This window comes from Schistocerca piceifrons, chromosome 5 (assembly GCF_021461385.2).
Source record: "Schistocerca piceifrons isolate TAMUIC-IGC-003096 chromosome 5, iqSchPice1.1, whole genome shotgun sequence".
Lineage (NCBI taxonomy): Eukaryota > Metazoa > Arthropoda > Insecta > Orthoptera > Acrididae > Schistocerca > Schistocerca piceifrons.
This window is the reverse complement of record NC_060142.1, coordinates 524470292-524542380: the sequence shown is the minus strand read 5'-3', so window position 1 is coordinate 524542380 and position 72089 is coordinate 524470292.

Here is a 72089-nt window from a genome sequence, read left to right as displayed (position 1 = left end):
GAAGTTCGCCGCCTCAGCGACACGGTGCGCTACAATGATCAGTCCCCACAGAGCAGGGATACGCACACCTTCCCCCTCACCCCCATCCCCCACTTCCTCTACAGTTGTGACGTCACAATTGACGAAGATCTCAAGAAGGTATACATAATTCTGCCGTTTCGGAAGCAGGTATTTGTGAAAGGAGTAGAATATTGCGACAGTGATCACAAGGCTATCATTTTTTTCCCTTTATTTTATTTGGCGTGGCAGTTGGGATTTAATATCGCTGAGACGGGTCGGAATTTATGGCGGTTGGCGACGTTTCATCTATCTTTGGGGTGAAGTATTTGCGGCGGAATTCGTAATCCGTCACCGCAGAACGCGCCACTCGTATCTCATGGTGGATTTAGCCCGGTTCGGATGTGGGCGGCACTTTCTGTGCATTGAGCATTACCAGCCGAGACTATTTATTTGAAAGTCTGGGGGAACTAACGATGCAGAGGAAGATTTGGTGACATCCAGAGATTACGGACGGCCCGCATAGAAATGAGTTACATACAGCATACCAGCAGCAAAATTACTCTCGCCGATGCTGATGTGAACTTTACTCAATACTGTTACCTCTGTAATACCGATAATAATATTCGACTGAGCTATAAATTTCGTCTGTAAGTCAAATGAGGTAGTTCTGGTTTTTCGGTTGATGCAATGCTTAATACATTAATACAATATTACTACTGGCAAATGCTCTTACAGAAAATACTCCTTAAATGTTTGTTTTCATTTGCGAATGAAAACTGTAGGAATACCTGACTGAGATCATAATGAACTACCAGTTACTCTTATATAACTGCATTCACCATTTTTTTTACTGAAAAATATTTAGCATACTGTTTAAGAGGAAAAGAAAGAAAGAAAGGAAAATACTCAGGAAAAATTTAGGACCACAAAAGAACAAAGATGACAACTAGACGAAGAGTAGAAATGAAGATCCACACAGAAACTTAGAAACAATCACAGACACAATAAGAAAGAAGAGGTCAAAGATTTACGGTCATATTTACGAAATGAATGACAATAGGCTAACGAAGAAACATTTTAATTTCATTTCCAAATTAAAAAGACAGCACGGGATGGCCAGAAGTGACAAGGAAGGACTTGAGAAAACTTAACGTCGCACTCCTGCATAACAGGGAAAGTTCCAGGCTACTGGTCAATACTAAAAAATTTCCTGTCCAACAACGAAATTCCCAAGCTAGGAGGATGGCGTCAAATGAACAGAGGCAGACCATCAGCCAACGCATGAAGTACTTCTGGGATGATAAAAAGGAAAACATTGTGCCATTCTCTTTGGTTCCAAGCGATCTATATGTGACGAAATACCGTAATAAAAAAAATTCTTACCGCATTTGAATCTCTGCGTGAATCAATCACGTTGAATTAACATTTATTAGAATTCAGATTATAAATTAAATGAAAAATCAGCTTTCATGGCGATAAATTGGCTTATGAACGTTGTTATGCAAATCCACTACTTCATCTCCTGTGCCAGTCTGTTCATCTGAAAGTAGAATAACAATAATACGTGATCTGGGGTCATATATACACTGATAACCCTTCATTCACTCTACTTCACACAGTTGTTGTTATTCTTCAACTGGCTCACTTCGAGTGCTTGCTTAGTACCCAACTGTACTGAAACAATCATAACAGAGAAGCGCATGGCAAAAACACAACACACATTTCTTATAAAAATAAGTAATAATTTAATCTGTTTATTGCCAAATGTTTCTGAAACTATCGGGTATTGGTGCCGTTTCGAAGCCTTTCGTAAGTAAATCCTGATATACTGGGTGAGTCACTAACTATTGCCACCTAGAATAACTCCGAAAGTATGATAGTAGCTGAAAAATTTGTAGGACAAAAGTTGCATGGGACAACGGGGGCCATAATATTACGTTGGTTTTTTGTTGTTAGGTGGGGTCGCATCAGAGATATGAAGGTCAACTTTTTTTTTCAAGTTGGATGCTATAGTTTGGTACTTATTTTCTGATAGCCGCTATCGAGACGAATTCAGTGATGTGTCACAGTAAGGTCTTGAAGATCAACGAAGGTCAAAAAGGTGTCATCAACGTCCATTTACAGAAGGTGCTCGAAGTGATGACCATTGGTATCAATGCAGTGCTGCTATCTTCTTATCATGGATTGGGTTGTATTCCTTATCACTTCGGCACTTATCGAAGCACATATCGACATAACAGCCTGTGCGCATTCACATAGTAAGTGCGTAACACTGTTTGAATGTTAGAGCATTGTCTAAGCGTTTGTAAGGGTTAATAACATATGTTGATTGCTATCTTCAAAGGTCCTACATTCTGAATGGTTATCTGACAACAATCTTAAAAATGTCGTGTACGATGTTTGTTAGATGTGAATTCTAACATGATATTCAGTCTGTCATCTGTTCGTGTAACCACAAACTTCATTAATCTCATTTACCTTGATTTAGTTGTCGTTAAAATATTCTTCTGCTTCACCTATTCTCACAGAGATCTTTCGTTGTGAAAAGGATAAAAGAAGAAATAACTGAAGGCCTAAGACAGAGCCTTGAGGTATTCCATAACTAACTTTTCATACACTGAAAGGTATTTTATATGAATTTTATCCATAGTGGATGCTGTCGAACTCCGTGACTGTTCCTTTATGGGGTGTAGAAAAATATCCGCTACCAATCACAGTAAAAGGTTATTCATTTGTCACACGACCATTTTCGGGCTTGTGCCCATCTTCAGGTGTTTATACATTCATGTACATGTTTGTACTTTTGGAGATGACTGTATAAATACAAAAAAAATATTTGCTGGTGACTACACAGATACAAGTGGGACAATTGTAAGTGTTAAGGCAGCATTTGACGAAAATATATCTGTACTTACATAAAGATGAAGCATCATTATTACAGTTATGCTGTGGTGATAGTTTTGCCACTTAGTTACACACTTATGGTCATTTTCACGTCAATTTTCAGTTTTATCAAGTATAGCTTCATATTACACTATTATGATGTGCACTCGTAATAATGGTGCTCCATCTTTATGTAAGTACACATATATTTTCGTCAAATGCTGCTACACCACTTACAATTGTCCCACTTGTATCTGTGTAGTCACCAGCAAATAATTTTTGTTTGTATTTATACAGTCATCTTCAAAAGTACAAACATGTACATGAATGTATAAACACCTGAATATGGGCGCAAGCCCGAAACCGGACGTGTGACAAATAAATAACCTTTTATTGTGACTGGTAGCGGATATTTTTCTACACACCAGGTATTTTATATTTTTATGATGTTTTATACCAACTGTTGCGTGTCAGAAAGTCACTACTTAAACCGCTAAAGTGGGAAGATGCCCCAAACAGAACTTCGTGTTGAAGAACACCTTTTGCTTTAATCAGAAAACTTAAGTTGCCCCAGACTTTCACTACCAGCGACAGCAGCAAAGGTGTTTCTTTTCTCTGACCTCGCAAACTTCGATGGATGGAGGTCAGCATTGTAAGCGCTGGTTCCGGAGGCACGGCATTTTCAGGGGAACTAAACAGCGGAGCAGGTCGCCGTGCCACGGAAGGCGCGCCAGACCGGAGCGCGCCGTCCTTCACTCGCAGCAGAAGCTACCTGCCGCCGCGGCTGCGCTGGAAATCCGCGCCAGATTTGCGCGGCCGCGCCCACCCACGCGCCCACCCACACACACAGCCATGCGGAACGTGCCCAGTCCCTCCCGCGCGGGATCAGCTTTGAGACCGGCGTGTGGTCTCTCACCTGCTGCTGGGAGCCCGCTTTGTCGTTGGCGGCCACATGTTACGCTAGTTCATACCTACAGGAACTAAGCGTACTGCCTCAGGGAAACACAGTGACTGTCGTGTAAGAAAATTACGATACCAGCGTTGGAACTTTAAGAGTGGCATCGCTACCGTAGGGAAGGAAAGCAACGCAGCGCAAACAAGCAGTGTCGTTTACAGCACAATGTAGTCGCATACCGCCTTCCTTGTTGCAGGGCGAATGACCTCTCTCCTTCTCACATCAAGCGAGTGCGCAGTTGCGAGAACAGAGCATCGTGAAGCGAGCAGTCTGAGTAGTGGTATCACGATGTTTTCCAAGAAAGGACAACGGTGTTGGAAAAAAACTGAATGCGCAAGAGCACATACAGCACGACTTTGTCGTCTAGTTCTTCTCGAGGCTCGCGCGGTATCTTCATTTTCTTGCAGAATACTAGCAAGGGATCAGTGTATTTGTATGGAGTGTAGCCATGTATGGAAGTGAAACATGGACGGTAAATAGTTTGGACAAGAAGAGTATAGAAGCTTTCGAAATGTGGTGCTACAGAAGAATGCTGAAGACTGGATGGGTAGATCACATAACTAATGAGGAAGTATTGAATAGGATTGGAGAGAAGAGGAGTTTGTGGCACAACTTGACCAGAAGAAGGGATCGGTTGGTAGGACATGTTCTGAAGCATCAAGGGATCACCAATTTAGTATTGGAGGGCAGCGTGGAGGGTAAAAATCGTAGGGGGAGACCAAGAGATGAATACACTAAGCAGATTCAGAAGGATGTAGGTTGCAGTAGGTACTGGGAGATGAAGAAGCTTGCACAGGATAGAGTAACATGGAGAGCTGCATCAAACCAGTCTCAGGACTGGAGACCACAACAACAACAACTAGCAAGGTAGGTACAAAATCTTCAACCAGGGACACCAGAATGTGGCCGGGTGGACCTCGTGTAGTGGAAGTAGTAGCATTTATTCTTACTGCGTTACTGGGCAGTGCTCGATACCAAACGAATCGTGTTGTGCCCCTGGGAACAGGATTAGCGCATAGTACGTGTCTTAAACTGTGAAGGAACGCTCGGGCATGGCAAAAATTGCATCGCTGTTCAAAATATAACGAACTCAATTCGGTTTACAAGTCCTAGAAGTTTCTAACGGGAATTTACGAACACCCTGTATCTTCAGGTGAGATAATCTCACGTAGTATGTGTTGGATGTCATCTTTTGCGGGGTTTCTTGTTGAAGAAATTCATCACATTGTTGAAGCTGCGCAGATTTACCCCGTTTCGCAATTTTCTGACAAATGCGGCATTGTTAATTTTGGGGGCCAACCGAGACAATTATTTAAGTGGAACTTAAATGCAGTAGTGTTAAGGAGTAATCTTTTGATTCTTCTTTTCAAATCCTATATTATACCATGTTCAAGAAAACACCAGGAAAGTTACATGTAAACAATTAAGAACAGTCCGCAGCTCGTGGTCGTGCGGTAGCGTTCTCGGTTCCCACGCCCGTGTTCCCGGGTTTGATTCCCGGCGGGGTCAGGGATTTTCTCTGCCTCGTGATGACTGGGTGTTGTGTGATGTCCTTAGGTTGGTTAGGTTTAAGTAGTTCTAAGTTCTAGGGAACTGATGACCATAGGTGTTAAGTCCCATAGTGCTCAGAGCCATTTGAACCATTTGTTTTAAGAACAGCCTTCCAGAATGAAATTTTCACTCTGCAGCGGAGTGTGCACTGATATGAAACTTCCTGGCAGATTAAAACTGTGTGCAGGACCGAGACTCGAACTCGGGACCTTTGCCTTTCACGGGCAAGTGCTCTACCATGTGAGCTACCCGAACACGACTCGCGCCCCGTCCTCACAGCTTTACTTCAGCCAGTACCTCGTCTCCTACCTTCCAAAGTTTACAGAAGCTCTCCTGCGAACCTTGCAGAACTAGCACTCCTGAAAGAAAGGATATTGCGGATACATGGCTTAGCCACAGCCTGGGAGATGTTTCCAGAATGAGATTTTAATCTGCCAGTAACTTTCATAATTAAGAACAGAATTGTTTCATTTTATGACCTTTGTAGTGACCTACCTGTACGAACTTTCATAGAACAAACGTTTCGATAAGATAAACATGCCACCGTGTGGTCAACTTCTCAATCCACAGCAGTCAATTAAAAAACACGGTGCAGGTTTTTCCCCAGATAAAGCTCTCTACCTATGTCTTCATATAGCCGCTCACCGATATAGTACTCGTGTTTGATACATTCTCTTATTTTTATAAGACGAGTCGTCATAGGCGAACCGTTACAGTGTGTATACGTGCGCGTGCGATCCTAGTTCTCTTTTCCTCTCTTCAAATCCTCCCCCCCCCCCTCTCTCTCTCTCTCCCCCCCTCTCTCTCTCTCTCTCCCCCTCTCTCTCTCTCTCTCTCTCTCTCTCTCTCTCTCTCTCTCTCTCTCTGCGCATGCGTGAGCTTGCGTCCGGGTGTGTGTGTGTGTGTGTGTGTGTGTGTGTGTGTGTGTGTGTGTGTGTGGAGAGAGAGATTATTGCGCGAAAGTACAAAATGTCGATTTCATGAATATTCAGCGACGTGCGCTTTTTACTTCCTCGCTAACTATATAAATTTTTATGGCCGTATCGCTAATGAAATCTTTCGACGTTTGAAATTCTCAGGAGTACTGAAGGTATTTTACTGTTCACGCAGGGGAAAGATAAACGGGTTAGTAACGTACAGCCGAATTATAATCCGTGTCATAATTCAGCGAATAGCCGTTCCGACTGTCGTTCTTCTTCTTTTGTACACGTTAGGGCGGATGTTGCGCGGAATGGTTAACTTTGCGATTATCAGTTACGCCTTAGTCGCTATACCCTTAGTAAAACGGCGTAGCCGCGTAAATAATGATTATTAAGTTCTGTTAGATGATGAGTGTTTCACAGTTTCTTCAACGTGTGGACGAGAATGAATGTGTAGTGGATGCGACCTACGAATCATACTTCGTATGAGATTCGAATATTGAGTTACAGCAGTTATAAAACAACACAGTATTCCACGCAGGGTGTTTTATCACTTTCTTTTGTAGGGGAGGTAGCCTTAGAAGATGCAGTACTCCGGGGAATGGGTTAGCTAAAAGGAAAATAAATGTATTTTGCATTTATACACACTGGACTCGCATTCGGGAGGACGACGGTTCAATCCCGTCTCCGGCCATCCTGATTTAGGTTTTCCGTGATTTCCCTAAATCGCTTCAGGCAAATGCCGGGATGGTTCCTTTGAAAGGGCACGGCCGATTTCCTTCCCCATCCTTCCCTCACCCGAGCTTGCGCTCCGTCTCTAATGACCTCGTTGTCGATGGGACGTTAAACACTCATCTCCTCCTCCTCCATTTATACATTTACTCTACACTCATGTAACATTACCTCTATAAGGGCAATATGTTTATTGCAATCGTTTCACAGTCATGAGAGAACTTTACTTATTTAATCGTCGGTGTACATCAGCTGTAATGAAATGAGAGAAGGTAGTTTCGATGAAATTTGCTCTGATTGCGTCATAAAGGTAATAGCATCAACGCATTATACTACTAAATTAATTGAAGTTGAAGAAACCCAAGGCACAGCCCTGTTTTCTTCATGTGTTTGTGAACTTTCGTCAGTGTCTAACTACTCGTCAGACCTGTAACTAGTAAGACGCTAGTTTCAGTGGTACTCAGAAGTGTCAAAACTTGTCACTGTCACAAGTAAATGATACGAAAGAAGTGTGCACTGTTACCAGTTCGCCTGTTCATGATGACTACAAGTTACTCACGAACTAAAGTGAAATAGGTTTTTAATTTACCTGTGCCACATATGCACGCTGATTAAGGAAATAAATCCGGTGCTGAAGCAACAATGTTTATTTTTGGGCTCGTTCGTTCTAATTGTTTGTATACTAATATCAGCGATTTTCTGCTCCAGTATTTATGTGAATTAATTACTCATTTCGATTATCACATCGTCATCATCACGTAGATTTAATTTCATTTACATCTTAGATTCCACTTGTGCCAGCGGATAATATATCAGCGTTAATTAAACCGCTGAATTGTGTTTTTCACACTTCTACACGTGTTTAGAAACTCTACTTGTTGCGTAACAGAGTAGGAACACTTGCTAACCGCTGCCACAGTGTACCGCGTGTGTTCCACTACCCTTCTGAAAGCTATATTTTGCAACTGCTGCAAGGCAAAAGTTTTAGTTATTGCGACGAAAATTTTGGAAGCTAATGAGATCTCAATATGTAACAGCTCTTGACAATCGGATAATAATGATGCAGTATTTCGTAAATGGTAATCTACTGTTTGCGCTCAGAAGAATAACGATAGCGAAGACACGTTCAGAGAACATTTTCTTGCCGGCCACTTCAGTTATCGACCAGGCAGGGGGGCTTCGAGGCTAATCTTTTAGCCGCATGTGCTATCGACATTCGAAATCGATGGTGGGGCGGCTCCTGCAGACTGCGCGTTCTATCATACGGACTATCTCCGTAATAGCTTCCTCTCCACGAGTCAGCCGTTCCGATTCACCAAAACAAATTCCACGACGTATTAGCGCCATACACGAGACCTCTGTCGCCACTGGGAAGTCGGCAGGCTCCACGTAGTCGTAGACATTAGCACAAAAAAATGTCCTATAAATAATGTGCTAGCAGGAACTTTGGTGAACCGCACGGCAGCTTTCGCCAAGTGGGTAGGAGAAATGATACATACGATTTCTGAGCAAAAGTGTCTAGACACATCTTAGTGAAGTTAATATGGAGTGTTACGACCCTTAGCCTTTGTGACGTCTTGAACTGTGCTGGGCTCACTTTCGAAGGCGTCTCTCAATGTCCGTGGAGCCTATTCTTCTTCAACAGCCGAAACAAGAGAAAGTAATAATGTTGGACGATGGGATCTGGAGCGAAGTCGACGTTCTGACTCAACGTGTCCCGTTGGGTTCAGTTCACTGTGGGCCGCCCAATCAATTTCAGGGATGTTATTGTTCGCAAACCATTACCTCGCAGACGTTGCCTTACGTCAAACTTTTTAAATAGTCATCGCCCCCGAACTCTTCCTCTACTGTAATCAGTACACAATACTTTAAAATGTGTTCCTGTCTATCCGTATTTAACGTTTGCTTAAGCGAAATCAATAGCCCGCACCCTAACCACGAAAAATACCCCCATGCCGTATAGCAACCTCCTGCTTGCTTCACTGTTCGTGCTACCCATGTTGGCAGGTAACCTTCTCCAGACGTTCGCTAAACGAAAGCCGTTCCACCGGATTGTCACGGGTCATAGCGTGATTCATTACACCACATCACTGGTCCCATACACATACTGTCCAGTTGCGACGCTTAGCGTTCATTAAAGATATTTGTGGCTTATGAGGTAGTTCCAGGTTTCAAGAAGGGTCGTCGAGCAGATGCGCAAAACTACAGGCCTACATGTCTGACATCGATCTGTTGCAGAATTTTAGAACATGCTTTTTGCTCGCGTATCATGGCATTTCTGGAAACCCAGAATCCACTTTGTAGGAATCAACAACGATTCCGGAAACAGCGATCGTGTGAGACCCAACTCGCTTTATTTGTTCTAGAGACCCAGAAATTTCAGATACAGGTTCCCAAGTAGATGCCATTTTCCTCGACTTACGGAAGGTGTTCGATACAGTTCCGCACTGTCGCCTGATCAACAAAGTAAGAGCCTACGGAATATCAGACCGGCTGTGTGGCTGGATTGAAGAGTTTTTAGCAAACAGAACACAACATGTTGTTCTCAATGGAGAGACGACTACAGACGTTAAAGTAACCTCTGGCGTGCCACAGGGGAGTGTTATGCGACCATTGCTTTTCACAATATATATAAATGACCTAGAGGATAGTGTCGGCAGTTCCATGTGGCTTTTCGCGGATGATGCTGTAGTATACAGAGAAGTTGCAGCATTAGAAAATTTGCAGCGAAATGCAGGAAGATCTGCAGCGGATAGGCACTTGGTGCAGGGAGTGGAAACTGACCCTTAACATAGACAAATGTAATGTATTGCGAATACATAGAAAGAAGGATCCTTTATTGTATGATTATATGATAGCGAAACAAACACTGGCAGCAGTTACTTCTGTAAAATATTTGGGAGTATGCGTGCGGAACGATTTGAAGTGGAATGATCATATAAAATTAATTGTTGGTAAGGTGGGTGCCAGGATGAGATTCATTGGGAGAGTCCTTAGAAAATGTAGTCCATCAACAAAGGAGGAGGCTTACGAAACACTCGTTCGACCTATACTTGAGTATTGCACATCAGTGTGGGATCCGTACCAGATCGGGTTGACAAGATCGAAAGAAGAGCGGCGCGTTTCGTCACAGGGTTGTTTGGTAAGCGTGATAGCGTTACGGAGATGTTTAGCAAACTCATGTGGCAGACTCTGCAAGAGAGGCGCTCTGCATCGCGGTGTAGCTTCCTGTCCAGGTTTCGATAGGGTGCGTTTCTGGATGAGGTATCGAATATATTGCTTCCCCCTACTTATACCTCCCGAGGAGATCACGAATGTAAAATTAGAGAGATTCGAGCGTGCACGGAGGCTTTCCGGCAGTCGTTCTTCCCGCGAACCATACGTGACTGGAACAGGAAAGGGAGGTAATGACAGTGGCACGTAAAGTGCCCTCCGCCACACACCGTTGGGTGGCTTGCGGAGTATAAATGTAGATGTAGATGTAGAAGCCGATCGATCATCTTACCTTATTTCTTTTAATTCCCTACGTACAGTCATTGAGCTAGCTGGAAATCTGGTAGCTTTTTGGAACTCACAAGTTATTGCTTCCGATGATTTCACGCTGTCCGTCAATACATGAGGTGCGTCTGATCTTGGTTTAACCGTCGTTGCTCTACTTGCACTTACTTTTGATCAGATAGTGTACATGCTTGTGAAAAAATGAACCAATACGTTAGGCTGACATATTCTTTAATGTTTTAAATCCATTTTGACCTGCCGGTTAGACTCCATTACGCAACAGGACAGGCGTTTCGCATCAATCCAGATAACTAAGTTTCAAGTAAGGTAATAGAATGCTCATTCAGGCGGTGTCTGGGAGCTGTTACGTAACACTAATTGGAAACGAAAGCTTTAAAGGGTCCAAGCGACCTAATTTTTTCCTCCGTCGCGAACACGGGCCGTTCTTATTGTGGCTCCGCCCAAAGCCGCGGGGGTAGGCTGCGCCTTCTAAATGCATTAAGAGTGCCCTGGAACGAAATGCCGAACAAGCCGCAGGAGGGAATCTCTCAATCCAATCGGCAAGTCAGTTTGCGTGTTGGCCCGCGGGCTTTTCCTTTTATACAGAACGCGCGTTCAGAGCGACCCCGTAATCGATTTGCTTTCGCTCCCTACCTCCCCCCCCCCCCTTCCACCAAACCATCTCTCCCCTTTCTTTCCTTTCTCGGTCCTACCACGACGGCCACACTTGCAGCTAGCATCGCCTCCCATCCCATTCCCTCTTAACCGGTAGCATCCCGCTCGGCGACCACCTTTGCCTACTCAGTACAACATCGGTCGATTCGGGATCGGGGAGCCTGTTTTCGCGGCGCAGCGTTTCTCGTACACAGCCACCTGCAGTCTTCCTCCACCCCCCCCCCCCTTCTCCACCACTCCCTTCTCGTCCCAACGCCCCCCATCGCAACCCATCTTTTGGGGAACGCTATTCCATGCATAATAAATCCTTCTCCCCTCTCGCCTCAGTCTTCAGTTTCCACCCAGACTCCCTCTTCCCACCGCGCCGAGAAGTCTGCCTTGACCTAGTTCACTAAATACGGAGCCTTCATCGAATAAATACTTCGGGGGGTGAAAAGAACGGAGAAAGAGAAAGACAGAGAGATTCCGACGGGAGCATTTCACGACAATAGAAGCTGTTATGCTTCCCCGCCTGAAAAGACCGTCCGATTCTTCAATTCATTCCCTCCGAAGTTCTTTCTTTCTTGCCATCCATTTCGCGGAGAATCGTTCGTGATTAAAACGATGCGGCATTCAGAGCGAATACGACCTGAGCTCTTGTTCACAAGATTGTACCGAATGGTGGTCTGACTTTTGACCAAAGAACTTTGTGGCTGATTGCGTCATTCACCAACTATCATTAAAGGCCGTGAAGTTCACAAGATTCAACATGGATAAAATGACGAAGAATTTTCTGGTCTTTACACGTGTGTTAAAGTACATATTATCAGTTTCGTATCAGATAATCCTGAACGATTGCAGCTATTCACATGTCATTCACATCCTCAGTAATTTCAACTATAAACCAACGTCTAGCCGGACCTGCATGCCTGAAATTATAATCGCCGATGATTATTACTACTTTCCTGTGCATCATCTCCTCGTAATTATCATACTGTAATTAATGGTCTTTCCATACCACTATTATTAATTTTTGCACCCAGCCAGCATCGCTAGCCGAACTTAGCCAGTTTTAAAAGCCGCCTATTGAGACGTGAACAGCATGTTTAAATTGTCGGCTTCACAGATTTTGCACTTGTCTCATTCTACTGGTGATTATGGTAGTTAGTAAAGTGATGCCACAATGTGGAAGTTGATGCCAGTAGGAAACACAATTACTAGTGTTGTGTATGTCGACAACGCACAATTTTTAAACTACGGGAACTTGGCGCCACGCGCTCCAGATTGGCCGTGGGATTGCCCGGTTGCCGGATGCTCTGGACAACGCATGACCGCTTTGCCTGCCGGAGATCGCGATGTATCCAGGGCGGCCCACACGCCTATGATAGCGCGCCAGCCTTCGAACAAACCCGTCAACAGCTGTTAGTTCGCGCACAGAAAGTCTTTTACAAATTGTTTCGGCTCTGAATAGGGCCTTTTTTGTAGCTATTACATTGTTTACTTAAAGCAGCCGGCCGCGGTGGTCTAGCGGTTCTGGCGCTGCAGTCCGGAACCGCGGGACTGCTGCGGTCGCAGGTTAGAATCCTGCCTCGGGCATGGGTGTGTGTGATGTCCTTAGGTTAGTTAGGTTTAAGTAGTTCTAAGTTCTAGGGGACTTATGACCTAAGATGTTGAGTCCCATAGTGCTCAGAGCCATTTGAACCATTTTGAACTTAAAGCAGGTGCTCGAACTGTCGACCCTCTGACGCGACACAAGCTTGGTAACGTCGAAAGGTGAAATTCCCTGGCAGATTGTGTGCCGGACCGTGACTCGAACTCGGGACCTTTGCCTTTCGCAGGCAAGTGCTCTACCAACTGAGCTACCCAAGAACGACTCACGCCCCGTTCTGAATCGTGCTTGAGTAGCTCATTTGGTAGAACACTTGCCCGCGGAAGGCAAAGGTCCCGAGTTCGAGTCTCGGTCCGGCACACAGTTTTAATCCGCCAGGAAGTTTCATACCAGCACACGCTCCACTGCAAAGTGAAAATTTCATTCTGGGAACTCAAAAAGTGTTTTGCCGAACTCTTTCAAAGATTCCTGGCATTGCTCTGATGTGACTGGCGGCAACAGTGCAACGCCACGGCCAATCGGAGCGCGTGGCGTAGTTTAAAAATGGTGCGTTTCGACCTACACAACATTACTAATTTTGGTTCCTAGTGGTATCAGCTATACAGGGTTAAAATTCTGTGGCACAGTTTTTCTCCCCCCTGTATATGTAAGAGGAAGCGATATATTGGTTGCCTCTTCCAGAAAAGTACGCTCTCAGAACCTTACCCGCAAATCACACCATGCTGCAGAAGGCCTCTCTTGCAGCGTCTGCCACAGGAGGCGACTGAGCTTTTCTGTGAGAACATGTAACGAAACTCTGGTAACGCTTGGACCCTTTCTGTTTCCTCTATCAATCCTATCTCGTACAGATCCCAGGCAGACGAACGAGTTAGTCAGAGAAGTGGCCAGCAGGATAGTCTGTCGCGGAGAGATGCAGCAAATCAGTCTTCAGACTGAAGACCACAACGCCGCCGTCGCGACCACCACCACCACCACCACCACCAACAACAACAACAACAACAACAACACTTTTCAGCTTTTCACTTGCGGACTATTACTCAGTGGTGCCTTACTTCAGTCCTGCCAGACAGTTGGGTTGCGGTGGTAGTGGTGAGACGTGAGCAGTCCGGGCAGGGACACAGTGCCGCGAGGAGCGCAGCTTGGTGCGCCGCCAGCCGCATAATTAGCGAAGCCTTGGCACGAACCCGGGCAGCGCGCGGTCACGGCGGCCCGCTGGTGCTGCTGGCTATGCCGCAGACGCCTCGCATCGCAGCACTGCGACGGACGCGCTGACCCCAGCACGCAGCACTGCGCACAACAACAGCGCGGCGCTTAAACCAGACTGGATCTTTCAGAATTCTCTGGACGCATCTGTGAGACCATTCTAAAAAATCACAAGCCATATTTGTCTCATTTATAATATCATTGCCACTCCGAACGGAGTGGCGCAGTAGTTGGCACAGTGGACTCGCATTCGGGAGGACGACGGTTCAGACCCGTCTCCGGCCATCCTGATTTAGTTTTTCCGTGATTTCCCTAAATCGGTTCATGCAAATACCAGGATGGTTCCTTATGCCACTTCGGCGACTTGCTCGTCGATGGGGATGAAATGATGATGATTAAGACAACACAACACCCAGTCCCTGAGCGGAGAAAATCTCCGAACCAGACGGGAATCGAACCCTGGCCATTAGGATTGACATTCTGTCCCGCTGACCACCCAGCTACCAGGGGCGGACTGCTCCGTCTCTAATGACCTCGTTGTCGATGGGACGTTAAACACTAATATCCTCCTCCTCCTACTTAGAACGTGGTATGTGTTCTGGTCTGCTTTCTAACGACAGACAACCATTCACATCTTGCACCAACCTCACTAGCGTTCTCCACCACATTATGTCTTGTGTTGCTTCTCTCCACGTCGCTTTGGCCATTCTCATTTCTCTCTCATCTTTCATTGCTTCACAAACTTCCTTCGTCCGAAGATTTGAATATTTTCAGTCTCTCTCTCTCTTTCTTTCTTGGTTGTACTCCAGATCTTTGACCTATACTTACACCGGATGATTCAAAAGTTCCAACGAAAAGGGAGTAGCTGATAGAGGAATCGAAATATATCAGCTTTGGAATAGAAACTTAGCTTTGGAAGTAATCAGCCAGATAAAGCCTTGGAAATTCGGGAACAACAGTGGCAATTCACGGACACACCCTGTAATTCAGCAAGTGTTAGTGGAGGTACAGATTCATACGCGCCGTCAGATGTGGATCCAACTAGATGGAGCAGCTGAAAATTTTTCTGTGCAACTACGTGACACACTCAATGTCAGATATCCCGGGTCCAACAGCCAAGTACGCATTCTCATTGTTCCCATGATCTGAGGCATCATTTTTTTTTTTTTTGGGAGGGTACATCAAAAGCCTCGTAAAAGCGATTAAAGTTCGATATCGTTCTTTTTTTTTTCTTTTTTCGTTTTTCCATCGTTCCTCAGTAGCTTCAAAATTCGTGGAGGTATGTTTCGCATTTGCAGCTAAATGAAAGGCACTTTGTTTTTTGTTCACCACACGCTTTCTGCTTCTTTTATTTACGAAGCATCCTCAGTGTCCTGTAATATATGATTTTATATCCGTATTACAAATTAATTGTGTAGTAGTTACAACATGTTACACCGTTACATTTTCTCGTTTTATTCTCTCGTGTTTCAGATTAGAAACAACTACTGTAGCATAGATTTCTTTAAGTTAGATTATTGTTTCGTATTACTTACGATTTATAATGCTGTTTGTCCGTATGTCTGGTCCTCGAGATGTGTTCATTCGTCCCCCATACTTCTCGCCAGCAGACGTGCAGCCTCCGCTGAGCTCCGTGCGATGTCTGGCGTACTTCGTAGAGTGCACCAGAATTTTCAACGAAAACGTTACGCCTATAATGAATCTCGTGGTCGACATTTAGAGCACCTACTTCAATGCACAGTTTTGCTAAATAAACAGTACTTTGCTAAACTTTGCTAAACTTAAGGTGCGTGTGCATTGATTGTAATTGTTCTTCCTTACATTCAAAAGTTTTCACTGACTCGACGTTAATTCCACGATCATTAATTGCTCTTCCAAAGCTGTCGTACTTCGATTTATCTATCAGCTCTTTCAGTTTCTGCAGAGACTTTTGAATCAGCGTATTTAATGTTAAAGTATACCAATAAATTTTTAGTTTTGTTGAGAGGTCCCTCGAAACTATAACGGCATTAAGTTGCAACTACCAATCGTCTCTTATATCTTCTTTAACGTTTTTTCCCTCATTAAACTACGCCTGTTGGTAATACAGTTCAATGTATCCGTTCTGTGCAGTTTCATCGATACAATTACAATGTCTTTAGTATTATTTTCTCTCCTTGGCAATTTTATGAAGTTTGATAAAAAAATTTGAAGTTTCTAAACATTTCAGCTCCTCATTAGTGTCTTATGACGGTAAGCCGGTACTGTGTCACAGCATGGAGTAGATAGCCCATGAATAGTGCCGGCCGAAGTGGCCGTGCGGTTCTAGGCGCTGCAGTCTGGAACCGCGAGACCGCTACGGTCGCAGGTTCGAATCCTGTCTCTGGCATGGATGTGTGTGATGTCCTTAGGTTAGTTAGGTTTAACTAGTTCTAAGTTCTAGGGGACTAATGACCTCAGCAGTTGAGTCCTATAGTGCTCAGAGCCATTTGAACCATGAATAGTATATGATATTGCATGATATTACTCACATAGAGATGTTTCATTAAATCTGATAATCATTAGTGGTAACTGAAAGAATGGTCTCAGAGGAATGAAGTTTCATTCACATATTTTGCAAGTTCCACGATGTACATGACAACGCTCACGACTTGGCACAGCTACTGACAGACTGTTTGAGATAACAAATTAAGCATTTCGTATAGATGATTCAAATGGCTCTGAGCACTATGGGACTTAACATCTGAGGTCATCAGTCCCCTAGAACTTAGAACTACTTAAACCTAACTAACCTAAGGAGATCACACACATCCATGCCCGAGGATGGATTCGAACCTGCGACCGTAGCGGTCGCACGGTTCCAGACTGTAGCCCTAGAACCGCTCGGTCACTCCGGCCGGCATTTCGTATAGACTCGCACAAGGAGGTGTGGCAGTCGTATGTGAAGACGATCAAAAACGTGTCAGTCGTTATTTTGAGAGGTAATTTTGTTGTTCGAGACCTGTTGACAGTAGCGCAGACGACACAGAACGGCTTGTCGTAATGTACGGATTGTACTACAGTGCTATGCGGTAGTGGTACAGCACTTAAGCAAACCTGCAGAAACTCCCTCGCTCGCAGTCTAGCTCGTACCTGACACTGCGGATCGCTGTGTTAGTGGTAATCTCTGCTGATGTAGTCGCGCGATCAGATGTGACTGCGGTTGAAGTTTGAATTTTTAGTTATGTACCGTATGTAATCAGATGAGCAGTTATCCAAGGAAGGAAAGATGGGGAGGGAGTGAGGGGGAGGGGAGGGTGATGTTGCTTGCACCACTAATACCAACAAAGGTAGATAACAGCAGTGCACAGTGTTTTTGCAAACAATATTCAGTAGACCCATAGTACGACAGCTCTAAAATGGACTGGACGTGCACGAATTTTGCTCGCTAGTGCCGTCGTGGTTTGTCTAGAATAGTTAGTAACAGTGTGTGGGGTTCGAAACAACAGACCGAACTTTTAGAAAACCACATTTTCTGGGGGATCAGAGTTTTCGTACTCAGTAAATCACTTCTAATTATTGTCTTCACTGCACTCCAGCAGCACCTCACGCAGATGGCGTTCCTAATTAATGTATTTGGGAATATTCATTTTTATTAATTTCTAGTAGTGTAGCTGCATAAATGTCTAAATCTTCCGAATCCTCCCAGAATCATACATTCCTAGATTGCACTGACAAGGGAGAAAAATTGCACTCCCTGAAACGTATGAATCTTTATAGAAGTATCATGAGATTACATAGCTAAATCACATTTTTTTTCTTACTAGAGTGCGTTAAGCCAGAGCCGCACGCACGTCTTCGCTTTGGAAAGGGTCGGAGACGAATTTGGGAGAACAGTTCCTCCGGGACGTGCCCCGCAAAACACGCGCCAGCTGTGTACAATCAAAGTTCCGAAGCAGCGTGCGGTGCTTCATGCATTTCAAACAGGCGGGCTGTCTCCGCGATTGTGTGCACGCAGTTCGCCTTCCGCGACTAATAACGCAGCGGCGGGTTCACTCCGCCCTGCACTTCCTTCTCGACTGTGCGAGAACCGCGAGCGGCTTTGCGGAACCTTCTGCAACCGCGGCCTTCGTTTATCTGAGCCCAGAACGGATTTCCATTCTCTCCTGCCACTGTAGTCAGATTCGCAGCCATTTCCCTGTTGAGCCATAGCCGCATTCAAAATTTTTTCCTCTTTTTTTCCAGATATATACACTACTGGCCACTAAAATTGCTACACCAAGAAGAAATGCAGATGATAAACGGCTATTCATTGGACAAATATATTATACTACAACTGATACGTGATTACATAGATCCTGAGAAATCAGTACCGAGAACAACCACCTATGGCCTTGATACGCCTGGGCATTGAGTCAAACAGAGCTTGGATGGCGTGTACAGGTACAGCTGCCCATGCAGCTTCAACACGATACCACAGTTCATCAAGAGTAGTGACTGGCGTAGTGTGACGTGTCAGTTGCTCGGCCACCATTGACCAGACGTATTCAATTGGTGAGAGATCTGGAGAATGTGCTGGCCAGGGCAGCAGTCGAACATTTTCTGTATCCAGAAAGGCGCGTACTGGACCTGCAACATGCGGTCGTGCATTATCCTGTTGAAATATAGCGTTTCGCAGGTATCGAATGAAGGGTAGAGTCATTGGTCGCAAGACATCTGAAATGTAACGTCCACTGTTCAAAGTGCCGTCAATGCGAACAAGTGGTGACCGAGACGGGTAACCAATGGCACCCCGTACCATCACGCTGGGTGATACGCCAGTATGGCGACGGCGAATACACGCTTCCAATGTGCGTTCACCGCGATCTCGCCAAACGCGGATGCGACCATCATGATGCTGTAAACTGCACCTGGATTCATCCAAAGAAAGGACGTTTTGCCATTCGTGCACCCAGGTTCGTCGTTGAGTACACCATTGCAGGCGCTCCTGTCTGTGATGCAGCGTCAAGGGTAACCGCAGCCATGGTCTCCGAGCTGATAGTCCATGCGCTGCAAACGTCGTCGAACTGTTCGTGCAGATCGTTTTTGTCTTGCAAACGTCCCCATCTGTTGACTCAGAGATCGACACGTGGCTGCACGATCCGTTACAGCCATGCGGATAAGATGCCTGTCATCTCGAGTGCTAGTGATACGAGGCCGTTGGGCTCTAGGACGGCGTTCCGTATTAGCCTCCTGAACCCACCTATTCCATATTCCGCTAACAGTCATTGGATCTCGACCAACGCGTGCAGCAATGTCGCGATACGATAAACCGCAATCGCGATAGGCTACAATCCAACCTTTATCAAAGTCGGAAACGCGATGTTACGCATTTCTCCTCCTTACACGAGGCATCACAACATCGTTTCACCAGGCAACGCCGGTCAACTGCTGTTTGTGTATGAGGAATCAGATGGAAACTTTCCTCATGTGAGCACATTGTAGTTGTCGCCACCGGTGCCAACCTTGTGTGAAGGCTCTGAAAAGCTGATCATTTGCATATCACAACATCTTCTTCCTGTCGGTTAAATTTCGCGTCTGTAGCACGTTATCTTCGTGGTGTAGCAATTTTAATGGCCAGTAGTGTACTTTCGTCTTTTAAGTTTTGTACACCAGTGTACAAATGATACCCGGGTGTATGCTGCGTACACTAGCGTACTCTCCGTTAACAAACAATCAGTCAGCGCGCTATAGTGTAGTGCCCGCCAGATCCAGAGGGCAGGTTTCAGGCGATCGACAGCTGGCTCGTCAGTTTTTAGAGAGAAATTGTCGTAGAGCTCTGACAGCGTCAGATAGACAGACAGACAGACGGACAGGTAGGTGGGTGTGGCGGATTCTTCCAGCGAGGCGGAAGCAATCGCGAACACACGTCACGTAGCGCGGCGGCAGCGACACCGAGACACTTTGTCGAAGCTTGTTAATACCTGGCTGCGTGGTCCAGCCGCGCGGGCAGCGCGCCTGAATACCAGAGCAGCAACACAGTAGTAGCAGCAGCAGCCGCCGGCCATGCAGCGCGCTGCGAGCACGTCGGTGCCTCTCATGTCTGAAGCGCTACGTCGCTGGGGCGATCTACGGCGCACACGTTGCGACACCTCACCTTTAATTATTTTTATACAAGATACGGCGGAATTACGCTTTTAAGTAAAACGAGATGTACTGGAACCAGTTAAAAGTTCACGCACCTATTCCGATTTTCAAATAACTTCCGGGAATTCAGTCAGGTAACACTTTCAGCGACCGCCGATATTTCGGCGGGAGAACACCCCGCCATTTGCAAGGCAAACTGCAACGGACAGGCGGCGTACATGCAAATTTAAAACCTCGGATGTAGGTCTGAAGCAGGAAAGATAACGCACACACTGAACATTAGTGCCACCAAAGATGACCAATGTCAGAGCTATCGATGGTGAGACTATGAATTCGCAGGTGAGGTAGCATTGACTCTGTCCCTCTGTTTTTTTGACAAGGGAGAGAGCCGGATTCCAGACAGAGTTTAAACAGAAGCCTCCATCCCTGTTAACGAGGTTGCTCGCTAATTTAATCTCAACTGCCTCCCTAATAACACTGTTCCAATGGCTGGACGTGCATGCCAATATCTCGGTGTTATTATATAACATGGGGTGACCAGTATCCAAGCAATGTTCGGCAATAGCAGATCTACTTGGCTGCTGTAATCGTGTGTGCCGTTTATGCTCAATACATCGGTCCTCCACGGTCCTGATAGTTTGACCAATATTTGCCATGCCGCAGCTACAAGGAATACGATATACACCCGCCTTACGCAGTCCAAGATCATCCTTAACGGAACTGAAAAGTGCACTAATTTTAGATGGAATTCGGAAAACACATCTCACATCGTATTTCCGTAAAATACGACCGAACTTGTTGGACGTGTATCCTACGTAAGGCACTAGTGTTCAGTATGTGTGTTATGTTTCCTGCATCACTCCCAGAACTGAAGTTTTAAATTTTCTTGTACGCCGCCTGTCCGTTGCAGTTTGCCTTGCAGATGGCGGGGTGTTCTCCCGCCGAAATATCGGCGGTCGCTGAAAGTGTTACCTGGATGAATTCCCGGAAGTTATTTGGAAGTTGTATACGCCAGGAGAAACTCAGGTCTCACACCTATTCCGATGTCCATTGACACCTTAGGGGACTGACCTTTACCTCTCAGGATACCGTGCGCGGAAACTTGTTTCGTGTTCCACGCGGCGTTGTTCAATTGTACGAGACGTCAGCGATAGCGGAACGTGCTATAACGGTCACCGTATTGCATTTGCCGGACTTCTAGTTTTTGGGATCAAGTTAAGAATTTCTGACTACACCCTCAATACGGCGGCTTAGCACAGCTTACAACGCCCCAATCGGAAAGTTGAAGCGGACGCGGCAAGCGCGCCAATAAAACATTACTCTATATGGCGCTGGAGCGAGCACCAGTGACGTCACTGAAGACAGCGCGGCTATATAAGGGCGGCAGCAGCAAACGTTCGACAGTCACCACTTGACAATGGCCGAGGAGAACTCTGCCGAAGCTCTTGGATTTTAAACCACTGGACGCGGCTGGAAGCCCGAAAAATTTTTATTAGTATTGCCGTGAAACTATGCATTCGTATACCTGTTTCCCTTGTCAGTGGAGAAGACTGCGCGTGGTTGGGCTGTAGCCCCACCCCCAGCGCTAGCCCACAGCCCAGTTCAGCCGTGGCAGCATGGCTGGCGCAGCTGACGGCGCAGCAGCTGTCGCGGTTCCGCTGTTGTGGGGGCAGGTGGTCCGCGGACACCCCTGCCGGCTGCTGTTGGCCGCACCTGGCGCCCGCCGCCCCTAATGTGTGCCCCGCCTCAACCCCTGGCTGGCGACCGCCTGCGTCGCAGCTGACCGCACAGTGGCTCCTCTGTTGGCCCAACTCTATCATTTTCGTGCCGCCTTTCTACACGGCCCCCTTACTCTGTTACAGTGTTGACCATCCGCACTTTCAAGAAGACCGTAGTATACTTCTGGTGAACGCGAGTTGATCTACACAAATTACAGGGGGTTACAAAATGTTAACCTTGATTTAATGAAGCTACAACACTGCCGTAACTCAAAATAGAGGGGCTGCACAAAATAATACGAACACCTGTGAAATGATATATGGCGTCCTTTTTGCATGACTTACAGTCTGTGTCCGATTTTGAAGAAGAAATTTTAAATAATATACGACTGAAACTTCCTGGCCAATTAAAACTGTGGGGCAGACCGAGACTTGAACTCGGGACTTTTGCCTTTCGTGGGCAAGTGCTCTACCACTGAGCTACCCAAGCACGACTCACGCCCCATCCTCACAGCTTTACTTCTGCCAGTACCTCGTCTCCTATCTTCCAAACTTTACAGAAGCTGTCCTGGTTCGCAGGTAGGAGACGAGGTACTGGCAGAAGTAAAGCTGTGAGGACGGGGCGTGAGTCGTGCTTGGGTAGCTCAGTGGTAGAGCACTTGCCCGCGAAAGGCAAAGGTTCCGAGTTCGAGTCTGTCTGGCACACAGTTTTAATTTGCCAGGAAGTTTCATATCAGCGCACACTCCGCTGCAGAGTGAAAATCTCATTCTGGTAATATACGACTGTCATTGGTAATTTAAAAGATGTCTTTGAAGGAAGAAATCGACTGCTTTGGCTATCCTCGAAAATAATCTACGTCGGCAAGGCATTGTTTTGGGGCCACTCGAAATGATGTGCTTCATCATGATGGTCATTTTACCAGACTCTGATCGTTCCGCAACTGTGAATGGAAGCAGTAGCGCCACGGAACACAGGTAGTTCACAGAGTCGGCACAGCATCGGTGAAGACGTTTGCTGGGAGCGCTGACATAGAGTTCTAAAACCTAGGACTGTCACAAGTAAGCGTACAATTAGACAGTTTTCCAAGTACCATATGTCGTTATGTCGTTTAAAATTGTAACCCCATTACCTGCACGTTAAGTGTGTTACCTACCTGTTGGGCGTTACCTCATTTCGATCGCTTTGTTTGCGTATGTTGTCAATCTCTTATTAGATGCCCCCCGAAACCGGAAGTGGTGAAGCGTTTAGAAAATGAGTGAGCGCATATGAAGGACTTCCAGCGAATTTTATACAGAATTTCAAGTCTTTACGAAACTTTCCGCTCTCGCCTCCCCCACCCCCTTCCCCCAGTCCCACTAAACGAAGACTAGAAAAAGTTTATCGGTCACTACATTTTCCCTGTTCATGCAGTAAAACTTTACCGTCAGGTATGACTTCTTAATAGATTACTTCTTTACTACTAACTTCTTTTGCAACACATTATCCATATATACTACTCAATGTACCTGCAAAATCGTATCATTGCACGACACATAGTTGAGGAAATAAGACGTCATAAACATTGGGATACATAAAGAACAAGTCTTTCTTAAAACGGGGTTGTTTTACACATGGGACTTCGATTATGAAAAGAATGGGGACGAGGTAAGGTGTACTTTTTCTTTTTTTTAACATTCATCCAACATTTTCTGCCCCATCATTCTACAAACCGAGCTGAGCTCCGTCTGTATAATCTCTTCATTCCTCAGGTACAAAAAATTCGCAGGAAATTTTTCCTTTTACATTTTCCAGCAAACTATAAACAAGCATGATGCAAATGCAAATGACAATTCTTTTTGATGATCCAGCAAGGCATAAATGATATCACGGAAACTTACTAGTTCTTGCTTTGTATTTCTTTTCCTTTTTCTCAATAAAAAACTTTTTAATCATCTAAATATATATTTTATTTGAAACAGTAAACTGTATATGCTAGTGCCCAGGGGAAATAGGAATCTTAATGTTAATATTTTTGAAATATGCGAATTCCAATAGATATTTCTATTGATTCTCCAAAGCATCTCCACAAATGCAAGAAAGTATTAACCATACAATAGTTTCTGGGAAGTAAGATACTGCTGCTTCCAGTAAATAAATCTTTACATTTTATGGTAAGCTTCAAAACGATTGTTTTTCACAGTACATAAATACATTCCAATTTGACGCACAAGTCTGTTTCTTTGGCACTACATCCAGGTTTCCAACATTTTGTGGCATTCCTTCCCTCAACGAGTTCGGTAGTTGACTAGCACTGTAAACCTAACTTCAGAACTGGTTGCAGCACATCTTTTCTTAGACTTCTATTCACATTTTCTACTTTATCTACATCTTCACTGTCAGAGGAATTCACTATACATGGACGTCCTCTTCTCCTAGCTACTGGCAGACAACTGAAAGTTCTTATTGTTTAGCTGTCAGTTTCGTCTAGCTCAGTATGGCAGTCTTCATTCAAAAACGAGAATTCATCAACTTCCCAGTAAGTTAACTCCGCACTGCTGTCTTCAAGAACAGCTCCTAACTGCTCATCAGTCAATATTTCACGCAGTGCTGTAACTTGTAGAAACAACGGTTACTTCTATATTCTGTTATCGAAGACTAAATCGAAATTAGAGATATGCATCATGCCCGAGGTCCACATACAAGGAACTTCAGAAAATGTGTTGTTTCATAGCAGCTGTAGTCCCACAGTATCAAAGCTCCCTGAGCTGTGACTTCGTTACGATATGATTTTATTTTTATGAAAAATGCCAGTGTGTCAATATTGTCTTGTACTCTCTCTCTCTCTCCTGTCGTAGCCATCTAAGTGAACAACTGTAATAAAATATTTTGTCTTACGGTGTTAATTTAGATAAGCTGAATTGGAATAATATGAATATTTACTTTATTTATTTGTGTTATTTAATTTACTCCTTGTCCTCATTTAATAATTTTTAATGATTACGCATCCTCGTGTTAAATGGCTCTGAGTACTATGGGACTTAACTTCTATGGTCATCAGTCCACTAGAACTTAGAACTATTTAAACCTAACTAACCTAAGGACATCACACACATCCATGCCCGAGGCAGGATTAGAACCTGCGATCGTAGCGGTCGCGCGGTTCCAGACTGTAGCGCCTAGAACCGGTCGGCCACTCCGGCCGCCCTCGTGTGAAAGATAGGCCTACAACAGCGGTTTCGCCCATTTTCTTCATTCATCTCTTCATTATAATCACCCTTTCTTTCTTCCGACTTTTATTTTTGCTTCAAACAATATCAACAGCTTGTTAAACGGAAAGAGCAATTGTATAAAGAACAAAATTTATTCAAATGTGAACCAATCCTCAACATCTAGAAAAGTTAGCTAACGTTAGGTAAAAAACGCAGATTCTCGGTGTTTTAGGCGTAATACACATTTTCGTTGTATAGAAGTAACCATTTTTTGCGTGCGACCGGCTGTAAATTAACGCATGAATCGTTCCTTGCAAGGTGCTGCGCCCTGGTTTTCAAACTAGGAACCAGAAGTTCAACACGAGTCTACCATTGGTCTATAAAGGGAAAAATACGCCTATTTAGGGAGGGGGGGAAAATGAAGGAAGATCCGCATGTGTGCACCGAGGGAACGAAGAGGTTAATGACCACGTTCCCGTAAGGGCGTCAGCTTTATTTTTGGTATCCTAGATCCGCAAATTTCATTAACGCAGTTTTTGCCTATCCCTCCGTCTGTTCTCTTGCGTTGTATTCCTCTACGCGCTGCGCGTTCTGCCAGCTCGCCTCTCGTGCTCTGTCGCAGCGGTGGACGCGCGCCCGGGTCGGCTGTGCCAACACCTGCGGTGTCCCGTCCTGTGCTAACGTCATCAGTTAGGCGCCCTAACACTATCGTAATCGCAATCTGCGGCCGCGCCGGCGTGTGCGACGACCTCGCCGCCTCTCTGCTGCTCTCCAGGCAGAGCTGGCTGGCTGGCTGGCTTGCCCGCCCGCCATTAGCCAAGGCTAATCCCACTACCGCGGCGCGCCGTCCGCTGCACTCATTAGCACTCATTAGCCGCGACCTGGGTCCGCCTCCTCTACCGCACCGTTCGTCATATCGTCGTCTGCGCACTACATTCAGCCGTCGACGTACCTGCCATATACGTGTATTCGCTGATACCCTGCCTTCCAACGACTGGTATAGCTACTCGGTAATTCGTAGATCTAAGTCTCAGCTTACGGTCCTGTTATAATGATTTGGCTTCTCCTTTCACTAAAACAGTTCACAATGGTCCCATACGCATAGTTACGAGATTAGAACTGGCGCTTCTACTGTTGCACCTACGGTGCCTTCAACAATTATCTAGTCGTCAGCACTAAGGAAATTGCTTGGAAACAACGTAAAAGTAAATTATTGGCTGGGGCAGGCTGTTTAGGCATCTATTAGGGGAAAGTTTTTCATTCCCGCTATTATCTTACTATGCAATTTCATAATGATAAATTTGGCTATGCGATCGATTTTTAAAATCCATACATATTCTCTCTCTCTCTCTCTCTCTCTCTCTCTCTCTCTCTCTCTCTCTCTCTCTCTCTCTCTCTCTCCCCCTCCCCCTCCCCTCCCCCCTGTGTGTGTGTGTGTGTGTGTGTGTGTGTGTGTGTGTGTGTGTGTGTGCCGGCGGCTGTGGCCATGCGGTTCTAGGCGTTTCAGTCAGGAACCGCGCTGCTGCCACGGTCGCAGGTTCGAATCCTGCCCCGGGCATGGATGTGTATGTTGTCCTTAGGTTAGTTAGGTGTAAGTAGTTCCAAGTTCTAGGGGACTGATGAGCTCACAAGTTAAGTCCCGTAGCGCTCAGAGCCATTTGAACCATTTGTGTGTGTGTTTGTTTTGTTTTCCTCCTCTCCTCCTAAACCACAGGACCGATTGCAACCAAACTTGGTACACGTCTCCTTTACTGTCTGGCAACAATTGCTGTCGGAGTAAAAACTACCTGCCTATCATAGTTCAGGAGATGTAACATCATTAAACATGTCTGAAAAATACAGCATCTTGTATGACGTTTAAATTTATTACTCCTGTTCCACTAACTCCTTTCGCAATAAACTTCGCAGACGGTATCTACATATGCAGCTAAATGCACCTACAAAATTGTACCATGGTATCACATATAGTTCATCAGGTATGACGTTATAAACACTGAAACGCGCGAAAAACTCTCTCATTGAACATGACGCTTAAATTTATTACTTCTTTGCTACAAACTGTATTCGCAATATATTTCGCTGGCATTATCGACTTACGCCGCTCAAGTTAGTTACGCAAATATATCGTTGTACGATGCACAGTTGAAGGGAGATGACGTCATAAACATTGAGATGCGTGAAAAAATGCAGCATCTTTCATGAGGTTTTAATACATTTATTCTTTATTATTAAGACACTTTAACAGTCGAGTTAACTAAAGAAAATTACAGACACATGGCAGCGCTTTTCACAGCTGCGAATTGCGAAGCGCAAACGGCTGTAGACTAAAACAGTAGACGTCTGTACAGCTATGAAGAGGAGTTGTCTATAGAGACATTGCCAAAATTGCGTTGTATTCACACGAAGCAGCTGCACTACACAGTTTTACATTATGCGTATTTCTTAGTACTACTGTTTCATAATTTCAGAGGTGTTTTCACAAACACCTGGGCATCAAATTCTCTCGATATTACACTTCGAATATAGTTCATTTCTTGTTTTCGTTTCTAACAGAAAATTGGCAAACTTAATACCCAGGGAATGCCGGGTTTGTCAGCTATTGGTTGCTTTTGGACTTACGGCAGTTTACTCCAGCTGGCAGTTGATTTCAGATAATCGCTGTGAGAGACAGACGACTATATGACGTGTCACTTTCGTAACTAGATGCTGTTACCGATGATAGGACGTAAGAAAAAAATGTTAAAATGTGTGTGAAATCTTGTGGGACTTAACTGCTAAGGTCATCAGTCCCTAAACTTACACACTACTTAACCTAAATTATCCTAAGGACACACACACACACACACACACACACACACACACACACACACACACACACCCACACACACACCCATGCCCGACGGAGGACTTGAACCTCCGCCGGGACCAGCCGCACAGTCCATGACTGCAGCGACCTAGACCGCTCGGCTAAACTGCTGTACGACCATCAAATGCGACCAAGAAATTAATTTATGAATGAAAAAAGTGTTTATCAAGTTACCAAACTGTCAAAAGCTTGTGTGTTTAGTCGTAAATGTGACTACTTAGTGTAGAAACTGAACGTAGAAAATAGTTTGCTTGTATTATTGACGAGAAGGACTGAAATATTTTAAGTAAGCGGTACTGGAGAGATTTTAGGAAGTTTAAGAATTGCTATATACAATACACAGGTGTACAACTTTATTGTATTGCAGATCATTGATTTGAGTCCTGCATCAGACCATCTTCGGGTCTCAAAAATCAATTCAGAAAGAGGGAGCGAGATATGCTAAACCAGTGCTGTTTTCATATCCATATCTATTACGCATCTCAAAACCTGTTCTTCACTGTCCATTGTAATAATTATTATGCTTCGTTCACTGCGCCGAAGCGAACGGGCGAGGTTTCAGAGAAATGTAATCGCAGACTGTATCTGTTATGTAGACTGACCAAATATCGTGCACTCTCTTCAGCAAAGTTACTGGTCATTTTAAATTCAAAATATGCTTACGAACTTGTAACATACTGCAGGTGAAAAGTAATTATACTCTTAAGCTACAAAATTACTCTTATGTCAAGCCAAACTAGCTCTGTGGTAAGGTGGCGATGTGTGCGTTTCTGGGAGTGCAGCTCTTACTGTTATCACATTTTTTTCTATTGCATTAAAATCGTGACGATTTGGAAAGTCGATAGAGCAGTTTATCGTTCGCACTACATTTAAAGAAAAAGTAATAAGTCTGGAGGCGAGAGAACGGTTTTTAACGAGTATAACATCTCTGTGACACTATATGAGATAAATCGTTCACTCTCCGCATCGACCATGGTGCCAATGTAGGAATCTCGCACTTTGTGAAAATGTAACACTGCTTGAATACCTGGGAGATTTTATTCAGTCTTATCTCTGTCACCCACTCCGCACGCTGGGTATCGCAAGTTCGCATCCCTTTCCCTACGGTCACTGCTGTGGCAGTAGAGTACTCTGCGTTGTCATGGAAACGAAGCGCTAACAATAGCTAACTTACCGTATTGTGTAGGCTAGCTGTTCATTAATATTCCTCGCACGGTAATAGCCGGTTACGCTTCCTGTAATTACGCTGATAGACAATGATTAACTTTAATGGCTTTAATTAATAAATTGTAGCTTCAACCATTGTCTCGTCGTTCAGCTATTCACGATGGATTATTCAGCAAGTTACAAAGCCCAATCTCCCACTAAAACTGTGGCTACCACCTATTTTTTGCACTGAAAATAAAGTTTGTGTGATAGTGTTCGTACAGTTAATTCCTGTTCCTTTTGATCACCAGTGCAGTTACATGTGCTCTTAAAGCAAACTACTTTAGTATTCATGTCAAAGATAATTAGTATAACAATAAATTATCCAAACCTACTCAAATACACAGCAAATAGAAGTCGATCGTACAAAGAGGGGCAACGATTACTTTTTTCTCATCAGATATTATACACAACCACTTGAATCTGAAAACATGAGATAAACGGCTGTTTCCAAAACTCCCCTGAACATCAACTGCTAATCCCCTTTGCTTTCATCAAACAGAATATGCTTATTTCCATGTGTATGCGCGAAGTATCACAGTTCATATTGTAACTATCTAATATTGCTACATAGAACGACATGGTGATTATAAGCGTTGTGGATTTTAGCTTTAAGCTATGATAACATCCTATGGTTTCATAACATACCGGTCAACTCGCACCATGGAATTCAGATTTGTACAATCCTAACTCGATCTTCACTACAGATTTTGTCATTACTTTTTTATGTGGATGTGTGGACTTGCGCACGTCCGCTTTGTCTGGATTACGTCCTTTGATTTCTAGCTCTTTTTTGTGCAAAAAAAAAAAGAAAAAAATCATTTGCAGGATGCAGAGGGAAATCGGTACTTAGAAATTTGGAAATTTATGGGGTCATCGGTCCCTAAACTTACGCACTACTTAATCTAACTTAAACTAACTTACGCTAAGGACAACATACACTCGCCGGCCAGTGTGGCCGAGCGGTTCTAGGCGCTTCAATCTGAAACCGGGCGACCGCTACGGTAGCAGGTTCGAATCCTGCCTCGGGCATGGATGTGTATGACGTCCTTAGGTTAGTTAGGTTTAAGTAGTTCTAAGTTCTAGGGGACTGATGACCTCAGATGTTAAGTCCCATATTGCTCAGAGCCATTTGAACCATTTGAACACACACTCATGCCCGATGGAGGACTCGAACCTCCGACACAGAGAGCCGCGCGGACCGTGACAAGACGCCTCAGACCGCGCAGGTACCCCGCTACTTAATGTTCAGTAGAGTATTGGAACTAGTTGCTCATGTTCGTGCTCGCTTGATAAAGCTCTTTGTTTAAGATAGTTTTCACTGCCACTACGTGGGTGCTGTTTGACACTTTTAACAGTGTTAGACAGCACTGCCAAAGACACGTATTTTGATGCGGATGGCGACCAAAAAGAAAACAGTAGTACTCTCCAGCGACCGTGAGTTGGACAACGGAGTGCGGTGTTTATTATAGTCTGTATAATACACGAAGTCTAAATTTATTCTTTATTCCAATGTCTCTGTTGTACATTTACTTTTATGATGACTGGATTCGATCAATGTTTGGTGACGTACAGACCTAAAAATAAAAAGAATAAGAACAAAGTATCTAATTCACAATTGCTATACCATAGACAGAAAAGTATTGCACATAACAACTGCATTTGCTGAAGTAGTTTCGCAAGCAACACCTCATATCCATACAGAACTACACATTACGATGACACACCTAAAATTTCTCAACTACGCTTCATTCCTGTATGTGGAATGCTGTGGTTTGCGACTGTGCACGTGTTGTGGTATAAATACGTAACTAGAGAAGGGGGGAGGGGCAGGGGAAGTAACGTGAAGCAAAAGCAAAGCTCAAGATTCTAGTCGCGATGAGCCATTCAGGATCGACCGACTGACTGCCGTGTCATCCTCTGCCAGTAGCGTTATCGGATGTGGTGTGGAGGGGCATGGAGTCAGCACATAGCTGTATCGGCCGTTGTCGGCTTTTTTGACCTTGAAGACGGCATTTGTCATTCAAGTAGCTCCCTCAGTTGGCCTCACGGGGCTGAGAACTACGGTATAATTTATTAATACTTCCGTCACAGTTGCATATAATTATATAATTGTTTTCACTGGTGACTAGATTCACTTTCAGACGCTTGCGTTCATTTTCAAAGTATTACCTGCTTCTCTAATGTTGGGAAGTAAATCATTTAAATGGAACATCGAAACCTCGATAGGAGCTTTTTAGTTGTTTATACATTCAAAATTTGACCGATAGACTTCTATGTGGCTCATTTTGAATGAATAGACAACTAAAGATTCCTGTCGAGATTCGAGTGTGCCATTGTAATTATATTACAATGAAAACACATTTTTTCTATTGATCTAATGTGGGAACAGATATTTCGAATGTTTTGTAAGTTTTCTATGAAAAATTGTTTGTATGTGAGAAAAATGAAGATACAAATTTCAAAAACTCTCTCCTGTAACGTGTGCTTTAGGTGTCGTATTCAGTTGCTAAGCAAAACTGACTGTTCGTTGGTCCTGTTTTGTGCACCTGAATAGTGTCGTAAAATAAAACTTTAATCATCATGAAATGCAAAATTTGAAAAAAAGAAAATCAATCTAATTAAATGCCAAAATAAACGAGTTGCGTACTCAGTGAAAACTATATAACTAAAACTCGGTACCGCAGCACATTATGAACGATTCGTGATATGAAGTTTAATATTAGACTAAGAATATCCACAGAAATAAATTACTGCTCTACTCGAACATAAATAACTGTTTGAAATTACCAACGCTGTTCGCTGAAAATTAATGCACTTACTAACACGATACCTGACAATTTTAACTACACACTGTTTGCACAAAATACAAGGTGGGAGCTACCCTGAAATAAAAGTGTTCATCATGCTAATTTTGTGTCTGGAGTACTCGCGTTCTCGAAAGCAAATATAAATCAGCAGATGTAGCAGCTAAAGATACGTAATATACTCTTTTTTTTCCAGAAATAATCTATTGCTTTGTGTGGCATAAGGTGCAACGCGCACACGACAAAAATTCATAAATTTACTGTGAATCATGATGGTGGGTTTTAGTTTAAAGAAAATCGTTTTTGAGAAATCAAACTCCGATTCTTGAAAAAAAGACAGCACAACATGAAAGGCTCTAACAATCACAAGATTCTCTCATTACAAACATACCATTAGAATTTCTCCAAAACCTGCTCCACCAATATACAAAACAAGAAAGTATTATAAATGTGTTTTTCCATCTCGATAATAAAGTGTTCCAGAAAATTTCTCCAAGATTCACAAAAAACACATCTATTTTGCTGAAAAACTCAACTGCGCGCTGCTATGCCACGAGTAAGAATGTTCCAGGGCTGCAGTGCGGCGCGGGGTAGCCGCGCAGTCTCGGGCGCCTTGCCACGGTTCGCGCGGTTCTCCACAGTCGGAGGTTCGAGTCCTCTATCGGGCGTGGGCGTGTGCGCTGTCCCTTAGCGTAAGTTAGTTTAAGTTAGATTAAGTAGAGTGTAAGCCTAGGGACCGATGACCTCAGCAGTTTGGTCCCATAGGAACTTACCACAAATTTCCAGTTTCCAGAGGTGCACAGCTGACTGACGTATTAGTCAACCCCAAGATAGAACTAAACTCAGTAAAGTATCTTTTTTCACTACTCATGCGTTACGCACATTCAGCTTTGTCCCATAACAATAAAGGTGACTTACTTACATCAGCAAAAAGATATGAAAACCTTACAGTTTCATTAAAATTATGTGTAGCCTAACATTTTAGAAGCAATAAATGGTTTTAAAGTGAACGCAAGCGTTCGAAAATAACCACCAGTTAAAACAACTGTATGAAACCACGACGGAAACCTTAGTAAATTACAAACAAAATTCATTTGCTAACCCTTATACTAACGCAGTGTCGGAATTGCATGAACTCAGTTTTTCGTCTACTTTTTTTTCCATCTGAAGAGTATCAAATATGAACGAACTAATCATCACAATAATACATGTGCTACTGAAACGGTGATTTGAACACAGCTGTGGAATCTGTCGTTGGGAATACAGGGTGATCAAAAAGTCAGTATAAATTTGAAACTGAATAAATGACGGAATAATGTAGATGTTGTTGTTGTTGTTGTGGTCTTCAGTCCTGAGACTAGTTTGATGCAGCTCTCCATGCTACTCTATCCTGTGCAAGCTTCTTCATCTCCCAGTACCTACTGCAGCCTACATCCTTCTGAATCTGCTTAGTGTATTCATCTCTTGGTCTCCCCCTACGATTTTTACCCTCCACGCTGCCCTCCAATACTAAATTGGTGATCCCTAGATGTCTCAGAACACGTCCTACCAACCGATCCCTTCTTCTGGTCAAGTTGTGCCACAAACTTCTCTTCTCCCCAATCCTATTCAACACTTCCTCATTAGTTATGTGATCTACCCATCTAATCTTCAGCATTCTTCTGTAGCACCACATTTCGAAAGCTTCTATTCTCTTCTTGTCCAAACTATTTACCGTCCATGTTTCACTTCCATACATGGCTACACTCCATACAAATACTTTCAGAAATGACTTCCTGACACTTAAATCTATTCTCGATGTTAACAAATTTCTCTTCTTCAGAAACGCTTTCCTTGCCATTGCCAGTCTACATTTGATATCGTCTCTACTTTGACCATCATCAGTTATTTTGCTCCCCAAATAGCAAAACTCCTTTACTACTTTAAGTGTCTCATTTCCTAATCTAATACCCTCAACATCACCCGACTTAATTCGACTACATTCCATTATCCTCGTTTTGCTTTTGTTGATGTTCATCTTATATCCTCCCTTCAAGACACCATCCATTCCGTTCAACTGCTCTTCCAAGTCCTTTGCTGTCTCTGACAGAATTACAATGTCATCGGCGAACCTCAACATTTTTATTTCTTCTCCATGGATTTTAATACCTACTCCGAATTTTTCTTTTGTTTCCTTTACTGCTTGCTCAATATACAGATTGAATAACATCGGGGAGAGGCTACAGCCCTGTCTCACTCCCTTCCCAACCACTGCTTCCATTTCTTGTCCCTCGACTCTTATAACTGTCATCTGGTTTCTGTACAAATTGTAAATAGCCTTTCGCTCCCTGTATTTTACCCCTGCCACCTTTAGAATTTGAAAGAGAGTATTCCAGTCAACATTGTCAAAAGCTTTCTCTAAGTCTACAAATGCTAGAATCGTAGGTTTGCCTTTCCTTAATCTTTCTTCTAAGATAAGTCGTAAGGTCAGTATTGCCTCACGTGTTCCAGTATTTCTACGGAATCCAAACTGATCTTCCCCAAGGTCAGCTTCTACTAGTTTTTCCATTCGTCTGTAAAGAATTTGAGTTAGTATTTTGCAGCTGTGACTTATTAAACTGATTGTTCAGTAATTTTCACATCTGTCAACACCTGCTTTCTTTGGGATTGGAATTATTATATTCTTCTTGAAGTTTGAGGGTATTTCGCCTGTTTCATACATCTTGCTCACCAGATGGTAGAGTTTTGTCAGGACTGGCTCTTCCAAGGCCATCAGTAGTTCCAATGGAATATTGTCTACTCCGGGGGCCTTGTTTCGACTTAGGTCTTTCAGTGCTCTGTCAAACTCTTCACGCAGTATCGTATCTCCCATTTCATCTTCATCTACATCCTCTTCCATTTCCATAACATTGTCCTCAAGTGCATCGCCCTTGTATAGACCCTCTATATAATCCTTCTACCTTTCTGCTTTCCCTTCTTTGCTTAGAACTGGGTTTCCATCTGAGCTCTTGATGTTCATACAAGTGGTTCTCTTATCTCCAAAGGTCTCTTTAATTTTCCTGTAGGCAGTATCTATCTTACCCCTAGTGAGATAAGCCTCTACATCCTTACATTTGTCCTCTAGCCATCGCTGCTTAGCCATTTTGCACTTCCTGCCGACCTCATTTTTGAGACGTTTGTACTCCTTTTTGCCTGCTTCATTTACTGCATTTTTATATTTTCTCCTTTCATCAATTAAATTCAATATTTCTTCTGTTACCCAAGGATTTCTACTAGCCCTCGTCTTTTTACCTACTTGATCCTCTGCTGCCTTCACTACTTCATCCCTAAAAGCTACCCATTCTTCTTCTACTGTATTTCTTTCCCCCATTCCTGTCAACTGTTCGCTTATGCTCTCCCTGAAACTCTGTACAACCTCTGGTTCTTTCAGTTTATCTAGGTCCCATCTCCTTAAATTCCCACCTTTTTGCAGTTTCTTCAGTTTTAATCTACAGGTCATAACCAATAGATTGTGGTCAGAGTCCACATCTACCCCTGGAAATGTCTTACAATTTAAAACCTGGTTCCTAAATCTCTGTCTTACCATTATATAATCTATCTGATACCTTTTAGTATCTCCAGGGTTCTTCCATGTATACAACCTTCTATCATGATTCTTAAACCAAGTGTTAGCTATGATTAAGTTGTGCTCTGTGCAAAATTCTACCAGGTGGCTTCCTCTTTCATTTCTTAGCCTCAATCCATATTCACCTACTACGTTTCCTTCTCTCCCTTTTCCTACACTCGAATTCCAGTCACCCATGACTATTAAATTTTCGTCTCCCTTCACTATCTGAATAATTTCTTTTATTTCATCATACATTTCTTCAATTTCTTCGTCATCTGCAGAGCTAGTTGGCATATAAACTTGTACTACTGTAGTAGGCATGGGCTTCATGTCTATCTTGGCCACAATAATGCGTTCACTATGCTGTTTGTAGTAGCTTACCCGCATTCCTATTTTCCTATTCATTATTAAACCTACTCCTGCATTACCCCTATTTGATTTTGTGTTTATAACCCTGTAGTCACCTGACCAGAAGTCTTGTTCCTCCTGCCACCGAATTTCACTAATTCCCACTATATCTAACTTCAACCTATCCATTTCCCTTTTTAAATTTTCTAACCTACCTGCCCGATTAAGGGATCTGACATTCCACGCTCCGATCCGTAGAACGCCAGTTTTCTTTCTCCTGATAACGACATCCTCCTGAGTAGTCCCCGCCCGGAGATCCGAATGGGGGACTATTTTACCTCCGGAATATTTTACCCAAGAGGACGCCATCATCATTTAATCATACAGTAAAAGCTGCATGCCCTCGGAAAAAATTAAGGCCGTAGTTTCCCCTTGCTTTCAGCCGTTCGCAGTACCAGCACAGCAAGGCCGTTTTGGTTATTGTTACAAGGCCAGATCAGTCAATCATCCAGACTGTTGCCCTTGCAACTACTGAAAAGACTGCTGCCCCTCTTCAGGAACCACACGTTTGTCTGGCCTCTCAACAGATACCCCTCCGTTGTGGTTGTACCTACGGTACAGCTATCTGTATCGCTGAGGCACGCAAGCCTCCCCACCAACGGCAAGGTCCATGGTTCATGGGGGGAGGATAATGTAGATAGAGAGGCACAAATTGACACACATGCTTGGAATGACATGGGGTTTTATTAGAACCAAAAAAATACAAACGTTCAAAAAATGTCCGACAGAAGGCGCTTCATCTGATCAGAATAGCAATCATTAGAATAACAAAGTAAGACCAAGCAGATATGATGTTCTTTACAGGAAATGCTCAACATGTCCAGCATCATTCCTCAACAATAGCTGTAGTTGTGAACAGCACTGTAAAGCATGTCCGGAGTTATGGCGAGGCATTCGCGTAGGATGTTGTCTTTCAGCATCCCTAGAGATGTCGGTCGATCACGATACATTTGCGACTTCAGGTAACCCCAAAGCCAATAATCGCACGGACTGAGGTCTGGGAGGTCAAGCATGACGAAAGCGGCGGCTGAGCACACGATCATCATCAAACGACTCGCGCAAGAGATCTTCCACGCTTCTAGCAATATGGGGTGGTTCTAATAAAACCCCATGTCATTCCAAGCATGTGTCTCAATTTTTACCTCTCTATCTACATTATTCTGTGGTTTATTAAGTTTTCAAGTTTATACTGACTTTTTGATCACCCTGTATATCGTCAACAGTGAACACACGAAGTCATTTTACTTGCTGCTAAGTTTTATTCTACAGTTCAACGGAAAATTAGTGTTGACCGGCTCACGAGTGAGACAAATCTTAGTTAAGAGAGAGAGAGAGAGAGTTGGAGGGATTAGCGGGCGCAGAGCAAGAGAAACGCATTAAAAAACGCGGCCGAGTCGCTGGCTCCGCCCCCGCAACCCCGAGCCGGCTAATATGTCGCCGAGACAGATGGCCCAGGGGCCGGCGCCCGACCGCCCCCGCGGCATTACGCCCCCAACATTTCACGCGCGCGCTTTTTAATATGCTGCAGTCAGCGCATGCACTAATTCAGAAGTCGTTACGTTCCGTACCTTCGCTCCGGCTGCTCTCCACATGACCGCCAGCACACAAACATGTCACCACAGACACACACACACACACACACACACACACACACACACACACACACACACACACACACACACACCCTACTCTGCCTGCCCCACTTCTCTTCTTTGTCCGTCAGCCAGCGCACAGACCTGGGTCGAATGCTGCACGCGGTCTTCGCGTGAGTGGGATTCACTTGAATTTTGAATGAACAGCCACTGAGGTAGACTGTGGAAGGGTTTACACCCATCTCATTAGGCACGAACACCAACCCTAAGACAAGTGTAATTATTATACAGCAGACACCACAATTATATTTTTCCCCCGAAGTGTCCCTTTCTCATTGCTCTTGGCGGAATGACTGCTACATTCGTGACGCAGTAATTACGCCACCAGTTTATGAAACAGTCCTAGTTACTGTCCACAAATGTCGATAAGTTTGCGACATCTTGCTCTTCGTTACACCGATATATGACTTTTTCAAAATCGCATTTCAGAAAAACCATCCCATATCAACATTATTACACGTACGAAGGGTGATAATGATTGTGCACTAAATGACTGAGCTAAACGTATACTACTGACCATTAAAATTGCTACACCAAGAATAAATGCAGATGATATACGAGTATTCATTGGAGAAATATATTATACTAGAACTGACATGTGATTTCATTTTCACGCAATCTGGGTGCATAGATCCTGAGAAATCAGTACCCAGAACAACCACCTCTGGCCGTAATGACGGTCTTGATACCCCTGGGCATTGAATCAAACAGAGCTTGGATGGCGTGTACAGGTACAGCTGCCCATGCAGCTTCAACACGATACCACAGTTCATCAAGAGTAGTAAAGGGCGTATTGTGACGAGCCAGTTGCTCGGCCACCATTGACCAGACGTTTTCAATTGGTGAGAGATCTGGAGAATGTGCTGGCCAGGGCAGCAGTCGAACATTTTCTGTATACAGAAAGGCCCGTACAGGACCTGCAACACGCGGTCGTGCATTATCCTGCTGATGTAGGGTTTCGCTGGGATCGAATGAAGAGTAGAGCCACGGGTTGTAACACATCTGAAATGTAACGTCCACTGTTCAAAGTACCGTCAATGCGAACAAGAAGTGACCGAGACGTGTAACCAATGGCATCCCAACATCACGCTGGGTGATACGCCAGTATGGCGATGGCGAATACACGCTTCCAATGTGCGTTCACCGCGATGTCGCCAAACACGGATGCGATCATCATGATGCTGTTACACTACGGTCGCAGGTTCGAATCCTGCTTCGGGCATGGATGTGTGTGATGTCCTTAGGTTAGTTGGGTTCTAGGGGACTGATGACCTCAGAAGTTAAGTGCTCAGAGGCATTTGAACCATTTGATGCTGTAAACAGACCGCGGATTCATCCGAAAAAATGACGTTTTGCCATTCGTGGACCCAGGTTCGTCGTTGAGTACACCATCGCAAGCGCTCCTGTCTGTGGTGCAGCGTCAAGGACAACCGCCGCCATGGTCTCCGAGCTGATAGTCCATGCTATTGCAAACTTCGTCGAACTGTTCGTGCATATAGTAGTTGTCTTACAAACGTCCCCATGTATTGACTCAGGGATCGAGAAGTTGCTGCACGATCCGTTACAGCCATGCGGATGAGATGCCTGTCATCTCGACTGCTCTTGATACGAGGCCGCTGGAAACCAGCACGGCGTTCCGTATTACCCTCCTGAACCCACCGACTTCATATTCCGCTAACAGTCATTGGATCTCGACCAACGCGAGCAGCAATGTCGCGATATGATAAACCGCAATCTCGATAGGCTACAATCCGACCTTTATCAAAGTCGGACACGTGACGGTACGCCGCATTTCTCCTCCTTACAAGAGGCGTCACAACAACGTTTCACCAGGCAACGCCGGTCAACTGGTGTTTGTGTATGATAAATCGGTTGGAAAATTTCCTCATGTCAGCACTGGCGCCAACCTTTTGCGAATGCTCTGAAAAGCTAATCATTTGCTTATCATAGCGTCTTCTTCCAGTCGGTGAAATTTCGCGTCTGTAGCACATCATCTTCGTGGTGTAGCTATTTTAATGGCCAGTAGTGTATATTATTCCGTAATGAGCGACGTAAGAACAGAATCATCTTTCCCGGGTACCAAGCTCCGGTTGACGTTTCTTCCGTATATGCTAACTCATTTTTCTAAAACTCCATCTTACGCAAAACACTAAATCTCTCATTTTCTATTTACCCAGCCATGTTTCGACCCCTTTGTCTCATCTTCTGTGGGTCTCGATTTATTTCTGTAAAACAGCATACAAAGTCCATGGTTGTTTTTCTATTTTAGGCGCAGTATAGGAAAACAACCACAAACAGAAATAAATCAAGACCCACAGAAGATGACACCTGCATATCGAAATATGTCTGGGTGAATAGAAAATGGAATACATGGTAATTTGTATAAGGCTGAGTTTAAAAAAATAAGAATAACAATTTTAGTAAGCGGTAGAATTCATCAGCACAACCTCAACAGACATCCATTCAAGTTCATTCATAGCTGATTAACGAAAGAATTGTCTTCGTGTACTTTCCTTGTCTATTTCTGCCTCGCTCACTACGTATCTAATCCAAAATAATGCACACAAATCAACACACATTCTCTATTATGAAAGAATTGAGAAATGTTTGCGGAACTATACTATCAAACCGTTCACCTGGTAGACATTAACGTGAGATACTGGTGCGAAACTAAATGTTGATCAGAAGCAGTTGTTCTCATACAACAGCTAGCCTCACTGTTGTATTCTTCATCTGTTAGATACATTCCTACACATTTCCCCATTTCTGCCTCTGACGTTGGTAAACGTAAGAGAATTGTTCATCAACACTGAGGAAGATGTACACCATATTGAGATGGTCAGTTTCCATGGCGTATATTCCTAAATCGCATATTTGAGTACGGGACAGAATAAGAGCTCTTAGCAGGAGACCTTGTCGAGCAGTGGACAGATTCGACTTAATAAGAATGTATCAATAGGACCCGAGAAACACACACTCTCGGGTTTTGCTTCAGTAACAGGACGGAACGGAACGATAATAATGAACTGCAAGGAACTGAGTAACAATACGGACCTGTGAAGAGCACGTAACCGCATATATATTCAAATACTCACTTTATCTAATTACCCAAGAATTTCCCCTAAAATATTTTAACAGAACTGTTAAACAGACTGTAGCCGAGAACACGTTTGTAATACGACTATGCTTCAGCAGCATTTCCCTTTCGTTTCCCCAAACAGTGCACAGTTTTGTTAGTGTGCTGAACAGGGTATGGGTGTAATTCCTTGTTCCTCCCTTTCCGAGGTAAACACTAGCTGCATTTTTTCCAAGAAGTGACGTAATCAGCTTACTGTATTCCTCTAATCAGCTAAATAAAAAACAAATTAAAAACGAGCGTACCAGATAACCTGTGGAATAATGACGAGTTTCGAGAGGTGTTAAACACTCAGTATTACAAAATGTAAACGTCGATCATGTGATGTATTACTCCGTGGGTCCGGGGCAGATCTAATTAAGTGCTATTGCATTAAGTTTCACAGTATTTCCATAAAAACAGAAAATTAAAAACAAAATTTGTAACCTGGCCCTTACTGAAACAGGTTAATTAGTTTGGAATGAAAAATGCAGACAGTGAAATTTCGCTCCATTTACTTATCGTATTACACGCCTTATAAAGATGACACTATCTTTGCAGATGGCTTTGAAATATTTGTGTAATAATTGAAATATATATTATCAAAACTTGGCTGCTAACCGGTGACTATGTATGCAACCATAAGAATAAGAAAACTCTAAATTGTGCACTCACTTATGTCTGAGGATGTCCAAAAGTGGGGTAAATCCGACAACAGATCGCAAACCGTAATCCAGCTGCCTTTGCGATTTCTAACATCATGACAGGTTTGTAGATTATATACATATGTAACAAAGCAAAGCATATTGAAACTCAATACACATTTGTGTAAAATTACAAAATAAAGTAAATGAGTAGAATGTTGACGCTGTACGTAAACTGTACAGAAATAGCTGCGGGAGTTAGTTGCAGTTTAAGAGAGAGTATTTCGAAGTTACATTTAATAATTTAAAAGTAGTTAAGGAGTGTCTGCCAGGTGTGTATTAAGCTGAAGGACTTTTGATGAAATTCCGATTTCGACCCAGTAAAGGGCACGAGATTGTATCTGGTAGCTGCGGTTTCCACTTAACACATATTGAACAAATATAGAGCGAGACTAATGTGGTTCATACGCAGTCAGTCTGCTACTGACTGAAAAATTCATACTCTTAGTCATATTATGATTTATTTAAACAGATTACGATTTCTGTTTAACAGTTATAGTTATCTCAAAAAGAGCAGTGACTCACAGGAGGCTTAGTCGTAAAGTCAGTTTATTTAGATACTAATGTCACCGGTCTCCAAGCTATCTCATTTCATTATGTACCATAGTTCTGCCCGATGGATAAATATAAAACTTATCACAGACTATAGACACGAACTTGAACGTATTCCATAATTAGTCAACAATTAGGTCTCCTATTTGGTGCTGAAAAACCTGTGTAAGTTACATATTTCTGACATAAAATGAACTTGTTGCACGATTGTAAGAAAAATTTGGAAATTTGTGTTAAGGTCTTATGGGACCAACCTGCTGATGTCATCGGTCCCTAAGCTTACACAGTACTTAATCTAACTTAAACTAACTTACTCTAAGGACGACACACACACCCATGCCCGAGGGGGGACTCGACTGTAAGACAATTTCGGGTAAGACTAGGCATTTAAGCAATAAATGCGGATATCTCCTTAATCTTTGATTGTAATCTAACTATTAATACACAAATATGTAATTTAAGCTCTTACGTATTGTTCGTTTCAAGAAGACAGACAGGATAAGAGCGAGCGTACAAAAACATTAACTGCGTACTCATTATCCGTCCGCCAGGCAAGAATTAGCTCTTGAAATGCTTCAGCAGTGCTCACAGAAATAAAGTCCTACATCTTCATAATTCATAGAGTCCTCACGTCACTATTTGTTTTTTTTTTTCCTTTTTGCATTATCACACTGCACTCAGACATCTGAAAATGACATTCTCATCATGGGAAATCATCTGATTTAGGAAACCAGTTTCTGTTCGAGAATATTCTTCAGCGGTGATAAGGAGAATATTTACGATCTATGGAGCCTCGGTTTCCTTGTGTCCACTGACTACAATTTTGGGAGAGGGCAAACGTTTGAAATGGGCTTTAGCGCTTGTGCATTGCGCTTGCGACACTGAATTGCAGCGTTGCGTCACAAGCTCCTGGCTGGGTTTCTTTCTCTTGACTGCCTCGAGATGACTGGGTGTTTGTGTTGTCCTCATGATTTCATCATCATTCATGAAAGTGGCGAGAGCAAAGGTTGGGAATTTGTATGGGCGCTGATAACCGCGCAGCTGAGCGCCCCACAAACGAAACATCATCATCATCATCATCCTTCTCTAGACCACTGTCTCCAGTCATGCTGTTATATCCGATGATCTGAACTGCAGTTTCGTCTCTTGTCGTTACACGAGAGGGAGCAAAACCCTCCACCGAATAGACAGATATATTGTATGGCCACATTAACTGCACTGGCGGACTGTCGAAGACAGACGCCAACTATTCCGAGAAAGCCTACTACCAATAAGGTTTCAAGAACTGGCTTTAAATTATGATTCTAGAACTAGATTACAACCGTATTCGTGTTCGTGATTAACCTTAGTTCGCGTCTAGTCATTTGAACTGATTCTTCCCGCGCTCAATATGTGAATGGAACGGGAAGGAGGCCTAATATCGGGTCCAGTGGGAATCAACCTCCACCGCGCACTTCTAAGTGGTTGGAGAGTATGGCTGGAGATTAAGGTTCCGCTTACTTCATACCACTCTCCTGCCTTCTCTGCTTTTGCTGTCCGCCAATAGATACCTGTGAGTAAACCAGCGCACCTTCACAAGTTGACAAACGTATCTTCAGATCCAACCAGATGGCAGAAACAGCAGCTACCGCATGGACGAGGGAGTTCTGTCAAGTACATTTAACAGTTAGTGCAATATGTTGATTATATTCTTTAATTTTAAGAGTACTGAAGGTGCAGTGTGTTTTACTTGCTAAAAAGCGTTTAACAGCCTAGATAGCATAAAATATTTCTTTATTCTTGACAACCGGTTTCAACAGAATTTGCTATCATCTTCAGCGCTTAAAAATCTTTTTGTTGTGGAAACGTATTCATTTTACGTTGAACTTCACGCCACATGACCATTTAGCATGAGGTTCAACGTAAACGAACACGTTTTCACGAAAAAAGTTTATAAGACCTGAAGATGACAGCAAAGTCTGCCGAAACCGGTTGTCTTAAATAAATAAATAGTTCACGCGATGTAGGCTGTTGAATGATTTTTAGCAGTTTATTGAACTAAGGTGACTGTTTAAAACCACTTAAATTACGGGATGTGTATGTTACTTTAGATTCTAACAAAAACGTTTCCTTGCCCGAATGCGAATAAATAACAGAGGAGCAACAGGAAACGTCTCGCCTTAATGTCACTACGAACTGCTTCAGTGGTTAGTCAATGCTCGTTCCACTCCAAATACAGTCACTATGTGCGTATCCTTAGCCGAAGCTTTGTCTTAACCAAACTACCCTTAACTGTAATTATGTCTTCCACTGAAATATAAGTAGATGTAGGAATTTCGTCCGCAATTACATCAGTAATCGCAAATTAATGCGGAGAATTTCTTTCGAGTTTCGTGCCACGATATATGATGCCACCGCTTTCACCTCAAAATTCTGCGCTCAGCGCGTTTCCGAGGTGGAAGCCCACGGTGAAGCAGTGGTATAATGATCACAGGGCCGGCGCAGCTCTGCAGGTACACAAGGTGGAAGCGGCGTCGTTGTTACCGCGGAGCCAAGTATAAGTCAGGTGGGTTGATGTTACTAATTAATGAAAATACTCGTTAGGGAAACTTCGCCTGTGTAATTATGACGTCTTGAGGTGGGGAGGGGGCGACCGGGCCGCGGAGTTTGGCCGCCCCCACGATACGGCGGCGGCGGTGGTCCCACTGTTTCCGGGATCGCGCCTCCCACACCCCACACGACCACCCTCGCGACCTCCCCCGCGACCACCGACCAGTCGCGGTTACGATGCGCGGCGCTGCTGGCAGTTTGCCTGCCGCCTCGCGACTCTGACTCGCCTTGAACTGCATTTGCGGTTACACTTTCGAACGTGTTTGACACGCGCGAGCGCGCCTTGAACTTTCAGTCTCGCTGGCGGCCCATATCCGGTGTACGCAACGATCGCTCTGCTTAGACGTACTTGGTGATAATGCGACACTGCGCGGTTGTTTCATAATCCCAATCTAATATCCAGCGGTGAAGCAATGAAAGCTGTCTACAGGGTATGACAAATCAAGTTTATAATTTTTTAAAATATAAGTACAGAATAGAAACTAAAAAGTAAACTCTTCCACAAATTAGCTTTAATGTTACATCATCTACATCTACATATGAAGTGCACAAGCCACTGTAAGGTGCGTCGTGGAGGGTACCCAGTGCCACTACTAGTCATTTCATCTTTTAATCGCACACGGAGAGAGGGAAAAAGACTATCTATATGCTTCCGTTCGAGCTCTAATTTCTCATCTCTTCATGGTCCTTACACAAAATGTATGTTGGCGGTAGTATAGTCGTTTTGCAATCAGCTTCAAATTTTCTCAATATTGTTCCTCGAAAAGAACGACGCCTTTCTTCCAGCGATTCCCAGTTGAATTGCCGAGGCATCTCCGTATTTCTTGACGGATGTCCGAACCTACTGGTAACAAGTCTAATAGCCCGCCTCAGAATTGCCTCGATGCCTCCGTTTAATCCGCTCTGTTGAGGATCTCAAACACTCCAGGAGTGCCCAAGAATAGGTCGCACTAGCGTCCTACATGCGGTCTCCTTTAGAGATAAACCACATCTTCCCAAAATTCTTCCAATGAGTCGAAGTAGACCATTACCCTTTCCTACCACAGACCTCACATGCTCGTTCCATTTCATACCGCTTTGCAACTTTACGCACAAATATTTAAACCACGTACCTGTGTCCTCCGCATTAACTTACATTTCTCTACATTTAGAGCTAGATGCCATTCATCACATCAACTACAATTTTTTAAGTCGTCATGTATCATCCTACAGTGACTCATCTTGGACACCTTCACGTATATCACAGCATCGCCAGCAAACAGCTGGAGATTTCTGCCCACCTTGGCCGCCAGATCATTTATGCATACACAAAATAAGTGCCGTCTCATCACACTTCCCTGGGGCACTGCTGACGATAACCTTGCCTCTGAAGAAACTCGCTGTCGAGGACAACATACTGGGTTCTGTTATTTAAGAAGTCTCCGAGTCACATATTTGGGAAACTATTCCATATGCTCGTACCTTCATTAACAGCCTGCAGTGAGGCACCGTATCAAATGCTTTTCGGAAATCCAAAAATATCTGCTTGTTGCTCGTCATCTATAGTTCGCAGAAAAGGGAAAACTGAGTGTCGCACGAGCGATGCTTTCTAAAACTTCGTTGATTGGTGCACATAACCCTTTCGGTCTCAGGGAAATGTATTATATTGGAACTGAGAATAAGTTCAAGGATTCTGCAGCAAACCGATGTTAGGAATATTAGTCTGTAATTCTGTGCTAGTCTGTAATTACCGCTCTGTTGTATTTCGAACTCCTCTATCAGCTTCCTGAATTTGTACACAGCCTCCCGGAACATAACACGAATTCTTCCTGATCCCAGACTGACAACCTCATTTACCGCTAATTATTGAGCGCTCTTGTGTTAGTTACGCCAGAAAATTAGAAACAGTGGCCTTTTGAGACGCAATATCTTTCTCGGTGACTGATGAAATGTCACTTTAGCCAAGGCTCCTGTAATTCTGCTTGTTTTCACTTCACTGCATAATTATTTTAAGTCTGTGTTTCGTTGATATCATACGAACGATACTCATACCGAAGCTGTGCGTCGTGCGTGACATATGAGCTACTCACACATCCAAATGAAACTTAGAGGGGTCTATATATCTATTGAGTAGTTTGCATGTCAGGTATAATACGTCAATGAAATCTTGATAACCTATGTCGTCAAGCGTATTGTAACACCAACTGCAGAATCAGCTATATCCTAGGATTCCTGACAAAATATTCTTGTACCATTACGTTTGTTTCAAATGTATTTTCTTCAGCTTAACACAAAATTTAATTCGGGTATTTTCTTCGTTCCAGTGAAGTTCTTCCGTAGGAACCATTCTCTACAACCCCTTACACTGCTTCGTTTCATTTAAGAGAAAGATAAACAATGTAAGAAGCTTCTGTGGATCTAAAGGAACGAAAATAGAAAAGTACAGTAAGCTGAAGATGATGTCTATTAAACTTCTCTTAGACTTCTAGCTACTTACTCACTATGGGGAAACTAGCGGTGAAAGTGAACAATACTGTTATTCTGTTGAGAGGAATATAAATACGAGGTGCGACAATAAAGTAATGAGACTTATTTTCTTTGCAAGATGTGGCAACCATGCAGACTTGCGTAGGGACAATATCTTTGACCTTGGTCTATAAGCTGCTTCTAGTCCAAGTGGCACATGGATGCGACTGCTCAATCGTGAGTTGTGCTGTAACAAATTAACACATGTTTGTGTCTCTCGTCGCGGAAATGAAACAGTATAATATAGAGCAACGGTATGCCACTTCTTTATGCGTTAAATAGGGTGAAAAAGGACAGCAACTTACGGTAAGCTTCAGAAGGCTTTTCGAGAGTAGGTTAAGTCAAGAGCTGAAGTTTTTCGTTGACTTAAAATGTTTAGTGAGGGCAGAACGATTGTTGAAGATGAAGACCACAGAGGACGACCATCAACCTCACGGACGGATGTCAGCTTGGCCAGGATGCGTGAACTCGTACGATCTGATCGAAGATTATCGGTGAAAATGATTGCAGAAGAACTGAAAAACAATTGAGAGACGTTTCGTCTAATAATAACTGAAGATCTTGGTACGAGAAAGATCTGAGCAAAAATGGGCCCCAAAAATCGCACACCACAACAGCGAGAAACACGGAAAAATGTGGCAGCCGATCTGCTAGAGCAAACGGAAATCAAGCTGAGCCGTGTTGTCACTGGTGATCAAATTGGTTTTTTTTGCAATGGTGCTCAAAGGGATCACCCAGACCAAAAAAAAACTCGCATGTCAAAGTCAAAAGTGAAATGCATGCTTGTGTGCTTCTTTGATTCGAAGGGAGTTGTTCATAAAGAGTGGGTGCCTCCTGGACAAACAGTTAACCAATATTACTACAAAGAAATTTTAGAAAGACTTCGTAAAACAGTTCTTCGTGTCCGTGCCAACATTGCTGATAATTGGATTTTGCATCACGATAATGCGTCATCCCATACTGCTCTGTCAGTACAGCAATTTTTAACCTCAAAACAAATTTCAGTACTACCACAGCCACCTTATTCACCAGATATCGCTCCGTGCGACTTTTTTCTATTTCCAAGAATCAAAACGGCGGCAAGGCACACCATTTGCAAACAACACATGATGTCCAAAAAAGCTGTGACGAGGGCCTTGGAGGATATTACAGAAGATGAGTTCCAGAAATGTTACCATCAATGGCAGAAGCACTGGAAAACGTATGTGCAATAAGAAGGGAACTACTTTGAAGGAGACAACACTAAACTTGACTGAAATGGTAAGCAACATTTTTTTTCACATCAGTCTCATTACTTTATTGTCGCACCTAGTATTTCCGAACATTCTGCGTTGGCACCATGGAAACAGTCGTACGAGATAGTACGAGAAGTGAATAGCATGCATTTAGATACAGAGGCACTGTTGTGGTGGACATCACTGCTTCAGCCGTCTGCTGAGCAAACGGAGCGTGCGGTCTCCATTAGCCGTGACACGTGAGCCGAACGCGAAGACGGACCGGTTTCCACACACAGCGGCCGCGCTGCCCCTCTCATGAATAAGTGAGCATCGAGACACATTGTGTCAGCATCGCCTGTTGGCCCCCTCTCGATTGGCTGGCCAGGTAGGCTGCATCTGCTCCCAGCGCCTGCGCCGACGGCTTACCATTATCGTTTCCCGCTCGAGGGGCTGGGGGGAGGGGGGGGGGGGGGAAATCGGGGAGCACCTGGGGAGCAGCGACCACGGCTAGGGCTTAGCTCGCTACAAGGGCTAAGCGACGTCGATCGCTGTGTGTATAAGACCCCTCTCCATTTTGGGGGAACACGCTTCTCAATGCCAGTTTGTTAAAGAGGGGACTTTGGCTGCTGGAGAAACGGTGGAAAGAATAGCATCTGTGTATTACCTCCGAAGATTAAATCGTCAGAGAAAGAAATGGGCTCGGGAAATCTGAGGGGGCTACGGCTAGCCTGTATATCACGAACGTCAATAGCAGATCGCTGAAGGAATTTTTATCCATCGATACTCTACGCCTTTGTTCTTAGAGACGAATGGTTCATGTTATCTGCGCCGGTAACGTGCATTATGTTTGCTGCCAAACTGTCCCTAACAAGGGAGAGGGAGCAAGAGGTGGTACTTACACTCCTCCGCTGGAATCTGGAACTGGTAACAAAGTAATCTATCTATAACAAACATTCAGTGGATAACCATCAATTCTCTAGTACGCAGTAAGTTTCTTTTGTCACCTACAAAATTTAGTTATTGTGGATTGGCGCGTCTAGGAACTGACCAATTCAATTATATTAAAAATGGAAATTTAAGAGCCTTGTCTCCCCAAATTTGTGTGGCAGTTGGATGTGACAGTGGCCTGACACTGGTCTGCACACTCTCTGTCGAGGTTCCAGTCGATCACATGTGACAAGGGAAGATCGCCGTATTGTGCACCAGGCGCATGGTAACCCTTTCACATCTGTGCCTACCATCCGAGAACAAGAACTGGACTCACCATAGTGCTCCATTGGTTTGAGACCAGCACCAGCGGACTAAGGAGTCACCGTTCCATGCGACGGCTACGACAACATAAACGGCTGTTTTTGGAGTGGAGCAGTGACCGGGAAACATAGACTGCTGATGAATGGTGTCACATTGCGTTCAGCGATGAATCGCCGTTCTTCACCACTCTGTATGGCCATTGACGGCGAATATGTCGACGAAATGGCGAGAGGTCCCATTTTTACAATGTTTTGGAGAGATACAGCAGTGTTACTCGTCAGATCGTGATGTGCAGTCTTCTGGTCATGGATGGCAGTCACTGAGGGAACTCTGATGGGACAACGAGACACTGGTACGTCACGGTCGTCCTACGTCCTCAGGTGTAACCACGGTTGCGACAGGGTTGTGGTCTCATTTTTCCGTAGGAAAATGGTCTTCCGCAAATGACACGTGTCTCTATGAACAGTCTGTATGACGTTTAGATATTCCCATGGCTCACGACATCCTCAGATATGTCCCCGATAGGACATGTCCCCGATAGGACATGTCCCACAGCCAGTTTCGACGAAATCAAGCCTCACGACATTTGTGGTCCAGCTGGCGTCAGGGACAGTATACAATACCTACGGCACCCTTCCCAACCAAATCAGTGCGTGCATGCAAGCCAGACGGGGTACCACGTCGTGCAGATAAGTGGGTTCCTACTGTAGAGAGTGCCACCCCACTGAATAAAACTAGTTGTAGGGTAAGCAAACGCCAGACTGATATGCGTGGCACCCATATACAATGCCGGGGAAACATTAGCACATCCTCTAATTCACTCAAGTTTTATTGTTGCAAGAGTGCATATCGAGTACATGGAATGATTACATTCACAGATCAGTAGGACAAGTGGTCCTCGAGTACCACATATCGAACCATGCTGAAACATCCATATTAATACGTGGTGTAACTTTCATGGGTGGCAGTGCAGGCGTTAACTCTGGCATCCAGTCGACCGTGCAGACGGCGAATACTGTCGTGCGCTTCGCTATCCGACGTCTACTCGACCTGTTCGCGTAGCTCTGTGAGAGTTGTTGGTTGAAGAGTCACACAAGTGACTTCTCGTTCCATCATATCCCACACATACTCGATTGGAGAAAAGTCCAGAGATCGTGCTGGCCTGGGAAATTGCTGCATACCTTACAGAGGACGTTGAGTTTCACAGGCAGTGTATGGGAGCGCATTATTCAATTGGAACAAAATGTCAACTTCCTGTTCCAAAAACGGCAAAACTACGGGTCTACCAACCTTCTACTCTGGTGTGGGACCGGTGTGTCTTGGACAAATTCACTCTACAAGACAGAGCCCACCAGGCCAATGTCGTACACGCAGACGACCATCTGTTGCACGCAGGCAGAATCTGCAGCCATCGCTGAAGACCATGGCGCGCCGTTCTATCCTCCAAGTGATCCTCTGACGGCAACAGTCGAGCGGCGTACGTCGATGCTGTGGCGTGAGTGGAAGAGGGGTCAGAGCTGTGCATACCCGTGGTCCCACTGCTAATAACCGACTTGCAATAGTTATTGGAGGAGAAGGAGGAGATCAGTGTTTAACGTCTAGTCGACAACGAGGTCATTACAGACGGAATAACAGCTGGGATTAGGCAAGAATGGGGAAGGAAAGCAGCCATATCCTTCCAAAGACACCACCCCGGCATTTGCCATAAGAGATTTAGGGAAATCACAGAAAACCTAAATCCGGACGGTTCGCAGCGGGTATGAACTGTCGTTCTCCCGAATGTGAGTGCAATGTGCTAACCACTGCGCATCAGTTCTTGTTAACAACTCTGGGCTCCCAAGCGCTCTTATCTGTGCTGTTCCAGCTGTACGACCAGCCACTGCTGCCCTTACAATACGACAATACTGGTTGGTGTCTGTGCTGCGTGGGATCCAGAACCTCGCCTACGATTGTGACAAATGTCCAAATGACCACTGTTACCAGGATCGTTCACAGCTGACTCATCACATCCAAAGTGGCAAATTCCCTGAAAGGACTATCCCTCCACTCGGAAGGGTGCATTTTGATCCCATTTAAAGTCGCTCAATCGGCTGTAGGAATCAAGAGTGCGTCACCGCGTCATGGTTGCCTGCTTGCTTCACATGTTTGCACCACACAGAGCCATCTGGCCCTGAGCACTCCCCGTTAAAGGATAGACAAAATGGCGCTGTGGTAGTGTAAGTAGGCTGTTTAGGTTTATAGCGCTCTATATGAAAATCACTGACTGTGCGGTGTGCAGTCTGTGGCTGGTTTGCATTGTTGGAATATTTGCTATTGTAGTGTTGGGCAGCTGGATGTGAACAGTGCATAGCGTTGCGCAGTTGGAGGTGAGCCGTCAGCAGTGGTGGCTGTGGGGAGAGAGATGGCAGAATTTTGAGAGCGGACGATCTGGACGTGTGTCGATCAGAAAGAGTAAATTTGTAATACTTGATATCATGAATATATATGATGACTTTTGAACGTTATTAAGGTAAATACATTGTTTGAGATTGTTTGTTCTCTATCAAAATCTTTCCCATATGAAACATCCCCTTAGAAAAATTGAGAATGACAGTGCTGGTAAACCTCTACGTTATTTCATTTTCAAACAGCTGAGCAGAACTGAACGTACTCAGACATTTCTCTGTTTACTTATTCTGACCAACACTAAACTGACACACAGTATTTTCAGCTCAACGCAATCTGACTTTCATTAATCCCTATAAAAGAATGGCCCTGACTAACAAACACACCTCTCAAAACTCTTCGTCACTCGAACTATTGCAATACAGCGAGTGCCAATACTGCCAGCTAAATAAAAGATTCTAACTACTGAAGGCACTAACTACTGGTAGGCATAGTTAGCAAATGAAAGATTTTAGTACACAACAAACAATGTATTTACTTTATGATGTTCAAAAGTCATTTTATATATATATATATATATATATATATATATATATATATATATATATATTAGTTCATGATATCTAATATTACAAATTAAATTTACTGTTTCTGATGGACACACGTCCAGATCGTCTGCTCTCAAAATTCTGCCATCTCTCTCCTCACATCCACCACTGCTAGCGGCTCACCTCCAACTGCGCAACGCTATGCGCTGTTCACATCCAACTGCCCAACACTACAATGGCAAATATTCCAACAATGCAAACCAGGCACAGACCGCACACAGCACAATCAGTGATTTTCATACAGAGCGCTACGTGGCGTTACCGACATAAAAACCTAAACAGCCTGCTTGCAGTAGCCATGCCACTACGCCATCTGTTGCCGAGCTCGTTGAAACCATGATCGCTTTTAGTTTTAAACATGGCTGCACTCGATATTTATCTTACAAGTGACACGCCAATTTGAATATCTAATTTCTGATGAAGGCACTCATAGAAGTGTCCAAACCAGGTCAAAAGACTTAATTTTTGCGACCGAGGGCTGTAATTGCTTTAATTTTTATCGTGATCGGTTTATTTTCCCCCAGTTGGCATATGCCGTCATCGGACCGAAGTCGACGTCGTATTTCCAGGTGTAAAAAATTTTTCCGGTAATGTGGTCATCCTGTTTAGGTCGGTTTTGTGCTATGAAGTTGGCAGCACTGTATCACCATTGTACTACACTGTCCACGAGACGAATCCCCACAGATGATGAAAAGTAATGAGTACAATTACAGATGTTTGGGTAGAACCGGCGCCACAGGTCACGCAGAGGCTGGGTATATGAGCTACGCATGTCAAAGGCGCTCCCTTGGGACCAGACAGCCCGTTTCTTCCGCTCCGCAGCTCGCGCCGTAAGCCCCCGGTGTAGCGGCAGCTGCGCGACCCGTGTTGACACAGGGAACGCCAGTCTGGCACCGCTGTGAGACGCACCTTTTTGCCTCCGCGCCACCCTGTCCTCCACCCATCCAGCTAGGACACCCATTGTACGCTAGCGTCCCCGCAAAGCAATCTTTGTCACCCCGCCAAAGCGCCCTCGGCCGCCGCTGGTAATAACCTTATTTCGAGAGATCTGATGACATAAGCTGGGGGACCGTCCTTCGCCGGTGCAAACGAGACTGCTCGGCTGCGCCTCAATGTGTAATGTCGCCTCGATTTGGCGCCTAATGACACGTCACGAGGCGACGGGGTGCGGGGCCCGGGGTCGCTATTCTGCTGCGCTGCTTCCTCAGCTCCCCCCTCCCACCCCCCACCCCTCCCCGCCACAGCCCTGTTACCCGCGGTACACGTGTCCGCCCCCATCCACCCTAATGTGCGCGGCGAGCACAAGAAGACGCCGACGGCCTAATGCGATAAGCGCTACCAGATGCTGACGCGCTGTGCTCTCCTCGTCAGGCACCGCGATACAATCTGCCTGATGACGTCGCCGTCATCTGCCCAGTGTCATTGATAGGGAGCTCCGCCAGCACGGCCGATAGACGCGCGGGAACAGGTGCGTGACGCGTTTTCTTTCGTGGGCGACGGTGTGACTCTTCAGACCAATCGGCGTGGTGCAGTGGTAACGCGCTGGACTTGTATTTGGGAAGACAGCGCTTCGAATTCCCGTCCGGCCATTGTAATTTATTGCCATAGCTGAAATAGTCATACATAACTGAGGGCAATTCATACACACACAAGTTTCACAGGTCTTAAGTGCCGTCTTACGGTGTATATAAATGCTATGTCAGATTGTGTAGGGAGTTGTTACAGAGCGCCGCAAAGTAACAGTTGGCGTGGCTAGCAAAGTTCTCACCCGTCCTCCACTGATGAAAACCGTCATCAATCATGACGTGTTACAATCGTGAACTGTCATCACTTTCCCAATTAAAATGTTCACATTACAGAATAAATAAAAACGAAAACCCACTGATGATGGCACAGTGGTGCCGAAACATGTTTGGGTACTGAGAAAAAACGGTGTTTTGCATAACTGGCGGACCTCACATCCCACAGTTTTCACTACGAACACGGCCAACACAAGGAGCTGCAAAACAAAATGATGAAAATATGCTCCGTTCGGCCTATGTCAAGTAACGTACAATGCTCCTTGTAATAGTTATCCAGGAAAGTACCGGGTCGTAAAGCCGTCACACTTATGTGTGATTGTCACCATCATGATAATAATCGTTGAAATGGTTCAAATGGCTCTGAGCACTATGGTGGTCATCAGTCCCCTAGAACTTAGAACTACTTAAACCTAACTAACCTAAGGACATCACACACATCCATGCCCGAGGCAGGATTCGAACCTTCGACCGTAGCGGTCACGCGGTTCCAGACTGAAGCGCCTAGAACCGCTGGCCCTTACCGGCCGGCATAATAATCGTAGCAGCTGAAAAGACAGGTTGTATAGGTCTCTAATCGACGTAATAAATATAGCTACAGCGGACTATTGAACTTTTCATTCAGTCATATATTTTAATAGTTTTAGCACTTGTATTTATACACCTATTGTATTTACAAGTTTGTTCGTGTGGCCATCCTTCGCAGCAAGCATATATATACTTCTGGCGAAGAGTTCTCGGGCTTCCAGCCGGGTGGCGGTGTCTTCAAACAGCGACGTTTCGACGAGTGACATACTCATCATCTTCTGGCGAAGTGCCGAGACTTTGCGGATGCCGGTCCCTTTATACCTGCGGTGTGCCCCCCACCACCTGGCCGCGGGAGGCTGGGTCCAGAGGAGCCGGCGGGCGAGGTGGAGGGGGAAGCGGGTGCGCCGTTCGTGTCTCCGTCAGAGCATTCTGATTGCGTCTCGTGAGCTGGACGGTTCTTGTTGCGTTCCTGGCGTATTGCGGCTAATGCTGGATTCCAGGCCGCGCTCAGTTGATAGCCTTCGTCCCTGTTCACAAGGTTCTCGTGGACCCGTATTTCTATTGATTCTTTAATGACGCTATCCCAATAGCTCCCGGCTCGGCATAGCACCCTGGTGTTTTCGAAGTCAAAGGTGTGGTTTTCTTTGATGCTATGTTCAGCTATAGCAGATTTCTCTATCTGTCCAAGTCGAACATGCCTGATGTGTTCCTCGCACCTTTTTGAGATGCAGCGCTGCGTTTGACCAATGTACTGCACACCACATTCGCAGGCAATGTTGTATATAACATTGCCTGCGAATGTGGTGTGCAGTACATTGGTCAAACGCAGCGCTGCATCTCAAAAAGGTGCGAGGAACACATCAGGCATGTTCGACTTGGACAGATAGAGAAATCTGCTATAGCTGAACATAGCATCAAAGAAAACCACACCTTTGACTTCGAAAACACCAGGGTGCTATGCCGAGCCGGGAGCTATTGGGATAGCGTCATTAAAGAATCAATAGAAATACGGGTCCACGAGAACCTTGTGAACAGGGACGAAGGCTATCAACTGAGCGCGGCCTGGAATCCAGCATTAGCCGCAATACGCCAGGAACGCAACAAGAACCGTCCAGCTCACGAGACGCAATCAGAATGCTCTGACGGAGACACGAACGGCGCACCCGCTTCCCCCTCCACCTCGCCCGCCGGCTCCTCTGGACCCAGCCTCCCGCGGCCAGTTGGTGGGGGGCACACCGCAGGTATAAAGGGACCGGCATCCGCAAAGTCTCGGCACTTCGCCAGAAGATGATGAGTATGTCACTCGTCGAAACGTCGCTGTTTGAAGACACCGCCACCCGGCTGGAAGCCCGAGAACTCTTCGCCAGCTGTATACGCCGGGAAAGCATACACTCACATATATATACTTGTTTTCTAAAATAAAACTGCCTTTTCCTGCTGCTACTTAAATCGCGACGTGAACATTTTAGTAATCTAAAACTAACTGAACTGTATCGTTATAGATCCCACTGATGATGCCTTAGAACCAGATAAGGCGAAAAACATATGGGGTAAATAAATCAAGTAGCAGCAGAAAAAGACAGTTTTACTTACAAAACAAGCACCTGTTGTATTGTATGAATTGTCAGCCAGTTACGCATTATAATTTAGCTTTTCCGTACCCGAATTTGCTTAATGTAAATGCTGAGCTTGTGCTTCGCCTCTAATGACCTGTTCGTCGATACGACGTTAAACTCCTCCCTTCCTTCTGACTCTCAACGTCCCACCTAACTTCCAAAGTGTAGGTTCTCCTCAGTCTTTAATAGAATGATGCGTTCAACATAACTTCGGTTTCGCTATTGATAGTTTCACTCCATAGGTTACGCTATGGAAATTAAAAGTGAATAAACAGAAAACAAGAGTAGGGGTAGTACGAAGAACTATGGGAAAGGTTAAAAACAATATAAAAATTGATGACGTGAAAACTGATCAGCTGAAACAGTTCATTTATCTCGGTAGTACAGTCACAGAGGACAATAGAAGCTTAATGGAAGTGGAGGATCTCATTGGTAAAACAGGTGTTTATGACTCAGTAAACCAGTAAACCTATATCGAAGCCAGAAAATATTTTTCAAAATCAACTGTATCGGATACACCCCTATATGGAAGTCAAAGTTGGACTCTGGGAAACCTGAAAGACGTATATATGCAGACTGATGCGACGAATGAAAATTTTACCAAGGTCATGATTCGAACTTAGGCAACGCCAACTTGGTACAATGGCTTTGCACAAGTCCACGAACTACCCTAACATGTCTCCCTCCTCAGTCCAGACTCCCACTCAAGCCTCAGCCCACTTGGTACTGACGGCCGGGGTGGCCGAGCGGTTCTAGGCGCTTCAGTCCGGAACCGCGTGACTGCTACGGTCGCAGGTTCGAATCCTGCCTCGGGCATGGATGTGTTTGATGTCCTTAGGTTAGTTACGTTTAAGTAGTTCTAAGTTCTAGATGACTGATGACCTCAGATGTTAAGTCCCATAGTGCTCAGAGCCATTTGAACCATTTGGTATTCCTCCTACACTCGAACAGCATTACATAGGCTCTGCAGCTGCACCGGAATAACACCTCTCCATCGAACGAAAAGGGGTGTCCTTCTTGAAACATAAAGTTCCAGAGACATTTTCCACTTTCAAACATCTGTGATATATAGGGTGAACATTATCCTCGTGTGTTGCGGGCTGTATGACTGACGCAGCGTACTGTAAGCAACAGGCTGTTCCGTTAGTCACGTCAGGACGAAACCGAGATGGTCTTCGTGTACGGCCAAGCATATGAAAACGGTCGGAGGCATCACGGCTATACCAAAAGAAGTATCCTCATAGACACCAACTAGATCACACAACACATCTAGCACATTTTGTGCATTTGTGTGGCCGTGGGTCCTTTCAGGTAGTCGAACGTGCAGGGAAGCGGCGGACTGCGCGTACACCAGATCTGGAGGACCGGGTTCTACAGATTTTGAGACGAACCCTAGTACAAGTTCGAGGCAAGTGGTCGGCCAGCATGATGTAAGACAAAGTACGATTATGAGCATGTTGCATGACATTTATATGTGAACGCGTGTATTGCCTCCCATGGAGGCCACCTACATCTGTTGTGACGTGGATTTGATGCTGCTCTGTACTGTTTTCCGGGATTCCTGATGGAATCAAAGTTGATTTGTTGTCGTTTCACGCACACAATCCTTTTTCCAGACTCATTTTCATAGGACTTTTTCCTCAATCTACGGTCAGGAATCATTCGCTAATGTTTGTGTATACAGACTGAAGGGACGAATGGAAATTTGTACAAAGTCCGGAATTCGAACCTGGGCCTCCTACTAACTAGGTAGACTTGGGTGTGAGAGCACCTCTGGATGTGAAGGATTGCATGACGGCGTGGTACCCGTTCTACAGTGCACCAAAGCGGACAGTACGCGTTTTCAAGCGGGGTGGAACTAATATTTTGGTCTGTAAGCCGATACTGCCCATTTGTATCAGCCAGAATCCTCTGCTTTAGCAGCGGAGATCCGACACGCCGGCCAGAGTCCGTTGCAAGAGCAGCGAGCGACAGCTAACACCGATGGTGGCCGGGTTGTGTAGGACAGAGCGCAGCAGGGCCCAGTTTTGAGGAGCGCCCGGAGCGGTCGCGTCGCCTCGCCTCGGTCCGGACTGATTAGCTATTTGGGACGGCCGACTGACGTCACGTCGCGGCGAACACCTGTGGATCCGGTGGGCGGCTATTTGGGCGTCGCTCCCACCCCGTGACGAAAGGGCGGCGCGTGGGACGCCGCTGCTGCGATCTGGCGGCCAGATAGCCGCCCCGCGCCGGCCGCCTCTCCGCATTGTTCCCCTCCGTGACAGCGCGGCGCCGTGGGACGGCTTCTGCCAGGCCGGTTCCCTGCTTCCCGATGGAAATCTCCGTGAAAGAATAACGAGCCCGCGGCCACGGTTCGGGCACCGTCGGTAATGCAGGAACTCGTCCTCAGAAAATTGTGATTTCCTTATTAATGTCTTAATTTTCAATCTGCAATTATGAGTCTACGTCGCGCTGCGATGACGTCAGAGGCCGAATACTTTTTATAATAGGACGAGAGCCATGTAACAGGGTTGGTGGTGATTCTAAGAAGGTGGAAGGGGGAAGGCACTGCCTGTTCGCACATATTCAAATAGTGGTTTCCTATATGACTGATGTTATCAGTTACGTGCTGTAGCTTCGACTTCCACATAATAACACGTAGTGCAGGGTGCCCGTAAAGTTCCGCTATCGTTTCAAAAAGTCTTAACTTGGAACCTATTAGAGATAGAGAAGCGTTGTGTGTTGTAAGACGTTTAGCAGTTCTCAAATGGTTCACATGGTTCTGAGCACTATGGGACTTAACACCTGAGGACATCAGTCCCCTAGAACTTCTTAAACGTAGCTACCTAAGGACATCACACACATCTATGCCCGAGGCAGGATTCGAACCTGCGACCGTAGCGGTCCCGCGGTTCCAGCCTGAAGCGCCAAGAAACGCTCGGCCATTCCGGCCGGCGCAGTTCTCAAAGTTGTATTTTGGGCCCTCTAGTCATTTATTGCAGATTTGACTTGGAGCTCATACAAATGGCGAACACCAAGATGGACGCAGTGTGTAAACTGGTACGCAGGGTCCAGATCTGAGGCAACGGTACTGAGGAATTGTAGACGCCAGTATGCGAGGGCACCACCGGAAGAAAAAAAAGAAAAAAGATGCTTTGGTTCAAAAACTTAAAAGAGACAGGCAGTGTCGAATACCTGCCGCAGGTAACAGCCCCTTGCATCCGAAGCACTTGTTCAAAGAATGTAAGCTGCATTTCAAAGCTGACAGGAGAAGTCAGTTCTTCGTATAACACGCGAATTGTAGGGAGCAAGATCGACTGTCCCTAGAGTGTTACATAAGCGGTTACGCCTTTTTACTTACAAATTGAAAATGGTCCAAGCATTGCAGCAAAATGATAGGTACTGTACGATGTGCACTCACGTGGTCCATGCTAGCTAGACTACGTAGAAGCTGATGATCACTATCTGAAAAACTGTCGGTTCTCGGATGAAGCAACGTCCAACATTTCTGGACATATGAATCACCGCAACATTAGGAACTGACACTCTAAAAATCCACACAACAACACACTTGACCACATCCCTGATAGCCTGAAGCGTAATTTTAGGTGTGGCTTAATGCACCACGGGATGATATTCCCATTTTTCTACGCTGGGGCCGGCCGGTGTGGCCGAGCGGTTCTAGGCGCTTCAGTCCGGAACCGCGCGACTGCTACGGTCGCAGGATCGAATCCTGCCTCGGGCATGGATGTGTGTGATGTCCTTAGGCTAGTTTGGTTTAAGTATTTCTAACTTCTAGAGGACTAATGACCTCAGATATTAAGTCCCATAGTGCTCAGAGCCATTTGAACCATCTTCGCTGGAGAACTCTAACGGGAAATGTTTACTTATACATGTTCGCGGAGTTACAGCTACATCAGTTCATAAAGCTGTATCTTTCCACCATCTTCCAGCATGATGGTGCACCCCACATGGGAGTTCGAACGCTAGGGATGTGCTGGACGACACATTTCCTGAGCGGTGAATGCGTTGTGATGGTCCCGTGTAGGGTTTTCGCGCTCTCCAGATGTCACGCGAATAGACTTCTTTTTGTAAGATTACGTCAAGAATCGTCTGTATACTACACCACTCAACGACGTTGCTACCTTTCATTTCGTGCATGGATCAATGAAACAATCACACCTGTTGGTGCTGCAATACTAAGCCTTACGTAGGTAGAATTCCAATATCGCCTTGATGTCCTCCGAACGACAAGTGTGGCATACACTGAAATTCTGGTATAACACCTAAAAAGATCGAGAGCTGCTAAACGTTTTATAAGAAACCACCCTGTTATATCCTCTAATAGTTTCCAAATTATGATTTGACGGGGCTTTGTGGTCACCATATAGTACTGTCCGGGCTTAATTTCGAAACTCTGGTAATTATTCACATCTAAAATGAGCTATGTTTGAAATTTTATGCTGAATATTAATATCAATAATAATAATAACAATAATAATAGTCTTAATTTGAGAGCGGCCAACTCTGTGCTGCGTAAAGCAATTACGAATGTTTTACTTTTTATAGAAATTTCATCACGTCAGAAACCTTAGCCGTTATTATGATTATAATTCATTAAATCCCTGAGGGTGAATTTTAGTTGGATGGGGTGTAATACTGCCGTTGTGACCGAACCAGCTGTCTGTTATTAGGTGGACAGTTTGGTGAACACAACAACTGTCTCGCCTGTAAAGTGTTCAAATGTTGAAATATTTGTTTTGTTGATGTATGTTCTGCAATTCTTTCTACGTGCGCAAGAAGCAACGAACATATCTTAGGGATACGGTGTGAGAGTTTTGGTTTTTTCTGTAAATTCTCTGTTGTTTCTTACTGTGTAATTGTCATTTCAATGAGCTTTCAGATCCAGCAATATTAGAACGATTTCTTTTTCATTTGTTCTATTTCCCTAGTTTGAGCGTCAATACGCGTTCCACTGCCTGGGCAGAATGTTATGCATAGTTGTTAAGGTAATACAACTGTGCACTGGAAAGTCCACTTTAGGTCAGATTTCCTCTTCACAGTCTGAAGCCAGTCTTGTGATCGAACGACTGTTATAAATAATTGAAGAGGCGTATATGATTCAGCAATGTCTTGAGCAGCTTGGAAATTAAAAAAAAAAAAAATGCTATTTCATTGTGAAATGATGTCTTCGTTTCAATTTGTATGATATACCTAAGCAAATATTGTAACTGACACTGAACTATGTCTGAATCTAAGGTGCTAAGGAGATCCTTTTTAACAATGAATGGTTTTGCGAAATAAGCTCCCGTCCACCCCCAACCCCTCCACCTCTCTCTTCTCTCTCTCTCTCTCTCTCTCTCTCTCTCTCTCTCTCTCTCTCTCTCTCTCTCTCTCCCCCCCCATTTCTTTCTTTCACCACTCTCTCCAGCCGAAACTATTCATCGGCCCTAATGATGGACAGTAGACTTCACTGGATGGACAGTAGACTTCACTGCAAATAGAATATGGCTTTGCTAACAGTCTGACCGTGTGTTCCTCTTTACCGACTCGATATCAGTAATTAAATGTTCGTTCCCATCTCGTGTATTTGGAAGGTGTCTAGCCACGTTTGACATCTCGGGTTTCCGATAAATCAAAAGCTTCTCTCGGTGAATTGCGAGCCGGCACCCGCCGCAATTAATTTCTCTGACTGCTCCCGACTTTTCAAAACGTGTTGAGGCGACACGCCGGTTTCGGTTTGCAGCGCTGATTACCGGCACGACCTCGTTTCAACGGTCCCGTCTCGTCTCCTCTTCAGATTCTTTTTCAAGTTTAAAGTGTCGGCTAATGAGCTCGTCGGCGATTATCCCGGCAGGTATTCTGCGAAACTGCTAATGAGCTACCGGAACTGCGATTGCGTGAATATCTTAGGAACCTTAGGTCGTCCGCAGAGGAAAAAAAAAAGAAAAAAGACAGACTTCCCAGATTCCAATTTCTTGTACGAAACTTGCAGAAACCTTTTCTGATTTTTTTCCTTAATGTAGCCCAGAACTGACCTGATAAATTTCTCTACAATTTGATTCACATTTAGATTTCGACGATGCGCTTCGTAATAGTTATAAGAATAAAAGTAATGTATCACTGTGTCAGTCTGTAATAACAAGATCTTGTTATTACAGCTGCTAAACAGTGACAGTGATAACTCAATACATAGAACATGACAATGAAGAAAAACAGCCACTGTAAAACGTAATGCACCAGGAAAACCACACCTTGTGGTAAGAAGCCACAATAATAAAACACCCACTGATGATGCTGCAACTGCAGTGAAACATGTCTGCGACAAAAAAACAAAATTGTGTTTTGCTAAAGGCGGACCCCACTCAAAAACATATGTTACTGTTAAAGCAAACACAGACAAAAGAGCTTCAGCATCAAGATGATTATGTGTTTTTTCCAGTTTAAACTTTCATCAATTTAGAAACACAAAATTATGGTGTACTCTAGTTACTATTTCCTCACGTTATGTTGTCAACTTTTCAGTACCTCTGTAGAACTGACTATGTTATGTCTTTTTGAAACTGCGAATGATGCAAGTGAAGAAAACCGCTCATTAATAATTTTAAGAACATTATTTACCCTTTCTTTTGTTGCTGTCTGCTAGGTCTAGTAACAATATTAGTGTCATCCGCAAAAAGAACCAAGTCTGTCCGTTGGATAGTGCCCGAAAAGTCATTTACTAACACGAGAAACAACGATGGACCTAAGACAGAGCCTTGTGGAACCCCTTAAGTGATTTCTCCACAATCAATAGAATCCCCCCTAGTTATATTGTTTGCATAATTAAGTACGACTTTCCGCATTCTTCTGGTTAATCAGGACGTTGTTCATTATACTCCATAAAACCTAGGTTTATCTAAGAGGATACTGTGATTCACAGAATCAGATCCCTTATACAGAAAGCAAAGCGGATGCTAATTGGTTATATTTTCTTGAATTACTATTGCAACAAAGGTACATTACTGTACATATTTTCAGTCTGTTGTTAAATCTGACAGTTCATACGTTGCCTTCCGCTCTATTTTCGGCCAGAGATGTGCGGCGTCAGTGCGGCACTGCATTGCAGAGAACCAGTATTGCACATTCGCCATGCGTCTTGTCTATGAAACGTACCAGCAATTTTCCGCAGTGCTGCGCAGTGCGGGCTACGGTAGAAGGCCAGAGTCTGGGGCAATATTCGCCCGCGGAGTGACGACCCGGCAGAGGTGAGGTGTAATACCTCTCGGTCGCCACCGGTGCCCACTGGAGCGGCAGCGACTTGGTGGCAGTCAGCTGCAGCTGGCGTACTCGGCTCCACTGGGTCGGGCCACCGTTTCTCTGCAATTTCCGCCCCCGCGCTCCGGAGGTGCACGCCACACTCCGGGCGAAGCAGTTCAGCTTATACGATGTTCTCAGAGCAGAGCGGCGTGTGCCAGGCACGGGCACGGGCGTGCGGCTTCTGCGCTGCTGCCGTGTCGTGCCGGCAGGGGTTCGCAAAGGAACAGAGAGCCTCGCGTGACCGCCATGTGATATGTTGGCGTGTGTGAGCGACTCCCGTACCGTATCTCTGAAATAAATAAGGTACTGTTTCAGCTCGCACAAGGCATCTGCAAAAGAGGAATACAGCTATAATACACAGACGGCAAGAAACACAAAAAGCCAAGGAGGAGTTGGTACGCGTGTTTCCACATATCAAAGATGATGTGCAGCCAAATTTCGCGTCACTCTGAGGCTTCATATCAGGTTTGTTCTAAATACGCGCTGTAACGGTAGTGAGTGTCAGTTACATCTGAGACTGGATGTAGTGAGTTGATATTGGTCAAGAATGCCTTTAAGGCAGAAAGACACCATTATCAAAATCTCATAAGTTTGAAAGAGGTCGTGTAATTGGGCTACAAGAAGCTAGATTTTTCCTTGTGCGATACTGCAGAAAGCAAGGAATTGTAAAGTGGTGCTTAAGATAGGTAAATAATCAATGTGAAGTTAAGTAGAAATTAGAAAATAAATGAAAAACTTAGTTTAATTTAGAAGAGTTACACACTGGCAAACAGCGGACAGAGCAGCAGTGGCAACGGCTGGCGCTTGCAAGTCAGCACGTTCAGGAGAAGCCGTCGTCCTCCCCACATAAGCAGAAGCTGTCGATTCAGCCATCAGGGCATCGCCCGACCAGCTCACGTGTTTCTCAATTGTCAAATGTGATCAAATGCCCTCGCTTACATTCCAAGAGCCAATGACTGCCGTTAAGAAGATTCTTCGAGAAACTTTTCAACGTGAGAGAAGAGGCAATGACCGTGAAGTCGTTCACCTCCAGTGAACTGAAGTGAATAAATATGCGAGACGCTGTGGGCACGACAGCAGTAGTCTTCAGTTCAGTTTTGGAGCTGAAGACCGTCATGCAGGAAGAGACTACATTGTACACAGAAGCACCAAGTCCACCGCTGTAACGGAATAGCAAGCTGCAGCCTCGCCGCCAGAAGACAGAAGTTAGAAGGTATTTGAAGACTGATTTTTACATACCCGGGTGACTCGTGAGGACGGGAAGAATACGGCCTCACATATGCAGTCACTTGTGAGCTGGTGATGAAGATCTGACAGCCGAAGACTGGCAAGCTGGAGTCCATTGTTAGAGTTCGGGACACTGGCCTTCCCCCGCCGCGCCGCTCCGCTGGCCGACGCACAACACTGACACACGCGGCCGCATAGAGAAGAGAAACACTGGGATGCCACAACCAAGGTATCACCATCCGATTCACGACTTCATTCTCAATAATTAAACGGGCCACCTCACGATGCGTGTCTCCATTGAACTGGGCGAAACAGCGACACGAGATACACATTGCCAGGTGTAATCAGACGCCGCCGCTCACGCAGCAGAAAGCGTCACAAACGACACAGCTGCCGCTCTTCCAGCCAGAACAATCCAGTAGGGAAACCATTGTACAAATCTTTCAATAAAAGTTGTCTTCTGTAAGAATGCTGTTTCATTGTACCTTATATCCTAGCCAAGGAAGAACCCACCATGCCCACATGTTGTTATGAGAGAAAAAGTAATTTATTTAGCGTTTTTCACCCTGACATAATGCTTTAGAATCAAATGCCCTTTGCAGTAATGCTCATCCTGACAACTGACTAGCATCAAAAGAGGTTACTCAGTAACAGAAAGTAGCCAACGTATGTGATTGCTGGCAGCGGTGGTAAAGAGAAGGCCGGTCACAAGAAAACCGGGCTCCGGACAGCCATGTGTCACTTCCGAGACGACCATCATGTTCGGTGCATCCTGCTGCATCTGCAGCAGCAATTTGAGCAGTAGTTGGTACCACACTGACACAACGAACTGTTACAAATTGGTTACTCCAAGGACAGCTCCGAGCCAACGCTCTGTTACCTGCATACCACTGACCCTAAACCAACGCTACTTGCGACTTCAGTGGTGTCGGGCGAGAGTTCAGTGAAGGGCAAGATGGAGGTCTGTTGTGTTTTCTGATGAAAGCTGGTTCTGCCTCGGTGCCATTGATATCAGTGTGTTGATCGTAAGGAGGCTAGCTGAGGGGCGCCTACAGTTGATAGTCTGGGATCCGATTTCGTACGACAGCAGGAGCTCTCTACTGGTTATCCCACGCACCCTGTTTGCATATATGCGCGTCAGTCTGGTGCTTCGACCTGTTGTGCTCCTATTTGTGAAATGCATTTCAGCTGGCTTCTTCCAATAGGATAACGCTCGCCTATATAACGCTGTTGTTGCCCAACAAGCTCTGCAGACTGTCCATATGGTAGCTTGGCCTGCCCGGTCACCAGATCTGTCTCCATTCTAACACTTGTGGGACGTCGTAGGACAATTCCAGCGTCATCCAAAAACCGCATTAACCGTCCCTGTTTTGACCAAACAGGTGCAATAGGCTCAGAACTCCACCCCACAAACTGACATCCGGCAGCTGTACAGCACAATACATACAGGTTTGCACGCTTGCATTCAACGTTCTGGCGGTTACAGCGGTTATTAACGTACCAGCATTTCACATTTGCAATGACTTACTTCGAGCTTACATAAACCGGTGATTCTGAAATATTAATTACTTAATTATCTTACCTGGACAGATATATTCCCGAAATTTGATTACTCTATATTAATTATTTTTTGTTGTTACGATCTTTTCTCGTCATTGTAAATACCGACTTCAGTGGTGACAAGCGAGTTAAACGAAAAAGGGCGAAATATTTTTTTAAAAAGTAATTTTGATTTCGATGTCTATCAATTCTGCTATAATTATAGTTTTAAAATCACCCGGAACATGCCGGTTCAGATGCTGGCTTACGCAGATGATATTTATATTTATGCAAGAACGTCGTGATCAGTGAAATCAGCTTTTACAAGTCTTGAAAGAGCTGCTAGGAAGATGAAGGGAAAACTGTGCCTCTAATTTAGAAACATTATTCTAATGAACCTCCATTCATAGAAATCGATTCATGTAAGTCTGACGTCATGTGTAATTTTACGTGTCTTGGGATCAGAAGTAAACTGTAAGAACAAAATCAGCTCTGGATACTGCTCCCTAACAAGTGCTACAATGGCCTCACTAAACATATGAAATTCAACCTGCTTTTCAAGAACTACAGTTACGATGTATAAGGTTTAAGTGAGGCCTGTACTAACATACGATGCTGAAACATGGCCAACTTGTCATATTTGCAAAAAAGATCTTTAGACAAATTTTTGGGGCATTCGACGAGAACCGTGAATGGACGAGGAGATGCAACTATGCATACACGTACGATGAACGCGACATTCTCGGCTTGATTAAGAGTAAAGGCTGGAATGGGCAGGGCATGTACTGATAGCAGATGACAGAATTATTAACAAGAATTTAAACACAGTGCTTGAAGGAACCAAGAGTGTTGTAAGCTTTGAGGAAGATGTCGAAGAGGACATAAGCAAAACTGAAATTGAGAATCGGTGGAGGTCGGCAGTAAACAGGAAAGAACGTAGTAATTTCTACAAAATGCGAAGACTCAAAAGAGGGCTGTTGTGTCACTCATAGCATAGTCAGTGTATTCGTATTATTTTTCGTCCAATAACTGGTATTAATTTTGAATGATGTTGTAGTAACTTAATCTAACATTAACCAAACGTTAAAAAAGCAATAGTTTAAATTTAGTCGTATGCTTTAGATAAATATATGTAATATACTATTGAGAGATCCCTATAAGTTCCGTACGGCAAACATGAGCGAAATACCAGCTGTACTACAGACGGCACACAGCTACACGAACATCAGTATGTGATGTCCAGGAACAAATTTTGCTAAAAATGTTATGAATATAAATAGCATAATCACAAAAACATCATGCCAGATTTTTACGTGTTATAGAACAGAAAATAAAATGAATCCATTGAGGATTATCAGACTTCACGAAAAAATGTATAGATGTTAAAGAAGAAAGATTGTGTCTGATCAAGACGGAACACTATTTCCATAATTGGCTAATATATATATATATACAGTAACAAGTCACAATGCTGAATGACTATTACTCTCGTACTCTCGTAACTTTAATTATGAGTGACACGTTTCGAGCCACTAGTGCTTGTTACTAGGCATCAAGGCAAACAAATCACTCGAATATTAATTATCTTACTAATACTGTTAGAAACATTATCGTTAATTCATTGCGCTGCCAGCGTCTTCATGTGCCTCTTTCATTTATGTCCGCTGGCCGAAGTGTTCGAGCGTCTCTCCTCGTTTTTGCCCACTTCTTGGCACTGATTTAAGTAACATTTTCTTAAAGTGAAGCTAACAAAGCACAACAAATAATAATGCGATTTTTGTGCGCTCCATCTGGAAGAATTATACTTTGTAGTTGCGTAAACCATCACACCATGAGCACAAGAAGGTGGTCGTGTAAATAGATCATTAAATACAAACTGCAATAGTGAGTAATGAGGGCTTCATATTCGACGTCTTGGCTTAGTGATGCCGCAGGAGACGGAGTAATATCTCTCATGGTCGCAGCTGGGAATGGATGACGGTCTCCTTCAAGGAACAATTCTGGCATTCGTAGGGATGTTTTAAGCATCATGTCACACATATGGTATCGTGACAACTTCCGGCTTATTGCCCAGTACCATCAGATGATTTGAATACTTTACTTAGTGACTCCTCAAATTAACGGACCCGGGAGGTGCTCGTGTAAAGCAATATCCATTGTCTGTAGTTTTTCTTTCTTTTCCATTCATGAAACGTAATTAGTCTCGTCGTTCTCAGGTGCGAGTTTATTGTCTTAAGCGCTGGGAAACATCATTAGCGAAAACTGAAAAGAAGAAGCAGTAGGTCTAACGTGGTAAGCTGTCATACAGATAAAGAATAGAAGGAAAGAACGGCACATAATGTCTACAGTTAGTGATGCAACTACTATGACTACACTCTTCGATAGCAAACAGCAGAAATTAAATAAAAGTGAGACAAGTGAGAATATAATAATTCCAATGCCAAAGAACGCAGGTGTTGACAGTTGTGAAAATTACATAATTATCAGTTTAATAAGTCACGGTTGCAAAATACTAACACTAATTCTTTATAAACGAATGGAAAAAACTGGCAGAAGCCGACCTCGGGCAGGATCAGTTTGATTTCCGTAGAAATTTTGGAACACGTGAGGCAATACTGATCCTGCGACTTACCTTAGAAGACAGATTAAGGAAAGGCAAACCTACGTTTCTAGCATTTGCGGACTTAGAGAAAGTTTTAGACAAAGTTGACTGGAATACTCTCTTTCAAATTCCGAAGGTGGCACGCGTCAATTACAGGGAACGAAAAGATATTTACAATTTGTGCAGAAATCAGAAGGCGGAGGGGCATGAAAGGGAAGCAATGGTTCAGAAGGGAGTGAGATAGGATTGTAGTGTATCCCCGATGTTAATCAAGCTGTGTATTGTGCAAGCAGAAAAGGAAAGAAAAGAAAAATTTGGGGTAGGAATTAAAATCCATGGAGAAGAAATTAAAACTTTGATGTTTACCGATGACATTGTAATTCTGTCAGAGACAGCAAAGGACCTGGAAGAGCAATTGAACCGAGTAGACAGTGTCTGGAAAGGAGCATATAATATGAATATCAACAAAGACAAAACGAGAATAATGGATGTATTCTAATTTAATCAGGTGATGCTGAGGAAATTAGATTAGGAAATGAGACACGTAAAGTGGTAGATGAGTTTTGCTATTTGAGGAGCAAAATAACTGATGATGGTTGAAGTAGAGATGATATAAAATGTAGACTGGCGATGGCAACGAAAGTGTTCCTGAAGAAGAGAAAATTGTTAACATCGAGCATAGATTTAAGTGTTAGGAAGACCTTTCTGAAAATAATCGTATGGAATACAGCCATGTATGGAAGTGAAACATGGACGATAAGTAGTTTAGACAAGAAGAGAATAGAAGCTTACGACATGTGGTGTTACAGAAGAATGCTGAAGATTAGATGGGTAGACCACGTAACTAATGAGATGGTACTGAATAGAACTGGACAGAAGAGGAATTTGTGGCACAACTTGACTAGAAGAATCGATCGGTTGGTAGCATACATTCTGAGGCATCAAGGGATCGCCTATTTAGCACTGGAGGGAAGGGTGGGGGGTAAAAATCGTAGAGGGAGACGAAGAAATGAATACAGTAGGCAGATTCAGAGGGATGTGTGTTGAGGTAGTTATTCATAGATGAAGAGACTTGAACGGGATAGAGTAGCATCTAACCAATCTCTGGACTGAAAATCACAACAATAACAAGTGAACCAAATGTAGGAAATAATGGAATAAGTAAGTCGTCATTGCTGACGGAAATGGCACATATGGATCAATGAAGGCAATGGCCTACTGGGGAATAGTTTGATACGGCAGTAAATAGAAAAGAGAGCATATGATGCTTTATTTTGTTACAATCTGCCTCTGACAGCGATATGTGCAAAGTTAACACCAACGGTAACTGCGTAATTTTTCTATACATCCTTTATAAAATCGCCAGTCATTCTTATTTTCTGAGACACGCCAAGTGGTGGTTAAAAAGTAGGTACGATGAATAACTTAGTGGAAGCGAAACCTTGATGAGATTAAAAGTGGAAACAGAGGAATAATTCACGGTGCACACTCGTTGGGCACGTGTAGGTGGGGCGGCCGACGCTGTGATTGTATTAAAGCATGGCATGTCGACGTAAGAACACGCTTCCCGTATGCAGAATTCACGCCGAACACCATCCGCCATGTGGCCTGTTCAATATTTCAGCACGCGGCCGCGTGGCGTTTCTCGGTAGTGCAGCTTACAAGGAAGTCGCAGCCCGTGTACTGTGACATGTGTCCTCTAATTTGCCCGTCGTCTTGTCCACTTGAATAATTTACTGAGGCTAGTAATAAGCGCCAATATTAGGCCTTCGGCCTGTTGACTGCTGTTCGAGACACGATAACGCACCACGTATCGTCCTAATCGCACGTACAACCTCGTAGAGCACATCTCTCCGTCTAGTCGGCATTCCGTTCTTTAAGAAAACAATCTAATTACGAAAAAGATAAATTTTATCGTCCTGTCGATATGGAAGTCATTCAGACGACCGAGTCCCAAATCTCGGTTGTAGCTGCAAAAGGGTGATCGGAAGAGAATCCTTTCCAACTGCTGAACGGTTTTCTGATAAAGTTACCACTGTCATCTAATCCTACAATTGTGTTAACCATGAATGGAAAATTAAGAGAAGTAATATATTTATTGCAGTTAAATAGCTATATAAGATCAAAGTACAATTATAATAATACACGAAATTAGAAATTTTCCACGTTCTGATTTGCGTTGACCGTCTCCTTTTGGTAAAGAGTTCAGTGTGGTAACTTTCGCATATTCGGTGACACAGTTTACGTTCACACATTGCATTTAGTTCATGATATGACGTGATGTTGCAAATAAGATGGTCAAACCATGGACTGCCATCCTGGTGATCACGTGTCTCATCTCGAAGCTCTCCTTTGTGCATGTTCGGTCAATGATGCCGCCTGTGCTGTACAATTCTGAAGGATATCTTCCCTTTTTTCCTTTGTTGTTTTTAGTAGACATTCCGAAGCGCTGGTGTGGGGTAGCCGTAAGTCTTCAATGAGGCACCAGTCCCTCGCCAGCTGGTATACGGATCTGGATCGTATTGTTTTAGAAACTTCGATCGCTTTCTTTATACAGGGCACCTTCTTCTGGTGTCGTTAGATTTTTCACTGAAGGATGTGGTCCGATGATTTATAAGCCATACGTCAGTAGTGGGGAGATTTTGGCTCTGAATAGTGCCATTGCTGTCTCTAGGCTTATGGATGTAATGTGTTCTGTTTTATGAATACCAACTAATGCTTCTACTGCTTTCTCTGTTATATGTTTAGTGAAACATTTTGCTCTTGATTGTATCGTGACCCCTAGGTACTTGAAGTCTGGTACGATTTTTCGTTTTTTCTCCTGTGGGAAGATCTCAGCCGATGCAGGTGCTATTCCTCCATTTCTGGGCACCGTCATTTCTGTTTTGCCACGTTTGTTTCAAAGCCGTGTTCGACGCCCCTGTCTTCCATATTATTTATTGTTTCTTGTAGGTTTGCAATGTTCTTTGAGCCTGTTGCAATATCGTCTGCGTATGAGAATGAGGTAAAACTCTCCCTCCTCGTAATTTTGTTTTTATTTTGATACTACAAAC